Genomic DNA, 72,089 nt, shown 5'->3' on the forward strand with positions numbered 1-72,089 from the left:
GAGGTGGTTGAGTATGATTTCAGTAATCATAGGTATTGTTTAAGTCTGTCATAGTTATGCTTTAGTTTTATTTGATCCGGATTGTACTTATTCGTATGTGTCACTCTACTTTGCATCATATTTGGATATGCCTCCTGGTTCTTCTGATATTCATGTTCATGCATTTATGTTAGTTTGTGTGAGTCCACCAAACAGTAGAGTACCTGCTCCTCTACAAGATTATGCTGAGAATGCTAATAAAACAGTACGTAAATAAGGCAGAAGATTTTTACATGGAAAAATCCCACACAAGGGGATCAAAATACCACGACCTACACCTGTAGGCTTTCAACTTCACTAACTTATAAAAACCTATTACAAGCCACTTTGCAATGACTCCATTACAAAGAATTTACTCAACTAACTTGTGGTACTCTTACCACAAGCCACTTTGTGACTTCCTTGTTACAAAGACTTTTACTAATTTGTGATGCTCTCACCACAAGCCACTTTGTGACTCTATAGTTACAAAGGCTTTTGCTTATGACTAAACCTAGTCACAACATAAACTCAAGGAGTTTATGGATTTACAAGAGGATTCCTAATCAAACGCTTCTAGCTAAGCAGTTTAGGAGATACAATAAGTACAATCACAAAGTTACAACTCAACTAGGACAACAACAAGCTATCTTTAAGAATTGGTCCGTAGTTGCGTTTAACTTTGTTCTTCAAGCTTGTGAGGATTGATTTCTCTATTTTGGCAAGAAGTTTGAATGAGAAACTGAAACATTCAAGTGATATTTTGTATAAAATCATTGTAGGTACACCTTGATCACATCACTTGAAATGATGTGAGGACTTTAGTTGGTTAGAGAATGAGTGGACGTTGGAAACAGTGCAGTACGACAGAAACAGTGCAGTCAATCACTTCGTTTCTAGATGTGTCCAATTGACTTTGTAATGCGATGGGGAAACCACAAGGGTATTAGATCCTTGTTTGGGTTCCTAGCTCCTGAAGCTGTAGTAGTTCACCTTTAGCTGGAATCCGTTAAGCTTGCAGTAGAGTCCGAGTATGTCAGGTTTCCTATCTGGTTCTTAATAGTAAGTTTGTTAGATCATCAAAATATAAGGCAAGAACATTTAAAACCTATCAATTTTTCCCTTTTTGATGATGACAAACTTAACAATTATAGAGTGGATTTAGAGTAGTAAGAACCAGATTAAGTAATAGGGGAACACAGGTTCCCCCTAACTCTATGCCCTTTCGTAACATATGTGTTCCCCCTGAGTTGATGGCCATATTATTTTCCCCCTTTTGGCATCATTAAAAAACACAGACAGAATAACATCACAAAGAAGTCCAGTTAAGCTAACTTATGCCACATATGTGCACACAAACATGATAGAGAATAGAAACACAAAAGTAAAGTACTGACATAATAAAACAAGGATTGATATTAATAAAACTTTAATATGCCTTTTCTTTGAAAAAGCAAAAGGCAACATTGGACTTGTTAAAACGGGAGCAGTAGTATTTCATCCCAACCACATAAAAAAAACAAAAACATCTGCCAAAACATCAAAGAAAAATTAACAAACATTTCCTGAAACTGGTCACTGAAGGGGTACTTTGGGGCACTAGGAGTAAAGGGCTTGGAAACTATAGTAAGCATTTGGAGAATGAGGTCTATTCGGGCATTTACCGACTTTTGCTCATTGAGCAGTTCTTCTTTCAGGTTCTCTACTTGCGCCTTGAGATCAACATTCTCCTTTGTCAAATGAGCTACTTCATCATTTGACATCGGAACCCCTTGGGCATGCTGACCTTCTAGGATAGCATTCCTGGCCTTCAACCGAAATTTCCTCACTTGCACTATTCTGAGCATTAATAAGCTGTGAGACAGTTGATGTACTTCCTACCCCCTATTATTTTCTATGTACTCGCATTCTTCCAAAGTTGTCTATGAGAAAGTCTGCTTCCTAGTCCCCACCTTACCTGTCCCTAGTGGTACTTCAAAGAATTTGAACACTTGAGTAAGAAGGAACCCATAGGGAAGGCCATGATTACCATATTTGAAGGTGGAAACCTTTTGCATGTGTTCAATCATAATTGTAGTCAGACTCACAAGAGTAAAACTGTCCAGTTGCTCCATCAAAAATAGGTCAGACTTAGAAGTCACTAACCTCCTCTCAGCTTGAGGCAATAGAACTTTGTTAACCAATTCGAACAATAACTGATAGACAGGGAGTAGTGCTTTCTTATGGATCTAGTCCCCCTTCTGGTTTGCATTGTCTTTTACCACGACATTTCTAAAGTTAAACTGACACACATCTTTTACACTGGACACACCAGCTGTAGGAACTTTAAGAATCTCTCCAAGCAACTTTACATCAAACACGATGTCTACTCTATTGATGAAAGCACAAATGTGGTCAGTCTCAACAGGAAAAAGGCTAGCAAAGAAGCTTTGTAGCTTATCCTCATTTACCTTAGGTGCATCAATTTGAAATAGATGCGCCCAGCGTTGAAACTAGACCATTTCTAGAATTTGGCGCTTTCCAGCCATCTCAGAGATGGCTGGGTCAAATGTATGACCCGACAGAACTTTTTGATGCCTTAGGCGTTCAGAGCCTAGGCTGACTTCACTTCTCATTCTCTTCATATAACCAAGTTCTTCAAAAATTTCAGACTTGCGTTTGCCGGACTTCTCTCCACTGAATTTTTCTTTTCCCTTGGATTTGACTAAAACATCCTCATCAGACATCGAGAACTCACTCACCATCTCCTTCATCTTGGACATAGAGGTTGACCCCTTCTCTATTGAAGCAGGCTTATTCTTTTTCGAAGACCGTCTAACAAGTGAACCAAGTTCATCTAGGGTTTCCTCTTCCACCTCTACTACAGGGATCACCTCATCACTTACAAGTACACTGTCTTTCACCAACTTTCTTCTTTTCTTCTTACTACTCTTCTTGATCTTTTGAAGGGCAGAATCGTAGGCCACCTTAACTTGAAGCCTGGTAGTAGGTCGTTTGGTTTCAGACTCAGGGGTGGACACAACCCTCCGCTTACTTATGAATGCATCAAGTACCACATTATCCAGGTCTTCTTCATCACTGGATCTCATTTCAGGTACTTGAATTTCCAAGGGCACAACAGTGAATGCAGGAACAAAACTGTCTTGGAAATGAGAGCCCTAACCTGGGTCCTCTGGAGAGGGATCAAGTTCCTCATGTGATGCCCTAGTAGTATCTGCTAGTGCATCCCCTTCAACAGTTACAATGGCCCCTTCGTCCCCCACACCTTGTACTTTGTATTTTTGAGAGGTGATCTCCTAAAGTACACCATCAGCAGATACCACAAACACGATTACAACATTTTTCTCCTCCTCAAATGGTGCTACTTGTTGCGCCCCCTTTTTCCTTTGCGGAATCGGGTTTATGACATTTGGTTTGGACAAATCTTTCCTTTTGGAAAGGGGGTTTTCATTTTTGAAGAGTCGCCACCTAACGATTTAAGGTGCGTTAGGACACATATGGGGTCCATTTATAACTACGTTTGGTAACCAGAGATAGGGTAGTGGCTTGAAATTATCCTAAGGGGAAGGTGTTAGACACCCCTCAGGATCCACTAGTGTGGTTCCCGGCCAAACAATTTTTTTGTAAATTTGTACAAGCAGCAAATAAACAAGTATGGCTCAAATAGTAGGGGATTTAAGTTTAAATACACAAGTGCTTGAAAAATAAAGAGTTTAAAAAGAATTACAATCTAAGCAAATTTGTGAATGTATAGAGGGTATCCTAGGTTTGTTTATAATATGGATCACATCAATGCAATAACCGGTATGACACTCCTCAAAGAGGGTCTACACATGGTATTAACACACCGGTCATCATGTCCATATCTACCCTTTCAAGCCCCGTGAAGGTAATTAAAGAGAAGGTTGGTTTCGACACCTATTGCACGCTGTTACCTGTCCCTTCCTATCAGTCCCGGAGGAATTTAGGACTCCTATCCTATAAAGGGGGGTTTCTAGGCAGACCCTCAAGTTTAAAGGTAAAATACTAAGGCGACATACGATAAACAAGTAGGACTTCAGGCGAGCATGGAAGACAAATGAAAGGCTCAGATATACCTCTACACATAGTACACATAAACAGCATGACTCATACGCAATTAAGGTCTAAATTTAGATCCTAACAAGGTACCTAAGTGATATCAACAGAACCAGATTTATTACATGACTCAGAAAAGAAGTGCGAATCATGCTTGCCTACTGATTTTTAACACGTTGACAGTTAAACACTAATCACAAAGACGGTTCTAGTTTTATTTTAAAGTTGATTGCCTAAGGCTTGCCTAGGCATAAAATAACATGTAGCAGTTATTCAGATTTGTTAATAATCCCAGGTTGTTATACCTAATAGCATGCAGTTCTAAATGTTGCAAACATCCAGAGACTAATTGCCAATTTATTTAGAATAGGAGGACCGTTTATACCTCTGTGTTTAGACTAGGTGTGATTGAATAAGTGCGATCCTATAACACGATGTCTAATAAAGCATGATTCATAATAACTCAAACAGGATTTCTAAATGCTTATCAAGTTATGCACAGTTTCAAAATAGGCAGGAGTGACAGTTTTTTTTGTTGTTTACCTAAAGCAGGATTTCTAGGTGCGGAGCATGGTTGCAAAATGGTGAGTGCATGAATAACAAATTGTGTTAACACATTTACCCTAAGGCAGGATTTCTAAATGACATTTCAGAACATGTTTACGTGGGCAGAATCACATAATGTTATTATCTACCCTATGGACAGGATTTCTAAGTGTGGATGAGATGCTGAAAATAGTACATATTAATCCTAATTAGCATGATATCTAATGCATGGTATGCTTGGAATGTTGTACCTAAACATGTCTGCTATTGGGCATTGAGAAAGTAAAACTATGAACATGATTTCTATCCTGGATTATACTACAACATGCATATTACCCACCCCTTTTCACTATCCAACCCCAGAGTCGTTTACCAATTATTACCGACCAATACTGAAATGAATTATATAAGGAAAGTAAAAAAATTACACTATAGAGAGTTTGAAAGAGGCACAGACTTTCAACACTTGATTAGGACTTTCTCCCTGAGTTATGTAATAAATCACCCCAAGTGCCAAGATTGTTCCATAGTCTTTCTCATATCTGAGTGTGTCAGAGTTCCCTAAGGACCTTAAGGGATCCCGGGCAGTACTCACACCCAGATTTCATAACCAAGACAGAGTTAGTGCAGTGTGGAAAGTCCAACTTTTATGTGTCCAAGTTCAGAGGGAGCTCAAGGGTCCCAAGTCAAGGCTTACACAAAAGGGGCAGAACCTAGTGGTCTAATAGTATATGTGAGAGTGCTTGACATAGATTTAAAATAGTTGAGTTGGAAACAATTTTGACAATTATTAGTTTGAAATAAGCTTTGGAAAGCAATAGAAGAGTTTGCCTTGGTGAAAAACCAGTTTGAAGAAGAAAAGAAATAGGACAATCAGCAACTCAAACCAGATCAACATACATAGTTCAAACACAGATAGGGAAAGGAGGAATTGGGGACAAGTAGTTCATATGTGAAAGCATATAAGCACACAGGTTGACACCATAGAAGTACTACAAAACATAAATAGTCACAACAATAGTCTATCACAAAAGGTTCACGCCAGGAGCTTAACAGTATTAGATTAAGGGGTGCTAAGCGGAGTTACTCATTAGGTTTAGGTGGACGGGTTCAAAATAACATAGTGACTAGGTGTCATGCTTGTGATGTATTAAGGGTTAGAGGGTAGGGCAGAATAGTAGTAGAAAATGTAAGAAAGCAGTAGACATGCTGAATTACAGGGAATGGGGTAATCATATTGCAAAATAGGCATGCTAATTTCAAGGGAGACAGCAGAACCACAAGTAGAAGCATAAAAGAAACAAAAGGAAGTGCAATACAAATAGAGACATATTGTTTTGGGTGCTGTAAGTTAAACTAAAAACATACTAGTAAAAATGAGAGAATAAGTGCAGAGTGAGGAGTGAAAAAGCAGTATAATGAAAGGAAGTAGAGCAGTAGTGTGTAGAGCTGTAGAGCGGTGGAACAATATAATCACTCAGTTTTGGCTTGCAGACGACTGAGTATCAAGTCAACAGCAAGAGAAACAAGAGAGTATGTATGTGTGTGTAAGAGAGAGTTCAGAACAGTGAAATTGTTCGTGTCCTATGCTAAAGAGAGGGTAGAGTATTTATAGTCTGAGAACAGGCAGGAAAATAAGGTAATAAGTACTGACTTAGGAAATTATAGAAATAATACAAATCATAATCAATTAAAGACCCGGACTCCCTTCAATTATGGAGTCATAGTTCAAACGGGCACAAGTCGTATCAAATAGGGAAAAAATTGCTTATAAGACTGATTTTACCAAAGTAGGAGTAGTAAAAGCATGTAGCATGTAATAAGGAATAAGTACAGAATATTTTCAAGTAAGGAAAGTACACATTAAATAACTAACAACATATTTGTGCATATAAATAAAGTAGAATACAATTTTAATTCTGAAAGTTACTTCAAAGAATCATGAATGAGATTGAAAATCACAGGGAATCAACACTAACTAAGGAAAGTATCACAAAGGTAAGGAAGCAATTCGAAAAATCAGTACAACATTACAAGGAAAATACACAAAATCACAGATTCAGGGAAGATATCGCGGGTCTAAGGAGATTACACAAAATCAATATAAATTATGTGAACAATCAATAAAACAAATAGTTGGACTTATTAAACGATAAATAACACGTGTTGAACAAAAATTAGAGAAACCATAAGAACAAATTAGAGCAGGAAGCACAAGAGCATATAGAACATACTTGAAACCTAGAATGTTCATGAGAGACATGCAAACACATCGCAAACAGACTCAAACTTCAAATCGAACCCAGAAGTATTTGGGTTTCTTAACAAAAATGAATCGAGCAAAAGGAAAGACTCATGTGATGTTTGAACATGCTAAAAATCAAAAGTAATTGCTAAAAACCAGAAAGAAATCGTTTTTGCAAAAAGGGTTTTGAAACCCTAGTCTGGAAAATGAGGAAATCATTTGAAATTAGAGAAATCTTTTGAGGAAAACAGGTGAGAACTTTAAAAGACACATAGATCCATCATAGATCTAAAAAGATAAGAGGATTTAAAGATAGGGTTTCCAAAAAAGTAATAGAGATGATATAATAGGTCAAGAACCCATAGATCCGTAATAAAAGAAGAAGAAGTTCTTACTCACAAACGGAAAATTGCCTGAGACAGTCTGATAAACAAAGTTCCAAACCGGAACCAGTTGGGGTTCCCTTGAGAAAATCTCAAGGATCCAAGAAATCGAAGAGCCATGGCATGTGGAAGACCAGATCTGGTCAGAGAAGACATAGAAACATCATAGGAGGGGTTCACGCCGGTGACGGCATTTTAGGGTTAGGGTTAGGTCTCAGAGAGAATTTGGAGAGGAAGGGATTCAAGGGCAGTACAAATGAGAGAATGGGGTAGGGTTTGGGGGGTCGTTGGATTAAAAAAGGAAAGAAATAACATGGACCGTTAATCTGGGAGATCAACGGTAGAGATTAAATAGGGTAGGTGGGTTCCAGGTTTGGGTATGGGTTAATAGGGTGTGGGTAGGGATTTTTAATTGTAAAAATTGGGCTGGGAATTGGGGTTCGATTTGGCTATAATTGAAAGCCAATTTGGCTATAATTTAAATAGCCAATTTCTCCTATTTAATTTATAACAAATAGTAGATAATTTTTGAAAAATAATTGTAAAAGCTAAAATGATTTATAATACATAATTAGCAATTTAAAAATACATGATCTAATTTTATGCATACAAAACATAATTAAATCTTAAAAGGGCTAATATTGCAATTATGTGCAATTTAGCTTTAAAAATACTAAATATAATTATAAAAACTATATTAAAATTACCTTAGTCATATTTTGTCATAAATATAGAAATCCAATAGATGAATTATCAAAATAATAATTTTGGAAATATTTATTGGGGATCTTATGGATAAAAAGGGAGAAAATAAATCAATTTATAACCTTAAAATTATGGAAAAAATAATAAAAACCTTGGACATGCTTATATATGTATATATATGCTATTTTGAAGGTATTTTGTATATTGAAAATATATAGATAAAAATTGGGTATCAACAACTGCCCCTCTTTACCCGGGAGAATGAAAGAGTTTTCGGGTATAGAAATGATGGCCAATTTTGACCGAGCGAAACTGTTTGAAGAGGTTAGGACACACCCTAGCTTCTGAGCTACCTACATATCCCTGGTTTCACAGGAATCAGGCCGTATGTATTCCAGACTCACCTGCGGAGTATACTGATGAAGACATTTCAAGAATGTCGTAATATCTAGGGCTGGGTGAGTGGACAGTTTACAGGAATGGTTAAGTTTGTTATGGCTGAGGGAACTAGAGTGGGATTTCTCCTGGATAGCTGTTGCTCGCCGGCTTACCTGCAAATAGAAGCAATACAAGCATATACTGTGCATAAATTTAAACATGATGCAAATTTCCGTTGGACCATGAATGTTGTCTTTGGACGGTTAGAAATGGCGTCCTCAGACCATGATGTCCTGGGCCATGAAGTGTATGATAAAGGATTCGCAGCCATGAAATGATGTTCTCGGGCTATGAGGATGGTGCCTCCGAACCATGATGCCTTTGAATAATGATATGTAAAAGATTGAAAGAAATCCTTGTGAGCACATGATTTTTGCCTTATATGAATTACTCCCACAAATTCAAAACAAAATAATCTTTCCCATTGTTTGCCATTTTGTGGATTTTTGTGGCGTTTTCTGTTAATTGTTTGCATTTGCCTGTGCACGTTTATTTTATTTAATTAATAAAAAATACAAAAAAAACAATATGTTGCATTTTGCACTTAGGATTTGACTTTGCATTTCTAAGGATTAATTAGCAAATTAGTTGTTTTATAAAATGGAAAAAATCACAAAAAATAATTTAATTTGCACTTTCAATTTTAGCTTTGATTTTGAGTAGTTCTTCTCTTATTTTTTTTTTAATTAATTTTGATAATTATCATTTTAGGTTTAATTAGTTTTTCTTAGTTAATTAAGCTCTAGGAATTAATTTAAATTTTAATTTAATTTTGAAAAAAGAGAGGAAAAGAATTTTGAGATAAATTGTTTTGAAATAGAAAAGAAAAGAGTCAGGAGATCAGACTTGGGCCAAGTCTTCAACCCTTCTACCCATGCCCAATTTCCCCCCCTTTGTACCCGTTCAAACCCTTCAAAACCTGGCCCAAACCTGTCTCTACCCGGTTTCCCCCTCCACTAAACAAAACGACCCCATTTAGTTCAAGTGTGATCCCAGCCATCGAGGTTTGCCTAATCTAATGGCTACAAAGTGGGGATCGAATGATATATAAGTGTCAGAAAGCCCCACCCCCATCTCGTCTCCTTCACTCCTCTCCCTTCAGAGACCCATCTCCCTAAATCCTAGCCCGCCCCCCTTTTTTCCACCGCCTCAAGGTGGCGGCACCACCACCAAACAACCCCAAACTAACACCCTAAAACCCCCATGACCTCCTCTCTCCAAACCCCTAACCCATACCCCTCGAATCCTTCCCAACTCCATCGATTTTTAAATCTAGGGATAGGGTCCGAAGTCCCAAGAGGTCAAAGTGTATTAATCCTTGATTCCATGGCCTACATGGCTACCTGCTTCTGCTTTTCTGAAGATTGAAGGTTGTTTGAACATGAAAGTAATGTTGTTCAATTGTTCTTACGAAGAACAACTGAATAACATCACTCTTCGTTTAAGCCAGTGTTTCAATTAGGTTTCGAGCCGTGATTTGGTAAGTTCTTCCTCCCCTCTTGTATTTTCTTTCACTGTTTCATCTTCCTCCTCATCCCTCCTCTTTTGGTTTGGTCGAAGTTTGTTTGGGTTTTTTGAGTTCAAATTAGATTGGTTAGTTCATTCATTTTGCTTTTGGTTTTGGCTGCTTTTAAATAAATGGTTCCAAGCTGCTTTGTTTAGGGAAAGTCTGGGTCAGTTTCTAAAAATTGGAATCATCGTTTGATTTTAATTGAACTCTGAGGAATCAGAATCCCAAGAAGGAATTGAACCTGGGTTATTAACCCGTATCAAATCAGGCCTTTGGGTCAGCTTGACCTGTGAGTTGCTGAGTGTAATTAAGGGGCATTTGGGGGGTAGTTTAGGTAATTGGTTGAGGGAATCTCTCAAATAACTGCCTAGGAATCTTCCTAGAAGTTGAAAAAGAGCCTTAATTGGCAAGCAAGGCAATAATTTAGGCACCAAGTAGCAAAAATGAAAATTAAGAAAGGATTGAGGGGAATAAGCTAAGACCTTAAGGTTGCCCTATTGCCTTGCCTTTAAAGGATCTCATTCTTGCATTTCAAGGGGGGGGGAGAGAAAATGTTCAGAAAACAAAGACGACTAGGAATTTTTAGTGAAAAGTTACTGTTTCATTGGTTTTTTTTCCTGTGATTTTTCCAGTTTCAATTCCTAAAATGATTTTTGACCTAAGTGGAGCTGAAATGGTTTGTGTTTGATGGTTTAAAAGGCTTGGTTTGAAGTTCTGGTTGCTGCACCACAATTCTTTGTTTAAAGTTGGTTCTGGGAGGTTTATTTATGCTGCTGCTTACCGCTGCTGTTACTGCTGACCTTACATCCCCTTTCCTTTCATTTTAGGTATTTGTCAATTCCATGGACACCACTTAAATGTAGTATGAAGCTTTAATCTGAAATATGAACAAATTGGATGATGGTTGCTATTGAATTCTCACTTCTGTCTCTTTCAATTTCATGCATAATGCGTATTACTTAGTTCAGAAATAGCTTGGTCGAGTATATTTAGTGTTGAATAGAGTATGACTATGTTTGTAATCATCTTATTGTTGGGCATACCTGCTAAGTTCTTTGTTCTAGAATTAGCTTTGGTTTGAAACATGGAACGAGTTATGGCTTAGTTGCTTGGATTTCATAGGTTTGAATTGGTGTATATGTATAAAGGGACTTTCTAGGACATTCATAATAGGTATTTGCATATGCAGTATTCTGTATTACTTTTTTGAATTTCAGTTGTTTGTTTGAAGTTTGCTTTTAGAAGTCTGGGTTAGTAATTTGTTTACTGGTAAAGACTATTGGTGGTATTAGATGCTGAATGACCAAAAATAATTTGATATTGTAACCTCTGTACAAAAGTAATGTGATTAGCCATGTTGTTATGATGTTGAAACTGTTAAATTCCGCTACCTACTATTAGTTATTAGAACTGGAACTCACAATTGCTTTCAAGATCAAATCATTATTGGATGTCGTGTAATTGGCTATTGATAAGTTAAAGACGATTCCAAAGTTTGCTTGCATATGTATTAGTCTCGTTGTTGTCCCTTTGAATTCATTTGCAACTTCAAGCTTGCTCGTACATTGTAAGGATTCGATGTTGAGCCTGGTGATCAGCAGCTGCAGGGCTCCAAACTTGGGCTCAATTATGAGGTCCAATTCTGAAAGTTCTTCGAACAAGATCCGGGCCGTTTCTTTCGTTGGACCATCAGTCTTCTTGTATTGGCTCAAGCCTTTTTGTGTAATGTATTGGTTTTCCCTCACATAAACCATCTTAGTTAGTTTAAATGGAACCTTTAACTACATTTAGTGCTAATTAATTAGACTATTAACTAGTTGGGGCGAGCCATATTCAATAATATAAAAAATTTATGGCCCTCAAACATTTAGCTTGAATTCGCTTTTGAAATTGGAAGTCGAGGTGTGCCGTGCCAAAAAAGAAAATGACGATTGCATGGACCTCATTTAATTAATTTTGATTTAATCTTTAGAATTCTAGGCGTGCCATCTAGTGGAATCTCCATGGCCCTCGCAAAGTTGCAAACACGTAGTTTCTTTAGGCGCGTTATTTTAATAAATTACCTTCTTAAACTCGGGTGCGCATTTATGTGACCCAAATCCAAATCTTAACAATGTTACCTAAAATGTGTTGAGAACCGCATGTGCATTTATGTGACGTGGTTCAAGACATGTTTTAGATGACGTTGATCTTTCTCCTAAAAAAATAGTTAAGTAAAAGCGATTATAAAATTAAAATTGTACCATAGGTTAAAACATGTACTAAAATCATATAATAGGCCAATTATAACAGTTGAGGGACCGTGCTAGAACCACGGAACCTAGGAATGCCTAACACCTTCTCTTGGGTTAACAGAATTCCTTACCCGGATTTCTGTGTTCGCGGACTGTAAAACAGAGTCAATCTTTTCCTTGATGCAGGATTTGAACCGGTGACTTGGGACACCATAAAATTATCCCAAGTGGCGACTCTAATTTTTTTTAATAAAATGATCCCATTTTGATCGTCACTTTAAGTTGAAAAAAAACTCCCTTATACCCTTTACGGGGGGTAGGAAAAAGGAGGTGTGACAATCCTCGGGCCATGACATGGTATTCTCGGGCTATGAAGATGGTGCCTCCGAACGATGACGCCTTTGGATTAGTTGGCGATATTTCAGCCCATGAAGGATGCAGTAGTATGGTGCGAACAAGACTTTGCTTATTCTTGCGAATTGTAGGGCAGAGCTTAGCCCGTAAGAGAAGCGAGATAAATAGTTCTTGGGAGAGCGCTTAGTTTCGAAGAAAATTGGAGGCAAAGCTTAGCCTCGGAAGGCAGAATGATAGCCTTATGCAAAGATGCGAATGCAGATGGAGGTAGAGCTTAACCTTGGAAGGCAGAATGGTAGCCTTATGCAAATCGGAAGGCAGAATAGTAGCCTTATGCAGATTGGAAGGCAGAATGGTAGCCTTATGCAATGCAGATGCAGATGGAGGTAGAGATTAACCTTAGAAGGCAGAATGGTAGCCTTATGCAAATTGGAAGGCAGAATAGTAGCCTTATGAAATGCAAATGCAGATGGAGACAGCGCTTAGTCTCGGAAGGTAGAATGGTAGCGTTATGCAAATGCAGATGGAGACAACGTTTAGTCTCGGAAGGCAGAATGGTAGCCTTATGCAAATTGGAAGGCAGAATGGTAGCCTTATGCGATGCAGATGCAGATGGAGACAACGTTTAGTCTTGGAAGGCAGAATAGTAGCCTTATACAAGAAATAAAATAACAAATGACAGTAGAGTTTTCTTAGCTGATAGCAGATTACGTCGTTGTGATTACTGGGAGCATTGTGACATATAAGACATCACTGGTGTATGCTCATAGCAAATGTTGGCAAGTGCAACGGTTCAGAGAGTCATATTCTTGAACAATATTTGTTCCATGGGCGTACAATATGTTTAACGATTTCGCAATCCTAGTGCCTGCATCCAAAGAAAAATCATGAGTTTTGCAAGGGGGAAGGTTAGTTCGTATCCCCACTGGCTTTGTTTGACTCGTTCGGCTTTGATTTGGTGATACCGTTTGTATCATTGGGGTAGCGTTGCTAAACAAAGTAGTTTCAATAATAATCATGCATGATTTTGTAAAAGTATGACATAAATTAAAAATAGCTTTTAAATGAACCGACGACTGTGACGTAGCTTGGGACATTGCAACCTCTCCCACTACAGAATTTTGAGGATCCTCCTCAAAATTCTGCCCCAGTTTGATGGGTTGACATTTCTGACTGCTGCTCGTGCAGTGATTGGCTGAAATTACTTTGGAATTTTGAGGGTCCTCCTCAACATTCTGCCCCAGTTTCCAATTACGGGGGAAATGAAATTTTTATTGAATTGTGACCGAACTCATAGGGCTGCCTACGTATCCCCTCTTAAACTGGAATTAGGTCAGTCGTAGTTCAATTTACATCATATAAGGAAAGCATAAAGATGACACATAGTAATGCTTGACTACATCTAAATTGATCAGCTTTGGCCACACTTCTCCGTCCATTTCTACAAGTATGAGGGCTCCTCTTGTCAAAACCCGGTGAACCATGTACGGACCCTGCCAGTTGGGAGAGAACTTCCCTTTGGTTTCATCTTGATGCGAAAAATTTTCTTCAACACCAGCTGCCCCGGTGTGAACTGTCTTGACTTGACTCTTTTGTTGAAGGCTATGGACATTTTGTTCTGATAGAGTTGACCATGGCAGACTACATTTATTCTCTTTCTGTCTATAAGTATTAGTTGTTCATAATGACTTTTTACCCACTCTGCATCGTCGAGCTAAGCTTCTTGTATGATCCTTAGGGAAGGAATTTCCACTTCAGCAGGAATGATAGCCTCTGTACTGTAAACCAGCATATAGGGAGTTGCCCCAGTTGATGTGCGGACTGTGGTGCGATACCCTAGTAGAGCAAATGATAACTTCTCATGCCAGTGTCTGTGCTTCTCTATCATTTTCCTTAATATCTTCTTGATATTCTTATTGGCGGCTTCTACAGCTCCGTTCATCTAAGGTTTGTCGGCTGTAGAATTCTTTTGTTTGATCTTGAAGGTTTCACACATGGATTTCATCAAATCACTGTTGAGGTTAGAGCCATTATCAGTAATGATTGACTCTGGAATTCCGAACTGACACACGATACGGTCGCGAACGAAATCCGCCACGACTTTCTTAGTCACTGCCTTGTAAGATGTTTCTTCAACCCATTTGGTGAAATAGTCGATGGCTACCAGGATAAACCTATGTCCGTTGGAAGCAACAGGCTTGATTGGTCCAATAACGTCCATTCCCCAGGCGGTGAATGGCCACAGTGAGCTTGTTGTGTTAAGCTCACTTGGAGGTACCTTTATCATGTCTGCATGTATCTGACAATGGTGGCATTTCCAGACATACTGGATGCAATCCGTTTCCATAGTCATCCAAAAGTAACCAGCCCGGAGTATATTCTTTGCTAAGACAAAACCGTTCATATGTGGGCTGCAGGTCCCAGCATGAATTTCCTCTAGTAGCCTGGATGCTTCCTTTGAGTCGACACATATTAATAATCCTAAATCGGGAGTCTTCCTATACAAGATTCCTCTGCTGTGAAAGAAGTTGTTGGACAATCTCCAAAGTGTGCATTTCTGAGTAGGACTCGTGAGCTCCAGGTACTCTCCCTTTGCTAAATATTCCTTGATATCATGAAACCAAGACTTTCCGTCTGCTTTCTCTTCAACATGGGCACAATAAGCTGGCTGATTATGGATTTTCATCGGAATAGGATCAATGAAATTCTTGTCGGGATGCTGTATCATAGATGATAGGGTAGCCAATGCATCGACGAACTCATTCTGGATTCTGGAACATGCTGGAATTCCGTCTTCATGAACCTGTTTCTCAATTCCTGTACATGATGCAGATACGGTAGTATCTTGGAGTTCTTGGTCATCCATTCTCCTTGTACATGATGTATAAGCAAGTCTGAATATCCAATCACTAGCAGCTCTTGAACGTTCATGTCAATGGCCATTTTGAGTCCTAAGATGCAGGCTTCATACTCGACCATATTTTGGTGCAGGGGAACCTGAGTTTGGCAGACACCGGATAATGCTGACCAGTTTCTTATATTAGGACTGATCCTATGCCAACTCCTTTGAACTTTGCTGCTCCATCAAAAAACATTCTCCAACAGTCATAGGATTCCGCAATGTCTTCTCCGATGAATGATACCTTTTCATCAGGAAAATACGTTTTCAGGGGTTCGTATCCTCCATCCATGGGGTTTTCAGCAAGGTGGTCTGTCAGTGCCTATCCCTTGACCGCTTTCCGAGTTATGTAAACAATGTTGAACTCACTCAACAAGATTTGGCACTTGGCTAACTTGCCGGTGTGCATGGGCTTCTGAAAGATGTACATCAAAGGATCCATTCTTGATATGAGATATGTAGTATAGGCGCGGAAGTAATGTCTCAGCTTCTGAGCTACCCAAGTCAAAGAATAACATGTGAATTCTAATAGAGAATACCGGGCCTTGTACGAGGTGAACTTCTTACTGAGATAATAAATGGCTTGTTCCTTCCTCCCTATTTCATCATGCTGCCCCAGAACGCAGCTGAAAGCTCCATTTAACACTACAAGGTAGAGTAATAAGGGTCTACCTGGCTCGGGCGGGACTAAGACTGGTGGTGTTGAGAGGTACTCCTTGATTTTGTCGAAGGCCTTTTGGCAGTCATCGGTCCATTTGGTGGTGGTGTCCTTCTTTAACATCTTAAGGATCGGCTCACAGATAATTGTAGACTGTGCTATGAATTAGCTGATGTAGTTAAGCCTTCCCAAGAAACTCATCACATCCTTCTTGTTCCTTGGTGGTGGTAGTTCTTGAATGGCTTTGACTTTCAATGGATCTAGTTCTATTCCTCGGCGGCTCACAATAAACCCAAGCAATTTTCTAGTAGGAACCCCAAATGCGCACTTTGCGGGGTTTAGTTTCAGGTTGTATCTTCGCAGTCTTTTGAAGAACTTCCTCAGATCTTCTACGTGGTCAGTGGCCTTCTTGGATTTGATAATAACATCATCCACATATACCTCTATCTCCTTATGTATCATATCATGGAAGATGATAGTCATGACCCTCATGTAGGTGGCCCCTGCATTCTTCAGGCGGAATGGCATCATCTTATAACAGTACACTCCTCACGACGTAATGAAAGCCATTTTCTCAGCATCTTCCTCATCCATCCAGATCTGATAATAACTGGAGAAGCAATCTACGAATGACTGTAGCTCATGCTTGGCACAATTATCAATCAAGATGTGTATATTTGGCAAAAGCAAGTCGTCTTTCGGACTGGCTCGGTTGAGATCCCGGTATTCGATACAGACTCTGACCTTCCCATCCGTCTTTGGCACAATGTTGTCTTACCATGTCGGGTATTCTACTACCCTGAGAACCTTAACATTGATCTACTTGGTGACTTCTTCCTTGATTTTCAAACTCATATCAGACATGAACTTTCTAAGCTTTTGCTTTACCGATGGACACATTGGATCGGTTGGCAGTTGTGAGCAACAATAGACGTACTCAGACCAATCATGTCATCATACGACCAGGAGAATACATCCTTATACTCCTTTAGAAATTTTGTGTATTCTTCCCTCTCTGATGGCGGTAGGTGAATGCTGATTCGCTTTTCCTTGATGTTTTCAGCATCTCCTAGGTTGACAATCTCGGTCTCGTCTAGGTTGGACTTACGTCTATTCTTAAATTTCTCAACTTCTTTGACAATCTCGTTAGGTATGTCATCTTCTTCTGAATCCATGTTCGTTTGTTGCGTTGTCTCATTGCATGTCACAATCATTGGTTCATCAATACAAGTAATAGTAATGCCCGAGACACGTCGGGCTTTGGTTGTCCTGATGGTCCAATTCTTGAGATGTGCCCCTCTGCTCACAGCCTGTATGGAAGGGCCTTCCTCCACCTCCTCCTCAAGAATAATGCAACAATCCATATCACTGTCCTCTAGAAACAAGTTCTTCACTGCTACATGTGCTTCTTCTTCATCTGACCCATAAATAATGTCGGCCTGTTGGAAGGTCTACTCTAGATGCGGTATTGGCCGCTCTGGTGGGAAGTAAGGACTGCACCATGGTGGCGACCAATTATTGAATTCTTCCCAGGTGTATTCATATCCCAAACTGAAGGTAGTGCCATGTTTCTTGAGTGTTATGAGTTTAGAGATTCCTTGGAGGTTCTTGCCGAGTCCTTTGCCAGGTTCGTACCCACTCCAATTCAGTATACTCTAGATTTTGTTATCCCACCATTTGTCCTTGTCGATAGCATTGACCCGTTCAATGTGGTGGTAAGTTTCTCCACCCAGCTTCCTTCTTCCCTTGTTTGCCGGAATGGTCTGACGACTGTATATAGGGTTGCTACCATTGCCTTGAATGATAACTTCCTGGTGATTCCATTCAAACTTTACTTCCTGATGCAGTGTTGATACTATGGCCCCAGTAGCATGAATCCATGGCCGTCCCAACAGCAAGTTGTAAGACGCTGGTACATCTATTACTTGAAAATTGACCTCGAACCAGGTTGGTCCCATCTGCAGGCATAGACTAATCTCACCAATGGTGGACCTTTGAGAACCATCGAAGGCTTTCACATTGATTGCTCCATCCTTTATCTCATACAACCCTCTACCCAACGTCTTGAGTGTTACCAGCGGACAAATGTTAAGACTGGAACCTCCATCGATCAGGATTCTGGTGATGAAATAATCTTCACATTGCACGGTGATGTGCAGTGCTTTGTTGTACCCCAGCCCTTCAGGTGGCAGCTCGTTGATCATGCCCAACTATGCCTTATAAAAAGGACCCTGCGGACGTTGCAAATATAACCTGAGTATTCTGCCCAGAGTCGAATCCACAGAGAGTTAACCAATCAATCACTATCTTTAGACCCACTAAACTCTTGAGAACCAATTTCCCCAAACGTTTGAATCACAATTGATGGTGTCTTTAATAACTAAATTGCAAGTAAATAAACAGCTGTAAACTAATGATGCTAAGGTTGTGAACAATAATGAGAAAACGCTAAGGTAATGACTTCCCTTATTGATGGAATCCCTTCTGTTTATGCTTCATACAGATTGACCAACACCTCTCTATCAATCATAAACGCTCATCTTACCGTAAATCTCTCCCGAGTAATCATAGTAATATACTCAATGCACTCTCCTGAGATACACTAGCTAGCTCTAATTAACACGGTTCACTTTAGATTGCACTCAAGGCTTCGTTATCCGTAATCCCACCTTTAAACCCACAGTTATAGATCCCTCTTATACTTTGGGAGTGGTGTTGTTCAACAATAACCTAAATATGCACTCTCTCCCGAGTTATGCACACTAAATAGGCACAGCTAATTGAGGATCCTATCAATTAACTACAACATGCACAAAGTTGAACAAATAAAGATTGAGACTAGCAATTTGTATTCACATAAACAATTCATCCCCCAATAGGTTCCATCAAAACCTTAGACAAAGGATTTAGCTACTCATAACTATGGGTAAACAAACTAAAACAATATTCATCATAAAACTTGCAAGAAAAATCATAGAAAAGAAGAAAGATGTTTTGGGTGATCTCTCACAATTGTTTTTCCTTGCCAAAATACTCTCCAAATCAATACATACCTCTCTTGGGCGAAGTCTAGTGTTTAAAATAGGGTTTTGGGCTAAAAATCCCGTGTTTTGCACTTTGGTCCCTGAAGTTCTCCGCCTCCGCCGCGGTTCTGCCGCAGTCGCGGTCAAACCACGGCCAAACATGCTCTCTGACTCTCACTTTGTCTGCAGCCCTCTTCTATCGCGGTCGCGGTGGAACCGCGATAGTCCTCTTTCGGTTCTGACTTGAGCTGTTTCGTGTGGTTTACTTGACGGAATTTTACGATTGGCCTCTTTTTCTCCATATTTGATCCCAAAAGTACTCCATAGCCTTCTCTGGTCATATATAACCTGCAAAGCATGAAAAACACTAATAAGAGCATTTTGTTATCACTTTTATCATCCAAACTATACAAGAAGGTGGTTATTTAGGGCCTAATTATAGTTAAATTCACCTATTATCAACACCCCATACTTAAACCTTTGCTCGTCCTCGAGCAAGTTAAACCACACTTCTAGGCCTAATCGTTCGATGCATTACCCAATTTTTATGCCACACCCGCCATTATGAAGGAACAACCTAAGCAGTGCAACAGTCACGCCTCAGATGAAGACTCTAACACCATGACACACTCATGCTCACTCTAGTTACTCTAACAGAGGTGAAAACTCACTTTTCTTTAGGTGCAACTGTTTTTTTTTACAAATCCATTGCACCATTCAAGTATTTCTTTCCTGATTCCCCTTTTTCCTACTTTCTTACCACCCCACACTTTGACTTTTGTATGTTCTTTAGTAATTCAAGTGCTTCTAGGAGGTACAGGTTCAAAGAGTCAAACTATTCAAACACAGGGATATAGGTCATTATAGGGTTATCAAAGAACAGGCTTCAGGCTCAAAGGGGTTAATTATGGCAATATATACAGGTGGATTCACAAATATATAGGCTACACAAAAAAATGCCTCAATCATCTCTAAAACCAAATAGCTTCTATTTCGCTTTGCAAACACACAGGGCAAGTTCTAGGTATCACATGCAAGCACAGAATACAAGTAATAGCTCACACACACTTGGAATGTAACTCATTCCGAATCAGTTTATCAACACACTCATACGAGCGTTCAAGCAAGACAGTATGTGCAAAATTAAGGCATAGATTTACGAGTCTACAAACGAGCCTAGACGTCGCACCCTCGTGTTCGTTTTTGTTATTCTCAGGTGTGTACATCAAGGGTTGCATTCTAGCCTTCACCCCTTTTGGTCCTAAAACTACAAACGAAAAATCTACCTAACCCGGTTCAAGGAAAGCCCTTGGAAAAGAACCGTGGTCAAAAGAAAAACCAAGGGAAAATTACTACACTACCTAAAAAAGAAAAAAAATAAAATAAAATAAAGAAACTACATGGACTACTTCCCTCAAGAGTATTGTCCAAGTGGTCCGTCCGAGTCCTCTACATTTGTTTTTTCAAATTCGACTTTGACCCTCAAGAGACCCGTCGACAAGTGTCCGTTGTTGGGCCAAGTCAGTTACTTCTAATATGAGTACAGGCAATTATACATAGCAACACCATTCAAATACTACGACATACACCATGTCTATATACACTACAATACATTACCCGAGCAAGTCTCCCACCCCACACTTAAAAATTATGGCATGTCCACATGTCATATAAAAAATAACGAGCAGAAGGGTAAGAAAACTTCCCGGAGCCTCAGTCAGAGTCGGAGACGGTGCTGGGGTCCATATGGCAAGCTCTCCCCAAAGCACAGAACCAGGACATAAACCGGCTCTCAGACCTGGCCTGCCGCTGAGACATGGCATCCATACGCGTGTGTAGGCCCTCCACCGAGGTGCGAAGATCCGCGACCTCTTCCTCCATAGTACGCAACATAGGCTGGGTGGACTGTGATCTGGATAAGCCTGCCCCAGCATGGGGGCGCTGAGAGGGTCCGTCACTGTCATAGGATCTCCTAGATGGTGCCATGGGAACCGGGTCATCATCCTCATCATCGATCTGAATGGTGGTGCGTGCACTCCTGCCCACTCTGATGCCCGAAGCTCTGAAAGCTGCTTTAGGGGGCAACTCTCCATCAGTAGGATGGGTGAGGACATTCTTCAGCCGGCACAATGTAGTCACCAGGGAGGGGAAGTAGAATCCCTTTGACCTCAGCGGGGACCGTATGATCATTTCATCACCAATAAGTCTTGCCGCATCAAAATCTTTCTTTGTGACAAAGCACCACATCAAGAGGGCTCTTTGGAAGTTCACGTTAGTCGTGTTGCCTGAGGGCAAGAACCGGCTGCAAATGACAGTGAGCCAATACTTAGCTAAATGGATGAATGAATTGGAGTTCAGGGTGATATGGTTACGTATCCAGATTGGTTTCCGCCCTATGCAGAGTGCATTAGTCATAATATCCCAAGTGACTCCTGGTGCATCCTGGTAATAGTCGACGTCACCAGTAAACCGGGGCAGCCACAACACCTGTTGAATAGTTTTAACTGAGGCATCTACCCATTTGCCCCGCACAGTCACCTTCCGCAACGTATGTGATGGGCAGTTCGCGTAGAACTCTCTTACAAGCATCCTGTTCACCGTTTCAGGTTTATCAAATAAGAACTCCATTTCCCTCCGCCAGATTTCCTCATACATCTCCTCCTTTTCTGCACGGAGGGCTGCCCTGTCAATCGGAATCTCAGGGATGAAGCTCTTTGAGGCCTTGGCATGAAAGTCGTCCTTTACCAATTCTGATTCGAACCTTGAGGCATCATATGTAGGCTGTTGGGACGTGCCTGCCGATCTCTTTTGCTTCTTACGAGCCATATGACTTGCAAAGAATACAAGAGAACCATCAAAGATATCCTACATGTGCCAGCCGGATGGTTACTCAGACTTCACCACCCGATGGCACCAAATAATAACCCCCATTTATTCCATTCATACACTATGCCAAACCCCCAACTAGTGAGGTGTTCTAGGTTACAACCTCCACAATGGCCCCACAACTTTCTAACAAATTCTGACATACAACACCCCACACATACTCCCTCAAGTGATACACGTTAAATATAACACCACCATTCACCAAATACAACACCACCACAACCTAGGATAGGGACAAAATACCTCAAAATAGCACCACAAGCCCCAAATTTTCGGCCAAAGAGGGCCCTCCACCAAACTACACCGCAAAAATTATTTCTAGGCCTCCAAATTATCGAAACAACCCCCACAATCGAAGTATAAAAAAGACCCAACCATGTTAGCACCAAACAAATCCACAAGAAGCAAATACAACAATAAAAACAGAGAAGAAGCAAAAAATTGAAGATAATCTACACTATTCCTACCTAGGGTTTAACTAAAATAGTTTAGACTAAATTACACTAATTAGAAGAAGAAATAGAATAAAAAAGAAGATAACACTTACTTGATGAAGGTAGGAAGGGGTGGGTAGTGGTGAGAGGAGGTGTGGAGAAGAAAACAATGGCGGCTTTTGGGAGTGAGGGAGGGATTTGAGAGAGAAAGAGAAGGGAGGGATTCTGAATAGGGAGGGGGAATAATTGTTTTGGGGTGGGTGCAGGGTTAGGTGAATTAGAAGGGGGGAGGGGTGAATTAAAAATAAAATAAAATTTTGCATACCTGGGCCCGATGGGGTCTGCCGCGGTTGAACCGCGGTAGACGAAGTTCCGAGAGAGGTCCCCACCGTGGTTCTACCGCGGTCGCAGTGGAAATACGGTGAATGAAGTTCAGAGGGGGTCTCTGACCGCGGTCTGGGCAGTTGTCTGATTTTCTTTTTTGATTTTTTTTAATATAATGTGTTACACTTACAACAATTTCGTGGGTTGCCTCCCATGAAGCGCCTTATTTAACGTCGAGGCACGACACAGGATGAGCGCATTTATGGCTTGCTCGACCTCTGTGGTTCAGTCAGGTGCAGCTCAGACACTTCCTTTTTCTCGATCATGCCCACATATGGCTTCAATATTTGATCATTGACTCTAAACGTACGAGAGTCATTCTCTGTGGCAATCTTAACAGCTCCTGAAGGGAAAACTTCCACTACTCGAAATGGTCCAGACCATCATGACTTAAGTTTACCTGGGAACAGACGTAGTCTTGAGTTGTATAGCAATACCATGTCCCCGAGTTTAAAATTTCTCTCAACAATGTTCTGGTCATGCAGCCTCTTCATTCTCTTCTTATACAATTTTGTGCTCTCAAAAGCAAGATATCTGAACTCCTTGAGCTCATGCAATTCAGTGACTCTTGACGTGCCCGCAGCTTCCATGTCTAAGTTCAGCTGTTTCAATGCCGACCACGCTTTATGTTCAAGTTCCACTGGTAGGTGGCAGGCCTTCCCAAACACCAACTTGTATGGTGACATACCAATTGGAGTTTTGAAGGCAGTTCTGTAAGCCCAGAGTGCATCATATAGCTTCCTCGCCCAATCAGTTCTTATGGCGTTCACAGTTTTGGTTAACACACTCTTGATTTCTCTGTTGGACACTTCAACCTGTTCACTAGTTTGCGGGTGGTAAGGAGTAGCCACCTTGTGGCGCACATCATACTTAACAAGCAACTTTTCAAAGGCCCTGTTGCAGAAATGAGTGCCTCCATCACTGATAATTGCTCGTGGTGTCCCAAAGCGGGTGAATATGTTCTTCTTTAGAAATCCCACCACCACTTTTGCATCATTGGTGGGTAACGCTGCAACTTCCACCCATTTGGACACATAGTCTACAACAACAATAATGTACTTATTGCCATAGGAGCTGACGAAGGGACCCATGAAGTCAATCCCCCAGACGTCAAACACTTCCACCTCTTGAATTGGGTTCATGGGCATCTCGTGGCGTCGGGAAATGTTCCCGGTCCGCTGACATTCATTGCAGCCCTTCACCCATAGGTGCGCATCTTTAAACACTATCAGCCAGAAGAATCCATCCTCTAGCACCTTTGCCACAATCCTAACCCCTTCAAAGTGTCCACCATACGCTGATGCGTGACAAGCCTGCAAAACAGAAAATTGCTCTATCTCGGGGACGCATCTCCAGATCATATTATCAAGGCATATTCTAAACAGATAAGGTTCATCCCAGTAATACTAGCGGATTTCACGAAAAAATATTTTTCTTTGGACCGATGAAAGGTCGTGAGGAACTATACCACTGGCCAGGTAATTAGTAAAGTCTGCATACCATAGCGCTTCCTAATAAGTGGTGGCAAGCAGCTGCTCGTCTGGAAAAGTTTCCAGTATTTCCTCAACCTCAACTACATTTTCAGCTCCCTCAAGTCGTGATAGATGATCATCGACTTGACTCTCAGTGCCCTTACGGTCACGAATCTCAAGATCGAACTCTTGCAATAGCAACATCCAATGAATCAGGCGTGGCTTAGATTCTTTCTTTTCTATTAAGTACCTGAGAGTTGCATGGTCAGTATATACAATTACCTTGGACCCTATCAGGTAGGATCGGAACTTGTCAAATGCGAACACTACAGCCAACATCTCCTTTTTAGTCATAGTGTAGTTCAACTGGGCTCCACTCAGCGTTCTACTAGCATAGTAGATTGGGTGCATCAGTTTGTCTTTCCGCTGGCCCAGCACTGCTCCCACTGCATAGTCACTAGCATCACACATTAGTTCGAACGGTTGCTCCCAGTTGGGGGTAACAATGATGGGTGCTATGACCAGTCTCTTTTTCAACTCCTCAAATGCTACCCTACAATCATCAGAAAACAAAAATGGGTGATCTTTTTCTAACAACTTACAGAGACGGTTGGCGATTTTGGAGAAGTCTTTTATGAACCTCCGGTAAAAACCGGCATGTCCAATGAAGCTTCTGATGGCTTTGACTGAAGTTGGTGGAGGAAGCTTTGCTATTACATCAACTTTCGCGCGATCCACCTCTATTCCCTTGTTTGACACCCGGTGCCCCAAGACTATGCCTTCTTGTACCATGAAATGGCAATTCTCCCAGTTCAGAACCAAGTTAGTCTCGATGCACCATTTCAACACACACGTCAGATTTATCAGGCACTCATCAAATGAATTCCCCACTACTGAGAAGTCATCCATGAACACCTCTATTATGTCCTCAACCATGTCAGTGAATATGGCCATCATGCACCGTTAGAATGTGGCAGGTGTGTTGTATAGGCCAAAGGGCATCCGTCTAAAGGCATAAATGCCATACGGGCATGTGAAGGAGGTCTTCTCTCTGTCCTCCGGTGCAATGGAGATTTGATTGTACCCTGAGTACCCATCTAGAAAACAGAAGTGTGACCTCCCTGCCAATCTGTCCAACATCTGGTCAATGAAGGGAAGTGGGAAGTGGTCTTTCCGGGTGGCTAAATTCAACTTTCGATAGTCCATACAAATTCTCCAGCCTATGATGGTTCTTATTGAGATCAATTCATTATTGTCATTTGTCACAACCATCATGCCACCCTTTTTAGGAACATATTGCACTAGGCTCACCCAGCTGCTGTCAGAGATTGGGAAAATAATTCCCGCATCCAACCACTTTATCACCTCCTTCTTCACCACTTCCTTCATGTTGGGGTTCATCCTCCTCTGATGTTCCCTGGAAGGTTTGTGCCCCTCTTCCAGCAGAATCTTGTGCATGCAGTAGGCGGGGCTGATCCCCCTGATGTCTTCCATGGTCCACCCCATGGCAGTTTTGCACTCCTTTAGTACTTGTAAAAGTTTTTGAACCTGCATATCTAACAAACTAGATGAGATAATAACAGGTAATGTGGAGTCAGGTCCCAGAAATTCATACCTGAGGTGGGATGGCATTGAATTTAACTCCAGCTTTGGTGGTTCTTCAATGGATGGCTTTGCTGGAGGAGTTTCTCTCTTTACTAAGTGCAAGGGCTCAAACTCTAGATTTCTCTCCCAGAACCCTCTGCCTTCCAATGCCAACACCCATTCCGCCAAATCCTCACCGTTCACTTCATCTAACTTCATCAAACATGCAGCAAGGGGGTCCTCAATTGTCAACACCTCATCATCAGACTCTACAATTATATCCACGGCATCAATAAGAGAGCAATTGGCGAACTCGCTTGGTCGCCTCATAGACTTCTGCACATTGAATGTTATTTCCTCATCATTGAGTCTCATTTTGAGCTCCCCAGTCTCACAGTCAATCAGAGCTCTCCCCGTGACCAAGAATGGTCTTCCTAAGATTATAGGAATCTCTTCATCCACTTTGCAATCCAAGATCACAAAATCTGTAGGGAACACAAATTTCCCCACCTGAATAAGCACATCATCAAGGATACCGAATGGACGCTTCACAGTCCTGTCGGCCAACTGCAACAACATGGAGGTGGGTCTAGATCTCCTAATTCCCAACCTCTTATAGATAGCAAGGGGCATAAGATTAATGCTGGCCCCTAAATCACAGAGCGCCTTAGCAAAGGCGAAATTCCCAATAGTACATGGAATTGTAAAGCTACCTTGATCAGACAACTTTTCAGCAATAGGTCTCGTCACTACTGCACTACAGGTCTGAGTAAGTGTAACCATAGCCAAGTCTTGAAAATCAAATTTCCGGGACATCAAGTCCTTCATCATTTTTTCGTACCCAGGCATCTCCTTTAAAGCTTCAATCAGTGGAATATTTACCTGGATTTGTTTGAGCATTTCAAAGATTTTTTATACTGCTCCTCCTTTTGATGCTTGGCCAGCCTCTGTGGAAAGGGTGCAGGAGGTCTCTTCTTCCCAATCACTTGGGACTTCTCTTTATCAGCTACTATTTCAACTACTGGCTCTTCAACTGGCTCAGCTACTTTCTCGGTCTCCTGCTGAATGTTCTTTTCTTCCTGAGCAGGCTGGACTGTCACCTCTGTCAGTATCGTAGACTCATCCATCTCAATGGGCACTGGAATGAATGTCTTAGCCTGTATATTTTCTCGAGCTCTCTCTTGTTCTACATCTAGATCCCTGCCATTACGGAGACTCACCGCCATCAGCTGCATTGGGCCCTGATCTTTTGGATTAATCTGGGTGTCTGCAGGTAATGTCCCCTGAGGACGATTGTTCAGAGACATTAAAATTTGGCCCAATTGCACTTCAATATTTTTGATTGCTGCGTTATGTGCATATACTCTTTCATTTATTTTTGCATTGGACCCAATAACCTGCTGCATCATTGCTTCAAGTCTCGTGAACCTATCTTCTTGCCTTCCACCATGCTGTTGCTGAGGTGGGGGATACCCTTGCTACTGATTGTTGTACCCCTGTGGCCTTGGATAAGGTGCCATATTGTTGGGAGGTCTCATACCTCTCATGCTTCCAGCGTTGTACTGTGGCTGAGGTGGTCTGTATGGCTGTTGAGTTTGCTGACCCCAGTTCTAATTGCCCTATCTCTGGCCTCCATAGTTTGACACATAGTTCATGTCTTCAGGGTGCTGATGATGACGATCATGTTCTGCATTCCAAGGATTACCAACTGGCTGACTACTGCAAGATGTGCACAAGCCCTCCATTGGTAGTATCTACAATGTGCACTTGTTGTTTCTGCCCTGATTCCTCCTCCTTTTTGGTGAGTATACTCATCTGTGTCAAGAGGGTAGCCACATTTTCAGCCATGGAATTTGATGGTTCAAAATGCACTGAGTGCACCACTGGAGTGATAGGTGCATTCCTCATCGTCCACCCCGAATTTTGAGCCATTTTGTCAAGCAGACTCTGACCTTCGCTCCAAGTTTTGCTCAAAAATGCCCCACCAGCTGAGGCATCTACAATGTTCTTCATGCTATCTGACAGTCCCATGTAAAACCGTTGTCCCAACATCTGATCTGGAATACCATGGTGTGGACATATAACCAACATTACTTTAAACCGGCTCCATGTGTCATGCAGTGTCTCCATTGGTTTCTGTTTAAAGCTCACGATCTCATCAATTTGTTGAGCCGTTTTGTTGGGCGGGTGGAACTTGATGTGAAATTGCTTGACTAACGCATCCCAAGTTTCTATAGAGTTTATGGGGAGTGAGTTTAGCCAGACCTGAGCAGCTCCTGTCACCAAGAATGGAAATAATAACAGCCTGATTGCTTCCGGAGTTACATTGGGTTGCCTTTGAGTTTTGCAAATCGACAGGAAGTTCTTCAAGTGCTGCTGAGGATCTTCGGCTGGTGTCCCAGAAAATAGTCCCTTGTTTTGCAGCAAGTGCAGCATGTTGTTCGTGATCTGGAACAATTCAGCTTGTATCGCGGGCACAACAATGGCAGTGGCCAGATTGTCAGCTGTGGGTTGTGCCCAGTCATATAGTGCAACCTCAGGCACAGGAGGTGCCATATCTCTGACGTTTCCGTTGACGTTGTCTACGTCACCCATGTCAATTTCGAGTTTGTGTGTTTGATGAGGTTGTTGAAGTCTTTTGTTGGCACAGTTCAATATCTGGAATGTTTTCTTGGGGTCTGAGAGTCCTTTAAGTAATTCTCCAGTCCTCGTAGAGTTTCTAGGCATACACCTGTGCAACCACGTCAACAACCGTCAAAAATTTCAATCAAAACTTGGTGTAGAGAAAATTGACTACACTAAGAATTTTTGTATTTCTATCAATGGTAATTGATAATTCTGTTAACTCCCCGGCAACGGCACCAAAATTTGATCACGCCCAACTATGCCTTATAAAAAGGACCATGCGGACGTTGCAAATATAACCTGAGTATTCTGCCCAGAGTCGAATCCACAGAGAGTTAACCTATCAATCACTATCTTTAGACCCACTAAACTCTTGAGAACCAATTTCCCCAAACGTTTGAATCACAGTTGATGGTGTCTTCAATAACTAAAATTGCAAGTAAATAAACAGCTGTAAACTAAGGATGCTAAGGTTGTAAACAATAATGAGAAAACGCTAAGGTAATGACTTCCCCTATTGATGGAATCCCTTCTGTTTATGCTTCATACAAATTGACCAACACCTCTCTATCAATCATAAACGCTCATCTTACCGTAAATCTCTCCCGAGTAATCACAGTAATATACTCAATGCACTCTCCCGAGATACACTAGCTAGCTCTAATTAACACGGTTCACTTTAGATTGCACTCAAGGCTTCGTTATCCCTAATCCCGCCTTTAAACCCGCAGTTATAGATCCCTCTTATACTTTGGGAGTGGTGTTGTTCAACAATAACCTAAATATGCACTCTCTCCCGAGTTATGCACACTAAATAGGCACAGCTAATTGAGGATCCTGTCAATTAACTACAACATGCACAAAGTTGAACAAATAAAGATTGAGACTAGCAATTTGTATTCACATAAACAAGAAGTTCATCCCCCAATAGGTTCCATCAAAACCTTAGACAAAGGATTTAGCTACTCATAACTATGGGTAAACAAACTAAAACAATATTCATCATAAAAATTTCAAGAAAAATCAAAGAAAAGAAGAAAGATGTTTTGGGTGATCTCTCACAATTGTTTTTCCTTGCCAAAATACTTTCCAAATCAATACATGCCTCTCTTGGGCGAAGTCTAGTGTTTAAAATAGGGTTTTGGGCTAAAAATCCCGTGTTTTGCACTTTAGTCCCTGAAGTTCTCCGCCTCCGCCGCGGTTCTGCCGCATTCGCGGTCAAACCACGACCAAACATGCTCTCTGACTCTCACTTTGTCTGCAGCCCTCTTCTACCGCGGTCGCGGTGGAACCGCATCAGTCCTCTTTCGGTTCTGACTTGAGCTGTTTCGCGTGGTTTACTTGACGGAATTTTACGATCGGCCTCTTTTTCTCCATATTTGATCCCAAAAGTACTCCATAGCCTTCTATGGTCATATATAACCTACAAAGCATGAAAAACACTAATAAGAGCATTTTGTTATCACTTTTATCATCCAAACTATACAAGAATGTGGTTATTTAGGGCCTAATTATAGTTAAATTCACCTATTATCACTCGTCCTCATGAAAGGTGATCATATGGCCTTCCAGCACTTGTCCTACAATATTAGCCACTTCCCGGCTAGTGATGTTACTTGGTACATACGCTTCATTTAGCACATTTAACAAAGCATTCTTGTGCGTCTCAGAATTTTGTAGCAAAGAGAGAATGTATATTTGTATTGGCGTCTTGTTTAACTAGTTGATGGCCGAATATTCCTTAGCCTATATTTTCCTCCAAAGGTTGTCTAGACCTATCACAATGAGGGGCATCCGGTTGGAGGCCTTCTTGCTTGATTCAGCCAGATGTTCAGGGGTATAGACTCTACCAGTTCTTGTTATACCCTGTGCTGCGATAGTTTCTTCAATCCTGACCTTGCCCTTCCTTCTCGCCTCAGTTGTATAGTCCCAGGGTACAAGATTTGTATAGAATGGTGGCATGGTAGACATCGCCATTAGGACTGGGGCAGCTATCTTTACTTCAAATGGAACATGTGCCTTGTGTGGCAAGACTGCGACCTCAAATGGTGCGGGTGCATTTGCCAGAGACTCGAATTCAACCTCAGTTGGTACCGGTGTCTTTGCGGATGGCGCTGCTTCAAACTCAAAAGGTACATACATATTTACCTCAGCGTCCTCAAACGGTTGGATTTGGACTATGATTAGATTGAGAGTAATTGTCAGTTTCTTCGGATCATCACCTTCTGCGATCAACCCGATTGATCCCTTGGGATCCCAGTAATCTTCTACTTCAATCATGTGGATACCTATACCCTTATGGTCTGGCAAAGGGTTATTGCAGACGTTTGGAGTGGGTTCTTTTTCCACAATGATCTTGTTATCAATTAAGGACTGTATCTTGTCTTTCAAGGAGCGACATTCATCGATAGTGTGCCCTTTCATGCCGGAGTGGTATGCACAGGACTTGTTCGGGTTAACCCACCGAGAAGGATTCTCAGGGGTTGCAGCAGGGATATGGGTGACATAACCAATAGTTTTGAGTCTCTCATATAGCTGGTCGATGGGTTCAGCGATGGCTGTATATTGTTTTGGAGGTCTGCGATCAAAATTAGGTCGGGGTCCAGGGAAATTTTGGCGTGCAGGGGGTGATTGATAATGGGATGGTTGAGCATTAAAAGTTTGGTAGACATGAGCAGGTTGGGAGTATCTGGGTGAAGTAGGTTGATATGTAGGAGGTGGAGATGACTGATAAGTTGGCAGAGCTTGGTATGAGGGTGCTTCGTAATTTGGGGTTAGCTGGTATATGAGTGGAGGTGTTGAGTAAGCTTGGTATTTAAGGGTAGACTTGGTCCTTTGTGCAACCATCACGGCACCTACGTCCCTTTTCTTGGACACATCACCGGACTGTAAAGCCTTTTTTGTAGCTTGCAACACTTCGAAATTTTTAACCATATTACTTTTAATAACTTTTTCAATTCTTTCACCTAGTTTGATAATGTCGAAGAACTCGTGGTTCTCAATCATCATCAGCCATTTATAGTACTGCAGGTCCTGAGCCCGGACAAAAAACTTGTTCATTTGCTCCTCTTCCAAGGCGGGTCTGACCTTAGCAGCTTCGGACCTCCAACGCGTAGCATACTCGCGAAACGTCTCCGTGGGCTTCTTCTTCAAATTCTGGATATAGAACACGTCTAGTGCATTCTCTGTATTAAACCTAAATCTGTCCATAAAGTTAGACGTCATGCCCACCCAGCTTGACCACTTCTTGGGATCTCGGATGATGTACCAAGATAATGCACCTCCTTTCCAAATCCTCATGAACAGCTTTATGCGGATCCTTTCATCCTTCCCGTCTTGTCGCAATATGTCCTTAGATAAACCCTTAGATCACCCGTACCATCAAACATTTTGAACTTAGGAGGTTTGTACCCCTCAGGCAGTTCGACATCAGGCTGTATGCAAAGGTCCTCATAGTTCAGCCCCTCAATTCCTTTGCTTCCCTCAACGCCCTGAATCTGGCTGGTCAGTTTCTTAAGTTGTTCAGCCAAGTTCTTGATAAGCAGATCCTTTTCATCAGAATCAGGTGTGCATGAGATAGGTTGGGTGGGGTGTGGCATGGTCTCCACGTAGGTAGGCATGTTATGGTGGCCTGGTGTATGGGTGTGAAAATGGCCGTTTGTGGAGTTCTGAGGTTCTGGGATAAGTAATGGAGTGTTGTTTGGGGTATGGCAGGTGTTGCATTGATTTTTTGGGGGAGCAGCGTGATGATGAGGCTCGGGATGATTCTGCTGTTTTGGGATATTTTGTGGAGGTGTAGTGTTTTGAGCATTGGGGAAGTTCATATCTGGGGTGCTGAGGGAAAATGACAGGTTTGCCAGATTCCGAACTTGATCGAGCTCTTCCTAGAATTTCAATAGTTTCTGTGCAAGTTGTGACACATTCTCGTTAGGAACCCGAATACCCTGGCCATCAGTGGCCTCTACCCGTTCAGCCGTGTTCTCATTCCTGATGTTGTTTAAATCTTCCATTTTGCCTTTGTTCTTTCCTTTAATGGGACTAAGAAGAGGAGTGGGTAGAGGGCCCCTGGATCTTATGAAATAAGATGATGATGCTAGAGTGCATGAACCAACCTTTGGGGAGGGGAATATTAAAAACAAAAAAAATAAAAACAAAAGGTAATCAAGTCAGTGAGGATTATAAAAAGTATTTCAATATTTATACACATAGTGCAGGAATGTAAAGCGTGTCCTAATTTGGGAACCTCTTTGTCCCGAGGTAGGCCTAGCGACAAATAGACTTGGAGAACTTTTAATGCTAATAAATGCTTCATTTCATAATATAAAAATAGACGGATCCCAAAACGATACTAAGATAATAACAAGTCACTACTGGCACTTGGCCTTATTACATTTGGAAAGCGAGTAAACCTAATCTATTTGGCCTCAGAAGGACCTCCCTCAGGTTGAATGCTCTCGTTGATCAAATCCTCCAGTTCGTGTAGGTTCACCAGTAAAAATGCCTTTGCCAGGTGTTCTCCTTTGTTTCCCTCAGCGTTCTGGTAGTCGGTGACTCTCTTTCTTACTTTTCCTTCCAATTCCAGTAGACTGTATTCCAAATATTCCAACTTTTCACTAGCTTTGGCAGCCCTCTCTTTCCACTTATTGATTTGGTCATTTGATGGGAGACTCCTCCACCAGTCTAGCAAGAGTGGGGGCGTGCTAACCATACGGAAATTGGGGACCTCGTGCCTCATTTTCTGCAAAACAAAAAGGGTTAGACCCTACCCCCATCGGACTCGACTATTTATACATTTATTATCAGCACATCGATATTTAGTTCTCCAAATTAATGCACAGAACGTGGTGATGTCCGTTTGGGTTTAGGGAAACCCAGTGGACTTTGGACAAGGCTATCTTAAAAGATCATTATGCGGACAACATAACTGACCCGACTAGGTTTGACCATGATGCATGCACAATTTAAATAAAGTAAGGTTTCTATGGGATTTTAGACTGGTACCCTTGAGCGGACAACTCAAGGGAGAAGGCACGGAACTGTCGTCTGCACCGCTGATCAACTAGTTTTACCGCAAATCACTCATCAAGCATGTTGACATGTATTTGCAAGTTAAGAAAGCGATAAATACAGCAGTTTTATAATTTAAAGCAGTTATAAAGGAAGGAAACAAGAAGGATATGCCAGTTTTGCTTTTGAAGAAATTAAATGCTTAATGGAATTAAACAAATAATTGCACATAGGAGGGGTACAAATTTACCAAAACGGTATGAAATGGTAAAAGCCTAGATATTCCCCAGTAGAGTCGCCATGCTGCCGCGCCCCCTTTTTCCTTCACGAAATTGGGTTTATGACATTTGGTTGGGACAAGTCTTTCCTTTTGGAAAGGGGGTTTGCATTTTTGAAGAGTCGCCACCTAACAATTTAAGGTGTGTTAGGACACCTATGGGGTTCACTTATAACTACGTTTGGTAACCAGGGACAGGGTAAGGACTTAAAATTATCCTAAGGGGAAGGTGTTAGGCACCCCTCAGGATCCACTAGTGTGGTTCCCGGCCAAACAGTTTTTTTGTGAATTTTTATAAGTAACAAATAAACAAGTATGACTCAAATAATAGGGGATTTAAGTTTAAATACACAAATGCTTGAAAAACAAAGAGTTTAAAAAGAATTACAATTTAAGCACATTTGTGGGGGTGTCCAAGTTTTGTTTATAATATGGATCACATCAATGCAATACCCGGTATGATACTCCTCAAAGAGGGGCTACACGTGTATTAACGCACCGGTCATCATGTCCATATCTACCCTTTCCCGCCCCGTGAAGGTAATTAAAGAAAAGGTTGGTCTCGACACCTATTGCATGCTGTTACCCATCCCTTCTTATCAGGCCCGGAAGAATTTAAGACTTTTATCCTATAAAGGGGGGTTCTAGGCAGACCCTCAAGTTTAAAGATAAAATACTAAGGCGACATACAATAAACAAGTAGGACTTCAATAAAGAGGAGCATGGAAGACAAATGAAAGGCTCAGATATACCTCCACACATAGTACACATAAACAACATGACTCATACGCAATTAAGGTCTAAATTCATATCCTAACAAGGTATCTAAGTGATAATAGCAGAACCAGATTTATTACATGACTCAGACAAGAAGTCCGAATCAGGCTTGCCTACTAATTTTTATCACGTTGACAGTTAAACACTAATCATAAAGATGGTTCTGGTTTAATTTTAAAGTTGATTGCCTAAGGCTTGCCTAGGCATAAAATAACATGTAGCAGTTCTTCAATTTTGTTAATAATTCCAGGTTGTTATACCTAATACCATGCAGTTCTAAATGTTGCAAACATCCAGAGACTAATTGCCAATTTATTTAGAACAGGAGGACCGTTTAGACCTCTGTGTTTAGACTAGGTGTGACTGAATAAGTGCGATCCTATAACATGATGTCTAATGCAGCATGATGCATAATAACTCAAACAGGATTTTTAAATGCATATCAAGTTATGCACAGTTTCAAAATAGGCAGGAGTGACGGTTTTTTTTTGTTTACCTAAAGCAGGATTTCTAAGTGTGGAGCATGGTTGAAAAATGGTGATTACATGATTAACAAATTGTGTCAACACATTTACCCTAAGGCAGGATTTCTAAATGAAATTTCAGAACATGTTTACGTGGGCAGAATCACATAATAGCAGCTTATTTTATTGTTATTATCTACCCTATGGACATTATTTCTAAGTGTGGATGAGATGCTGAAAACAGTACATATAAATCCTAAATAGCATGATATCTAATGCATGGCATGCTTGGCATGTTGTACCTAAACATGGTTGCTATTGCGCATAGAGAAAGTAAACCTAGGAATATGATTTCTACCCTGGATTATACTACAACATGCATATTACCCACCCCTTTTCACTATCCAACCCCAGAGTCGTTTACCAATTATTACAGACCAATACTGAAATGAATTTCATAAGAAAAGTAAAAATTACACTATAGAGAGCCTGAAACAGGCCCAGACTTTCAGTACCTTAGGACTTCCCCTGAGTTATGTAATAAATCACCTTAAGTGCCAAGATTGTTCCATGGTCTTTCTCATATCTGGGTGTGTCAGAGTTACCTAAGGACCTCAAGGAATCCCGGGCAGTGCTCACACCCAGATTTCATAGCCAAGACAGAGTAAGTGCAGTATGGAAAAGCCAACTTTTATGTTTTCAAGTTCAGAGGGAGCTCAAGGGTCCCAAGGCAAGGATCACACAAAAGGGGCAGAACCTAGTGGTCTAAGAGTATATGTGAAAGTGCTTGACATAGATTTAAAAGAGTTGAGTTGGAAACAATTTTGACAATGATTAGTTTGAAATAAGATTTGGAAAGCAATAGAAGAGTTTGCCTTGGTGAAAAACCAGTTTGAAGAAGAAAAGAAACAGGACAATCAACAACTCAAAACTAGATCTACATACATAGTTCAAACACAGACAGGGAAAGGAGGAATTGGGGACAAGTAGTTCATATGTGAAAACATATAAGCACACAGGTTGACACCATAGAAGTACTACAAAACTTAAATAGTCACAACAATAGTCTATCACAAAAGGTTCATGCCAGGAGCTTAACAGTATTAGATTAAGGGGTGCTAAGCAGAGTTACTCATTAGGTTTAGGGGGACGGGTTCAGAATCACATAGTGACTAGGTGTCATGCTTGTGATGTATTAAGGGTTAGAGGGTAGGGCAGAATAGTAGTAGAAAATGTAAGAAAGCAGTAGACATGCTGAATTACATGGAAGGGGGTAATCATATGGCAAAATAGGCATGCTAATTGCAAGGGAGACAACAGAACCACAAGTAGAAGCATAAGAGAGACAAAAGGAAGTGCAATACAAATAGAGACATATTGTTTTGGGTGTTGTAGGTTAAACTGAAAACATACCAGTAAAAATAAGAGAATAAGTGCAGAGTGAGGAGTGAAAAAGCTGTATAATGAAAGGAAGTAGAGCAGTAGTGTGTAGAGCAGTAGAGCGGTAAAACAATATAATCACTCAGTTTTGGCTTGTAGCCGACTGAGTATCAAGTCAACAGCAAGAGAAATAAGAGAGTATGTATGTGTGTGTAAGAGAGAGTTCAGAACAGTGTAATTGTTCGTGTCCTATGCTAAAGAGAGGGTAGAGCATTTATAGTCTGAGAACAGGCAGGAAAATGAGGTAATAAGTACTGGCTTAGCACAATTATAGAAATAATACAAATTAGAATCAATTAAAGACCCGAACTCCCTTCAATTAGGGAGTCATAGTTCAAACGGGCACAAGTCGTATCAAATAGGGAAAAGAATTGCTTATAAGACTGATTTTACCAAAGTAGGAGTAGTAAAAGCACGTAACATGTATTAAGGACTAAGTACAAAATATTTTCAAGTAAGGAAAGTACACGTTAAATAACTAACAGCGTATTTGTGCACATAAATAAGGTAGAGTACAATTTTAATTCTGAAAGTTAGTTCAAAGAATCACGAATGAGATTAAAAATCACAGGGAATCAGCACTAACTAAGGAAAGTATCACAAAGGTAAGGAAGAAATTAAAAAAATCAGTACAGAATTACAAGGAAAATATACAAAATCATAGATTTAGGGAAGATATCGCGGGTCTAAGGAGATTACACAAAATCAATATAAATTATGTGAACAATCAATAGAACATACATGAAAAATAGTCTCAAACTTCAAATCAAACCCAGAAGTATTATGTTTTCTTAACAAAAATGAATCGAGCAAAAGGAAAGACTCAAGTGATGTTTGAACATGCTAAAAATCACAAAGTAATTGCTAAAAATCAGAAAGAAATCATTTTTGCAAAAAGGGTTTTGAAACCCTAGTCTGGAAAATGAGGAAATCATTTGAGATTAGAGAAATCGTTTGAGGAAAACATGTGAGAACCTTAAACGACACATAGATCCATCACAGATCTAAAAAGATCGCATGATTTAAAGCTAGGATTTCCAGAAAAGTAGTAAAGATGATAGAATAGGTCAAGAACCCATAGATCCGTAATAAAACAAGAAGAAGTCCTTACTCACAAACGGAAAATGGCCTGAGACAGGCTGATAAACAAAGTTCCAAACCGGAACCTGTTGGGGTTCCCTTGAGAAAATCTCAAGGATCTAAGAAATCGAAGAGCCATGGTGTGTGGAAGACTAGGTCTGGTTGGAGAAGATATAGAAACATCGTAGGAGGGGTTCACGCCGGTGATGGCATTTTAGGGTTAGGGTTAGGTCTTAGAGAGAATTTGAGAGGTACAGATTCAAGGGCAGTGCAAATGAGAGAATGGGGTTGGGTTGTCGTTGGATTAAAAAAGAAAAGAAATAACGTGGACCGTTGATCTGGGAAATCAACGGTCGAGATTAAACGGGGTAGGTGGGTTCCGAGTTTGGGTATGGGTTAATAGGGTGTGAGTCGGGTTTTTTAATTGTAAAAATTGGGCTGGGAATTGGGGTCCGATTTGGCTATAGTTGAAATCCAATTTGGCTATAATTTAAATAGCTAGTTTTTCCCTATTTAATTTATAAAAATAGTAGATAATTTCTAAAAAATAATTTAAAATGAAAATATGATTTATAGTTCATAATTATCAGTTTAAAAATATAGGATCCAATTTTATGCATATAAAACATAATTAAATCTTAAAAGGGCTAATATTGCAATTATGTGCAATTTAGCTTTAAAAATACTAAATGTAATTATAAAAAATATATAAAAATAGCCATATTTTGGTATAAATATAGAAATACAATAGATGAATTATCAAAACAATAATTTTAGAAATAATTATTAGGGATTTTATTGATAAAAAGGGAGAAAATAAATCAATTTAAAACTTTAAAATTATGGAAAAAATAATATAAACCTTGGACATGATTATATATGCATATATATGCTGTTTTGAAGGTATTTTGCATATTAAAAATATATAGGAAAAAATTGGGTATCAACACTACTACCACCATGGAATCGATAAGAATGGTGGCAGAACTCTTTGTGACCTCAGGGTTTTGACCGTGTTCTCTACTTTGTCTTTGACTGGTGGGAGCCTTAGACGATGGGGAGGACGAAGCAACAGTTTTAAGGGTTTCTAAATTAGGATGAGACTGAGAAACTAGGTGAGGTGTGATTGTAGCGGTAGAAGTAATAGTGGGTGAGGAAGGCTCAGTGGGAGTGGAAGGCTCCATAGGTTGATTAGTAGTAGGTACGACTGAGGCAGGGAGATCGAAAGTTGTCTTAGCCATTGAAAAAGTGGTGTGAAGATGGTTTTGGGAAATTCTAATGTAAGACTTATGGTTAGGAAGAGCAGAAAAAAGGGTTTTTAGGAGGAGAGGATAATTATGAAGAGAGAGGAATATGCACCGATTTTGAAATGGCGGTTGGGCATGGAGAATTGCAATGTTTCAGAGGGAGATGGAACGATTTGAAATGAATAGACGTGATAGCAGGATCTGAAAAGTTGAATGACATGGCAGTTGTGTTTTGTACCCTTTTTAAGACGTGTATTAAAGTATGCACAAAACTACTAACCTTTGGTAGAAGAACCAAGTTCTTGACCTTTTATTTGAAAGAATCAATCCTCTTTTATCATTCATTCACTGCATCTACAGTTTCGATACTCATCATGCGTGTTTACCTGCAATGGTATTGAAGTGCGTTAGACATGGTCAGAAAACACTTTTAGCCAGATTTCTTGAAGGTGATTTTCATAGCTAGATAAAGAGGAAACAGGTTCTCAATTGGGCTTTAAAAGCCCCAACTTCACTCTGTTTCTTTCAAACTGTTCCCTACTTAGAGCTTTGGTGAAAATGTCTGCAATTTGATCTTCTATGCTGCAGAACTTCATACATATCAGCCCTTTCTCCACATTATCCTTCAGAAAGTGATGCCACACATCAATATGTTTTGTCTTTTTGTGTTGAACTAGATTCTTGGCCATGTTGAGTGCACTAGTGTTGTCACATAGAAGGGGAACACTCTCAGTGAGTACTCCAAAGTCCTTTAGTTGCTGCTTGATCCATAAAAGTTGAGCACAGCAGGATGCTGCGGCTACATATTCAGCTTTAGCTGTTGAAAGAGCCACTGAATTTTGCTTCCTTGTGCCCCAAGAGATAAGGCATGAACCTAAGAAGTGACCCATTCCAGAAATGCTTTTCCTATCCATAAGATAACCTGCATAATCTGCATCAGCATACCCAATCAGATTAAAACTGTCACCTGTCAGATAATACAACACCAGGTCATGTGTTCCTTTGAGATATCTCAGTATTATTTTGGAAGCCTTCAAGTGAGATTCTTTGGGATTTGATTGAAACCTTGCACACAACCCCATACTAAAAATAATATCAGGTCTGCTGGCAGTGAGAGAGAGGATAGACCCAATAATGCCTCTATACATGGTTTGATTCACAGGAGATCCAGTTTCATCCATGTCTAGTCGAGTGGCAATAGCAATGGGAGTGTCTATCACCTTTGATGCTTCCATGTCAAACCTCTTCAAGAGCTCCCTAATGTATTTTTGCTGACAAATGGATATACCCTTTGGGGACCGTTTTACTTGAAGACCCAAGAAGAAGTTCAGTTCCCTCGTCATGCTCATTTCAAATTCACTTTCCATGAGTTTTGCAAATTCTTCACATAGAGAATCAGCTGTTGCTCCAAAAATGATATCATCAACATAGACCTGAACAATGAGCAAGTTCCTTCCTTGTTTCTTTAAGAAAAAAATGTTGTCAATTTTCCCTCTTTTAAATCCATTTTCCAAGAGGAACTTTGACAACCTTTCATACCAAGCTCGAGGAGCCTGCTTTAGTCCGTACAACGCTTTGTCCAGTTTAAACACATATTCAGGGTTCTCATGACATTCAAACCCTAGGGGTTACTTCACATAGACTTCTTCCTTAAGGAGTCCATTTAAAAATTCACTCTTAACATCCATTTGGAACAAGGTGAATTCCATATGAGATGAAAAAGCGATTAGAATTGTAATAGCTTCCATGCGAGCCACTGGAGTAAACGTTTCATCATAGCCAATCGCTTCCTCCTGATTGTAGCCTTGGACCACTAGCCTGGCCTTGTTCCTTGTGGTAATTCCATGTTCATCGAGCTTGTTTCTGAATACCCACCTGGTTACTATAATGGTTCGATTTGGGGGTCTAGGTACCAGGTGACACACATTGTTTCTCTCAAACTGATGTAGCTCGTCTTGCATGGCTGTAATCCAATCTGCATCTTTCAAGGCTTCCTTGATATTTTTGTGTTTTATCTGGGAGAGAAAGGCTAAGAAGGTAAGTGAATTTCTGGTTGACCTAGTTTATACTCCGGAATCTAGAGGAGTAATAATGTTTTCCATTGGATGAGAACTTTGGTGTCTCCAGTTAGATGCCTGAGGTTCATTCTGAGAGGAAGAGGGTATGTTTGGTTGATTTTCCTCTATCCTTCTCTCAGGTGCTAGTGGAGTTCCCTGAACTGCATCAACCACACTTTCTTCAACTTTAGTTGTTGTAATTGAAATGCTTGGTTCTATTGAAGATGAGGCAGCATTGTCTTCATTTAGCTCCTTTACTTGACTCATCATATCTGCCTTTCCATTTGTCATGTTAATAACTTCACCAGGGACTAGTAAGGGTTCTCCATCTTGATATTCCTCAGCACTCTTCTAACAGGATGGATAAGACTCATCAAAGATAACATGGACACTTTTCTCAACACATTGAGTCCGCTTATTATATATCTTGTAAGCCTTGCTTTGAGAAGAGTAGCCCAGAAATATTCCTTTATCACTCTTGGCATCGAATTTACCAAGTTGATCATTTCCATTGTTGAGAACATAACATTTGCACCCAAATGTTCTTAGGTGAGTCAGCTTGGGTTTCCTTCCATTCAACAATTCATATGGGGTTTTGTTCAGAAGTGATCGGATCAAGCACCTGTTCACCAAGTAGCAGGCGGTGTGGACAGCTTCAGCCCAGAAATTCTTTACAATTCCACTGTCAATCAACATTGTTCTTTCCATTTCTTCCAGAGTTCTGTTCTTCCTTTCTGCTACTCCATATTACTGGGGAGTTCTAGGATATAAGAAGTTGTGAGTGATGCCATTTTCATTGCAGAATTCATCAAATTTGACATTGTCAAATTCTGTCCCATGATATGATCTAATGCATGCGACTCTAGACTCCATCTTCACCTGGATTTTCTTCATAAAAACTACAAACACCTCAACAGTTTCATCTTTGGTTATGAGAAACAGAGTCCATGTGAATCTGGAGTAGTCATCCACTATCACAAAAATGTATCTTTTTCCTTCTCTGCTTTTCACTATCATAGGTCCACATAGATCCATATGCAGAAGCTCTAGTGGCCTTGAGGTGCTCACATCTCTTTTATTCTTAAAAGAGGACTTCACACATTTTCCTCTAGCATAGGCATCACAGACCTTTTTCATCTTGAATTTTTACATAGGTAGACCATGGACCAGGTCCTTCTGAATTAGTTTGTTCAGAAGAGAACAACTTGCATGGCCCAGTCTTCTGTGCCATAGTTCAGCATCATCATCAACAACTTTCAGACAACATATATCACCACTCTATAAGGACTCAAAAGCAGCAACATATAAGTTCTTGTATCTTTTGGCCACAAGTACTATTTCACTGGTCACAAGATTAGTGGCTGTACATATTTTGAACAAGAATTTCACCTTGTTTCCTTTATCACAGATTTGATAGACACTCAAGAGACTGTACTTAAGGCCATTGACATAATACACATTTTCAATAAAATGAGTGAGTGACTTCCCGACTTTTCCAACTCCAAGAATGTACCCCTTTTTTCCATTGCCAAAGGATGCACTCCCTCCTTGCAGGGCTTTTAGTGAAAGAAGGTCCATGGTGTTCCCAATCATGTGCTTTGAACACCCACTATCCATGAACCATTGTTGACCGCTTCCTTTCAATGTTCCCTGCACAAGAGATTAAGAGTTAGTTTTAGGAACTCAAGCAAGTTTGGGTCCCTTGTAGTAGGCAAGAGGATGAATAAGAGTTCTCTTAGTCCATGCAGGTAATGTGCATTTTTTGTGAGTGGAACATGGTCCCTCTTTTGTAGTCACCTTTTAAGCAAACACATTATTTTTCTGAACCTATTGATTCTTGGCCTAGATATCTTCCTTAAAGTTCCCAGTATTCCCACATTGGGTGCAAGGCCAGTTATCAGAGACAATGACGTACTTGCTGTAAGGGTTGTGAGGAGTTTTCTCCCTTTGGAACCCTATTCCCTGCCTGTTTTCAAAATCATTAGATGCAAGGCAATGGTAACTTCTGAGGACCAGGTTCACTTTAGGGACTTTTCAAGATCATTCTTTACTCTTTTCAGATTAGTTTGGATTTGCTCATTTTTCTCAATTTCAGCACACATCCTAGATTGTATAGCTTTCACCTCATTTTCAAGCCTAATATGTTCCTCACTGGCTATCTCCTTTCCCTTTCCAGAATTTTCAGGTTTTGACTTAGTCCATGGTTTCACTATTGTTTCCCTTAGGTTTGTAATTTCTACCAACATATCATCCTTTTTTATTCTGAGGATTTCAATGGTTTTCTTATGGTCAGTAACTACAACCACTAAGTCGTCTCTAGTTCGTTCAGATTCTCCTAATTCTAAGGTCAAAGAATCCCTATCCTCCACAAGAATATGAAAAGCAGTGATTAATACATCAGCTAAAGACATTAGTTTTTTTGGAGAATATGATTTCAGATTTCTCTAAACATCCCTAAAATTTACCTCTTTGTTGCCATTGTCTTCATCATCATCTGATTGAGCCATCAAAGTAAAAGTTGAGTCATATCCAATCTCCTCGCCTTCAACTTCCATCATGGAACTATCACCAGTATCAAGTTCATCTTTAGACTCACTAGAGGAACCCCCCCATGCTGCAAGAGCCTGTCTCATCATATTGTCAGCGGATCTTTTTCTCTTGAAATCCTTGAAAGGAATTGAGTTCGTCTTAGTTATTTTCTCATGGTAGTTCTTGGAGAATTCTTGCTTCAAGAGAGGACAGTCTTTCATAAAGTGTCGAGGCTTTCCACACTTGTAACAAAGATCACAGTTTTTTGGTCTGTTAGAGCCGTCCCTTTTTAGCTTTTCTCCATTTCTTCTGACCATCTTTTGAAATCTTTTGGTTAAGTAAGCCATGTCGCTGTCTTCCTCACTTGAATCATTGTTATCAGCTTTAAGTACCAGGTTTTTTTCCTTCTTTAGTTCTCTTCTTTCACTGTCTATCTTTCTCCTCAACTCATAGGTCTTCAAGTTTCCGATAAACTCTTCTATGGTCAACTCCTGTAAGTCCTTTGATTCAGTAATAGCATTCACTTTTCTTTCCTAAGATCTAGGCAGAAAGTTGAGGATTTTCCTCACTAGCTTGTTTTTGGGAATAGTTTTACCAAGTGAGTGTAACTCATTTATGATGGAAGTGAATCTTGTGTGCATATCTTGAATGGATTCATTGTCCCTTATTTTGAAGAGTTCATACTCAGTAGTGAGCATATCAATCTTAGACTGTTTTACTTGTATAGTTCCCTCATGAGCTGTTTGAAAAGCTTCCCATATCTCCTTGACAGTGTCGCAGGTGGAGATTCTATTGTACTCTTCAGGTCCTATTTCACATACTAGAATTTTCTTGGCACGAAAATTCTTCTCCACAACTTTCTTGTCTGCTTCAATGTACTCTTTGCTGGTTTTTGCCATTGAAAATGGAAGTTCCTCTAGTACCTTTGTTGGAACATAAGGACCATCGCATATGATATCCCATAACTCACAATCCTCAGCCATAATAAAATCGTGCATTCTTGTTTTTCACCACCCATAGTATTGTCCATTGAACTTGGGTGGTCAGTATGTAGATTGACCTTCTTCAAAATTTGGTGGAGCAGCCATGAGGATCCTTCCTAGGTGTTAGCCTGATAGGAGGAACCAGCTCTGATACCAATTGTTAGTTTGTGTGAGTCCACCAAATAGTGGAGTACCTGGTCCTCTACAAGATTCTGCTGAGAATGCTAATACAACAGTACATAAATAAGCCAGAGGATTTTTACATGGAAAAATCCCACACAAGGGGATAAAAAAACCACGACCTACACCTGTAGGCTTTCAACTTCACCAACTTGTAAAAACCTATTACAAGCCACTTTGCAATGACTCCATTACAAAGAATTTACTCAACTAACTTGTGATACTTTTACCACAAGCCACTTTGTGACTTACTAGTTACAAAGACTTTTACTAACTTGTGATGCTCTCACTACAAGCCACTTTGTCACTCTACAGTTACAAAGGCTTTTGCTCATGACTAAACCTAGTCACAACATAAACTCAATAAGTTTACGGATTTACAAGAGGATTCCTAATCAAATGCTTCTAGCTAAGCAGTTTAGGAGATACAATAAGTACAATCACAAAGTTACAACTCAACTAGGACAACAACAAGCTATCTTTAGGAACTGGTCCGTAGTTGCGTTCAACTTTGTTCTTCAAGCTTGTGAGGATTGATTTCTCTATTTTGGCAAGAAGCTTGAATGAGAAACTGAAACATTCAAGTGATGTTTTATATAAACTCATTGTAGGTACACCTTGATTGAATCACTTGAAATGATGAGAGCACTTTAGTTGGTCAGAGAATGAGTGGGTGCTAGAAACAGTGTAGTACGACAAAAATAGTGCAGTCAGTCACTTCATTTCCAACTGCGTCCAATTGACTTTGTATGCGATGAGGAAACTACAAGGATATTAGATCCTTGTTTGGGTTCCTAGCTCCTGAAGCTGTAGCAGTTCACCTTTAGTTGGAATTCGTTAAGCTTGCAGTAGAGTTCGAGTAGGTCAGGTTCCCTATCTGGTTCTTAACAGTAAGTTTGTTAGATCATCAAAATATAAGGTAAGAACATTTAAAACCTATCAATCTACACCTATTGGTGATTCTATTATGGTGATCGTGTATATAATTCTTGTGTGGTCACTATTGGGGGTTATGAGACTAGTTTTAATCTTTTACTACTTAATATGGTACACTTTAAGGTGATTTTAGGTATGAATTGGTTATCTCCATACCATGCCATTCTTGATTATCAGGCTAGTGTTGCGACGTTGGCTATGCCGGGGTTGCCAATGTTGGAATAGAGGGCTTTTTTGGTCATGCTCCTAGTAGGATGATTTCATTTCCGAAGGCTCAATGGATGGTTGATAAGGGATGTTTGGTGTATCTGACCTTTGTTATAGATGTTAGTGTTGTCACTCTTATGGTTGATTCAATCCCCGTAGTGGGAGAGTATCCAGATGTGTTTCTTACATACCTATTGGGCATACCACCAGATAGGGTTATTGATTTGGTGTCATGCACTCAACCCATAATTCCACAGTATCACATGGCTCCAGCTTACTTAAAGGAGTTGAAAGAAAAGTTGTAGGAGTTGTTGGATAAGGAATTTATCAGGACAAGTATTTCTCCTCGGGGTGCACCGATGTTGTTTGTGAAGAAGAAGGATGATTCCATGAGGATGAGCATTGATTATAGGTAATTAAAAAAGGTCACCATCAATAAAAAATAACCATTGCCTCACATTGATGATTTGTTTGATCAGCTTTCAGGTGCCAAGGTGTTCTTGAAGATTGATCAAGTTATCAACTATTGAAGATTAGGGCTTCAGACATCCCTAATACGACTTTTAGAACTCACTATGGACATTATGAGTTTTTGGTGATCGTTTGGTTTGACTAATGCCCCAACATCTTTCATACATTTGATGAACAATATATTCCAACCTTATTTGGATTCTTTTGTTATTATGTTCGTTGATGATATCTTGGTATATTTGTAGTAGGGAAAGCATAAGAAGCATTTGAGGATTGTACTTCAGATTCTAAGGGAGAAGAAGTTGTATGCTAAATTCTCAAAGTGTGAGTTTTGGTTGGATTTAGTGGAATTCTTGGGCCACATTGTGTCTACTGATAGGATCAAAGTGGATCTTAAGAAGATTGAGGTAGTTCAGGGTTGGCCCAGACCTTCTACAACTTTAGAGATCGAGATTTTCTTGGGTTTGGCTGGTTACTATCGCTGCTTTATGGAAAGGTTATCATAGTGCAGCTCTATTGTCCAAGTTGACTCAGAAGGGCACTCTATTTAGATGGTCTAATGAGTATGAGAAGAGCTTTCTGAAGCTCAAGACTGCTTTGACCATAACTCTAATTTTGGTATTACCCTCGGATTAAGGATGTATACTATCTATTGTGATGTTTTACGTATTGGGTTTGTGTTGATGCATGACTATAGAGTGATCGCATATGCATTATGCTAGTTGAAGCCCCATGAGAAGAACTATTCAATACATGATTTGTAGTTGGAAGCTATAGTATATGCATTCAAGATTTGGAGGCACTACTTGTATAGTGTTTCTTCTGAGGTTTACACTGATCATCAGAGTCTTCATTTTTTGTTTAAACAAAAAGATTTGAATTTGAGGAAGCACATGTGGTTGTATTTATGGAAGGATTATAATATTACTATCTTGTATCATCCGAGTAAGGAAAATGTAATTGTGGATTCCTTGAATAGGAAGGCAGAGAGCATGGGGAGTTTGGCATTTATTCCAGTTATGGAGAGGCCTTTGCTTATGGACGTTCAGGACTTGGCCAATAGATTTGTGAGATTGGATATCTTTTAGCATACAAAAGTTCTTGCTCGTGTTGTTGCACAGTCATCCTTGTTCGAGTGTATCAAGGCTCGCCAGTATAATAATCCACACTTGTTGGTACTTAAGGACATAGTGAAATGAGGTGGTGCTAAGAAGGTGGTTATTGGGGATGGGTGTTACGCGACTTCAGGGTCGAATTAGTGTTCCTAATGTTTATAACTTGCGAGAGTTAATTCTTGAGGAAACTCACTGTTTGCCGTATTCTATTAACCCATATGCTACATAGATGTATCGTGATTTGAAGAAATATTATTGGCGGTGAAGGATGAAGAAGGACATAGTTGGTCATGTTTCACGGTGTTTAAATTGTCAACATGTCAAGTATGAGCATCAGAAGATTGATATACTAGAGTGAAAGTGGGAGCGCATTATTATGGATTTTGTGGTAGGTTTGCTACGGGATTTGAGGAAGTTTGATGCCATTTGGATCATTATTGATTGGTTGACCAAGTCAGCGCATTTCATTCTAGTTATGAGTTCTTACACTTCAGAGAAGTTGGCTCAGATCTACATAAGAGAGATCGTTTTCTTGCATGGTGTACCTGTCTATATCATTACCATGATGCTCAGTTTACAATGCACTTTTGGAGGGATATTCAGAGTGATTTGGCCAAACGGGTAGAGCTCAACACTGTCTTACCCACAAAAGGATGGGTAGTCTGAGCAGAATATCCTTATCTTGGAGGATACGTTAAGAGCATACATTATTAATTTTGGAGGTATGTGGAATCATCTTCTACCGTTGGTGGAGTTTTCTTACAGCAACAACTATAGTCTAGTATCCAGATGGCTCTATATGAGGCCTGATATGGGAGGCAGTGTCGTTCTCCGGTTAGTTGGTTTGAGCCTGGTGAGGCTAGGTTGTTGGATACAAATTTGGTTCATGATGATTTGGAGAAGGTGAAGTTTATTCAGGAGGGGCTTCACACAACTTAGTCCATGCAGAAGAATTATGTAGACAAGAAGTTTCGTGATATGGCATTAGTAGAATATGAGAAGGTTCTCCTTAGAGTGTCGCCTATAAAAGGCCTAATGAGGTTTGGAAAGAAGGAAAAGTTGAGCCCGAGGTTTATTGGTCAATTTGAGGTGTTGGAGAGAGTAGGCGAGGTTGCTTATAGACTTGCTTTGCCTCCTAGTCTTTTGGGAGTTCATCCGGTGTTTCTTGTTTCTATGCTTCAGATGTATCATGAAGACAAGTTGCATGTTTTGTATTTTAGCACAATGCAGTTAGATGGGAATCTGGCTAGTGAAGAAGAGTCGGTTACTATTTCGGATAGGCAGGTTTGCAAACTTAAGTATAAGGAGATCGCATTAGTGAACATGCTTTAGAGAGGCCAACCAGCCGAGAAGACTACTTTGGAGACCAAGTCGGATACACAGAGCAAATATCCGCATTTTTTCAGCAGTTCAGGTATATTTCTAAACCCGTTCGAGGACGAACATTTGTTTAAGATGTGAAAATATGATAACCCAATCGATTGTTTTGAGTATTTGAACCCCGTTCCCTATTTGTTGCTTCTCGTATGTGTATTTGATGTTTTATGACTTATGAGATGGATTGTTTGGTTTTCATGGGGCTCGGGAGCAATTTCGAACAATTAGGTTCATTTGGGAACCCTTAAGTTAGAAGAGTTGACCAACTTTTGACTTTTGTGTAAATAACCTTAGATTGGTAATTTGATGGTTCCAATAGGTATGTATGGTGATTTTGTACTTAGGGGTATGTTCGGATTTGGGTTTGGAGGTTCCTAGAAGATTTGACTCTATTTGCCGAAAGTTGGTAATTTGAAAAATTGGAGAGTTCTTAAGTTTAACTGATAGTTGACTTTTGCGATATAGACACCAAATTTATTTCGGAACTTGAAATATGTTAGTTTGTTTTATGAAACTTGTGTGCAAAGTTTGGTTGTAATTCGAAGTGCTTAGGTATGAATCAGATGCTTGATTGGAAGTTTAGAAGTTCTTGAACTTAAGAGCAGTTCAACCTGTAGTTTTCTCTTTGAATCATAGATATGATGATGTTGTATGTGTTTGGAAGATTTGGATAGGTTCAGGTAGTGTTTACAGACTTGTTGGTCTGACTAGACGGGGTCTCGGGTGGATTGGGTTAGTTCTAGATCACTCGAAGCATGTTGAAGTTGGTAGATTTTTGTTGATATTTGGTGTGCTTCGCGATCGCAGAGCAGGTCTGTCAAGACCAAAATCTCAACCATGGGGCCGTGATGGCCCCTAACATCCACTTGTTAGGAAAAGCAACATTATCTAAACAATTAATCAATTTAACAACTTAAAAGCAAATATTGAGAAAATAAGACTAAAATAGCTTGAAATATATAATAAAATCCTTAAACATCGCTATCTAGTCAAATCCCACTGGTGTCATAAGTACATGAGCTGCTAGAATACTACAAACAGAGTCTGAAATGAAGTACAACAATCTGATACGAAATAAAAACTAATAGATAGGAAGAGGGCTCTAAAGGACATGCACTTTTAGAGGGTGAATTGGTCTATTTAAGGTAAGTATCTTGCCTTATCTTGCATAAGTAAATTACCTTTAGGATTATACCTTATTAGTCTAAATGTAATGTATATAATGTAACGTATATGCAAGGTGACGAGTATATATGCAGGTGCTATGTATGAAAAATGACCAGGTTAGACTCTAGGTTTCTACAATGCCTTAAATTGATTATGTGCTCGCTATGATACATGTGTAATAATTTGTATGACTAGGTGAGTGTCACACCCCAAACCTGAAGTGGCGTGGCTGGCACCCAGTGCCATACTCGGCCCGAGTGTACCATTTTGTAATTGTGAACTCTAGAGGGGTAAACCTCAACTTAGGCCGATAAGGCCACATTCTGAATCGTCTGAAAATAACGCCCCTCTCATCTGTGGGGTAAACATACCCAAAAGATGATATATATAGCTGTGCAGGCCGATGAAACCGCCATGAACACCTAATGATATACTAAATATATAGGACTCGTCTACATGCCTCTAGAGATAACTGAACTGTACTATGATTGGGACAGGGCCTCGACCTACCCATCAAACCTGTATATATAAAATGGACTTCAAGGTCTAGACCTAGTAACTCCAAAGAAGTGGAGCTTACCAACCAAGCTGATGTTTGAGTCTGTCTGCTGGGAGGGTCTGTCCAACTGTCAATAAGGACCTACAGGCATGAAATGCAGCGTCCCCAGCAAATGGGACGTTAGTACAAATAATGCACCGAGTATGTAAGGTAACATAATAACTGAAAGCTGAAACTAAACTGATAATATAATAACTAAAACTAACTGAGAGTCAAATATAATCCAAAGATATGCTTACCTACTGTTACTGACTCAACTCTCTCAATATAGTAAGTAAAATAGTTGTCCAGCCATATAAGGCTCGGTATGTGTAAATGATCTACCGTAGTAGGCTCCCTCATAGGCGCTCAACCATAATAGGCTATGTATCTCAGCCATTCTAGACTCTCTAATAGGCGCTCGACCATAATAGGCTCGGTATATAACTTACCATCTGATATGAGGTTGCCCAATAGGGGCCTGCCAATCGATTATAGCTCGATTATAGACTCTCTGCTCTCTTGGCTGAAAGAAGACAAAACTAAACTGAATATGAATTCCCGATAACTTATGAGACTAGGAAAACATACATAAATTCAAGAATATGAACTTCTCTTTATGTCTCGTTATCAAACACATGTAGTTACTAGATCATGCCAAAATGAAGGAAAGGTTAAGCCTTAACATACCTTAACCTCGTTGAGTCCTTAATAGCTTCCATGTAACTCTTCAAACAACTAAACTCAGTCTACTATAACATAAGGAGATTCAAAATCAGTGCTGAGTGAAGGCTAAGTCTGTAACTTAAGAAAGTAGATCATTTTATGTGAATTTGGGTAGCATCTACCTTGTAACAAGGGCCTCCTCCAATACCATATACCAACAACAAAACCAGAGCAATACAATAAGAAAAACATCAACAATAGGGTACAAAATATTTTATTAACAAGTCATTAACATATCACGATGAACGACAAGCTCGGATTGAATCCCTTCATCACCCTTTAACCCCATTATCATTCATTCTTGAAATTAGTATATATTTAGTATAATAACCAATACCTATTAAAGGAGTTCCAACCTTGTACTAAATTTTAAAGTTACCCAAAATAACCCAACACAAAATAATATCACTGTCGACAACTTCCAAGTGCTTTATAGCCATTTCCTTTTCTAGTTACCAATTTCCTCAACAAGATTGACATGTAAACCCACCCAATCATACTAAAAACATCATAACCAAATTATTTTCCATAATTTCCAGCCACTTAAAGTTCATAGAGCATCTTTCTAATCAATCCATCAAGAACAACAACATCTCAAGCTAATCCAAGTATTATCTTGTAGTTTATCATCCTAACAACTTAACCAACATACAAGAAAGCTTAAGCACAATTAGTAGGCTGTTATAATAACCTTAGACAGTAGTAGCAACTTTAAATTTCAGCAAAACACAGCCCACAATTATCCTCAATGACACCACAACACTATAGGTGTTGTATTCTCTTCTTGAATCAACTTTTGGTGTTCAAGTTGGTATGTAAACACTTGTAGTTTTCTTTGAAAATCTAATATATATGAAGGAGGGACTAATTACCATAATCAAAAAGAACAAATCAAAACCTGAGATTACTTCCCTTTGAATAACCCTTCAAAACAACCACAAGATGAAGAACTATGATCTAGCAAGTACTACAGGGTTTCTAGCATTGGATACATGTTTTTACCTTAGGTTTTCACCCTAGAATCATGGAGGAACCCTTGGAGAGCATTTAGGAGGGTTTAGGAACTGTTTTGGACGAGAAATATGAGTGAAAAGGATTTAGAATGAACTTAAATACAAGCTGGCATTTTACACCGACTTTGTGGGTCCTATAGGAGCTGCTTGGCGTAGTCTCACGAAGACGAGAATATATCTCGATTGGTTAAATGCGTTAAAAATTAGACTCGTAGATATTCAATTTGGTATGTGGATAATCTACTAATTCCAAGTATATCAGGAGAAAAGATTAGCTACATTTGACTTAAGTTTCAATACATTTATGAATGGAACTTGTGATAACCTTTTCCAACTTTTGTTCCACAACTCGCTTGACTTCAAAACATAACATACGACTAAAATAACTCATAACATAGTTTCTTATAATTTTAAGCACCCTAGTCTCACCCTAAAAGTACATGTTATAACATTCCAACTTGTCGACTTTCGACGAAACTTATTTTCTTCAATTCGTTTAGCTTCTAAGCCTTCAACCCCTCTTGGTACTTGGTATTCATGATCATAAATATTTGTAACCTATATGTTAACATGATTAACTAACTTTATAAACTTTTCAAATATGATTTCATTTATGAGCTTACATCAATTGACCTATGACGTACTCTTTTGTATGAAAATATAGGGTGTAACATTATTCCCCCCTTTGGAACATTCGTCCTTGAATGTTGACTGATGTGCTTATCAGTCTCATAACCTATATCTCTTACAAATACTTTACTACTGTCCTTTCCATCTAGGCAACTGTTCTGTGAATAAATCAAAAGGCCAGGGCATTCCCCCCTTTAGGCCTTTTTCTCACACCACGACTTGTGGTCAAAATTCTTCCAATCTTGTAACTATTACTACCTTATGTCATGCAACATGTACGACTCTATCCTTATATGTGCGCCTATGTGACTCTTTTCTCCTTTTTCCTTCATATTTTAGCCAATATCTAGGCCTTACTTTGTGAACATATAGAGAACTATGACAAGCTATCCCTCTGGGAATCTATAGGTGCACTGAAGTTCTTCACTCGGTAATTTGTCGAACTTACAACTATTGTTATATCTTGTTTTATAACCTCGGTTAGCTATGCTTATGGCTTTACTATATCTATATAGCTTATACTATACCACAACACTTACTTTGATTTATTATGACCAAGGTCTAATACCCAACTCCAGGTTACTCTCTCGCTGCTTATCCTATATGTATAAATTGAAGTCCCTTAATGCTTCCTCATTACTATTCATCTTAAGAATGACATCGTAATCCCATCTCACACTTTGGAACATTCATCCATATATTGTTGATTCACCTTAATGTTGATCTATAATCTACGACCGATCACTTGAAACCTCTTATATAATATATTATCACTAGGGCTCACGTCTTATTGGGGAACATCTGGAGTTTTTTGCCTAATCCACTTAGGGACAATACTATACTTCAATAACCTTACATAGCATCCCAACATGATTCACCTTATGGGGTATTATAATCCTATACAATTCATGAAATCCCTTTTCTTTGAATGTTAACCCAATCAAAAGCCCAAATGTCATCCTCTTATCTATCACAACTACACCTTTATTGTACCACTAGGGCATCATTCCATCTCTTCTGAATTCTCCTAGTCTTAAACTCCTCTGAGTTCACTCATTTTATATTGAGCTTTTTATAACTTATGGAAACCATCAGCTCTCTTGTTGTGATGTGTTTAATCCCGAGGACTTACCTATTCTCTCACCTTCTCACTTACCTTTTCTTATCCTTACTCCTATCTACCTAAAACCTTGTCGCTCTACCATACTTTAGCTTGCGGCCTACATATATATATATATATATTTATACTGCTCGCAACCTTCCTTTAACTTGGTAGCACCATAGATTTTCTTATGTTATTCTGGAACCTCAAGCAAGTCATCATATTGTCTCTAACTCTTATTTAATCTCATAACTAGGCCTCTATGTACCTGGAAACCATAGGCTGGAAGATATGCCACTAACGACACCACTATCATTTCTTGATATAGAATTATGCCGCTTCCATCCCTCTATTTGATATCTAGATTATTCGTAACCCTCTGTACTTAGTCATCTCGTACGTTCTTCACCTATACCTTACTTACCTTTAAATCTTGCATTGTATCTTCTATCTCTTTCATGACCTTCCTTCCACATAGGTGGAATTCACATCCACACCTTAAAGCTCTACTATAATACTTGCACCTCATGTGTATACACAATCTGGCGGAAGATTCATACTGACTTCTTATGAGGTTGGTACTCTTCTAATTAGATTTATCATAGAGCCATTCTAGAATATGGCCATTGTATTATCTCTTTTGTAACTTTAATATTTAGAGTGAACCTACAATGTTGTGAATCACGATTTCTATACTCATCGGGGTCTGATAATTAGAATCCTAATTCACTTAGATGATGTAACTCTTTAGTTTCCTCTCCTGTATCAGCCTTTAAGTAGGCTTACGCTATCTTCTGATCTACGACTCGGGGTATTAGTATTACTTTTGCCCCTCGTGGACACTATGGAACATCCATGATATAACCTTCTAGCAATTCAATCTTTTGTTTGTGACGTAGGCTCAATTCTTTCTTTTAAATTATACTGGAGTCTCCTATAGTTGTATCATTGTCAACATATATGTTGCATGGATACAAATCCGAAATCTTAAGTGTGTTCATAACGTAACTAACTCTGGGTCATAGATCGAATAATTCCTTTCGTGCCTTTTTAGCTTTCACTAAAAGTAAGCAATTACTTTTCTTGGTCGTTCTGCCACTTGTTTCATGAATACTTGGCTTATCTTAGTGCCCACATATATTGGAATTTTGTACAACTCATATGATCTTGAATATTACTTTGGATTTTACTTCCCGTTTCTTAGTCACAATAGGTACCACTTTCTTATAGAGTGCATACGATGTTGTAGTGAGACTATTGTTACAAGACCATTATTTATTTAGGTCAGTATTCTTAGTTTGAAGCTTTCTTCCTTATTTTCTCAGCTACTCTTTCATTGTAGCATTTAGGGAAGACTCTCTGACTCTTGTAAAACTGTGACCTTATCACATCATATACCTCACGGAATTTTTGATGTTCTTACTCACCTATAAATATCCTTAGTTACATACCTCTGTGCCCTTGTTCTCGTAGGGTTACTTCTGAACTCATTTTTTTTGTCTACCCCATGGAACTCTCTTTTATTTCCGTATACGACAACTATAAGTACCTTAATTCCTATCTGAATATTTCTCAAGGATTACGATGTCGTATCTGCGAGACTGAATTTCCTATACTGCGGTTTACTAGGTTTATCTTGCATGATTTGCTGATTTATTTGTATCCTCTTGTCTATCCATAACTAGGCTTTTCCTGAATCAACTACTAACTACTCATTGGTCCATTCTCATATCTATATTCTGCGTAATCTCTCTTGAGTTGTTTCCTCTGTCTTAACTTACCTCTCGCACTGGCTCCTAATGTAGCAAGTGTTCATTCACACTTATTTATCAATAACATCCTGGGAGGGAACCCTTACTGCATCTCCCCGCCATCGTGCTTGTATAATGTTCTGGATTCATAACATATATGTAGGATATAAATAAATGCAATCTCACCCCGGTCATCTTTTTATCGCATTCTTCCTTTACTAGTCCATAGTTACTTCTTCATCTTTGGAATCTTTTCACATCTTCACTGACTCTTACTCGCTTTGCAGTAACACTTATATACTAGGGATAACTGAATTTTTTACGTGAGAGGGTGACAATTAGTGTAACTGGCACACTTAGTCCCTTAAGCATAACTCTACTCACATTGCTTGTTTTAGGGAAACGTCTTCCTGAATGACCTTTAAAGGTTATTCTTCCCTTGTCCATTCTATCATCTACAGAACACGATTTTTGAAATACTTACGATGCCGACTATTATCGAATCCTTTGGTCCCTAAATCATGTTCGATTTTTTTCTTGTTTATTAGCCTATGTTGATTTCTATTACTCATGGGGGTCTAATTTATGCTTTTGGTAATTACGTTATAGTCGCCAACTCATTTCCTCGAAATGAGGATATGACTTTATGGCTTATACTCTTTTATAGTCTCAAGGCCTGTCACCTCTTGTCTTTTCCTTTACTTGACCATTGACTATGTCATCCTATCATATTATGATTTACAGTTACCCCCCTTTTATCACGTCTTACTTGTAATGCTTCATTTACTCTCTTCTTATTCTCCTGTTAATATCTTTGTTTATGACCTTATTCTAAAAACTTCGACAAAATATTCTTTCACTTTTATCTTCCCTTGCTCTATCTCACTAGCTCTTCGGGTCGCCGATAATTCTCTTTTTACTAAGGGTGGGAGTCATACTAAAGTAAATATTTATCCCTTCTAGGATGCCACTCTTCTAATATTTTTAAACATTCTAGTATTCATATATGCCTGTACTATTCTAGAGTGCACCATCTGGTATGCACAAACTAATAGGGCCTCAAATAGAGGGTCACGTGTCACGACCCAAAATCCCTCCGAAGGAGTCGTGATGGCACCTAGTCTCTAAACTAGGTAAGTCTAACATTTACAAAATTAACATTGATATTCACTAACTTCAAATTACATAACACAATTCCCAAAACTGGTAGTACAAGTCATAAGCTCTACAAAGTTTTGCTACAACGTCTAAACACAATCGTATGGAAATAAGTACAACAGTGTGAATATAAAATAAGAAGGTGACTCTGAGGCCTGCGAATGCAGTAACAGGTTTACCTTGAGTCTCCACCGCATTGACCCGCATAGCTACTATCAATTAAATACCTATATCTGTACACAATAATGTACATAAGTGTAGTATGAGCACACCACAACGGTGCCCAGTAAGTATCAAGACTAACCTCGGTAGAGTAGTGACGAGGAACAGTCAAGGCACCTACTGGTCAAATAAACTGAGCAAGATATAATGATAAACTCTCAGAATATGATAATAAGGTAATATCAGCAGGAGGGAGAAACTCAACCACAAACTTTAGAACAATAAAGGGAAACAAATATAGAAACGAAGATAACCAAGTAAATTAACACCAACATAGTTGGGGCACGGACAAGTAAAATGTATTCAAATAAGAAAGGCGATGTCAACTCAATAAATCATTTCATTTTTGATGCACAATTCCATCCATCTCAAACTCAATGTCTCATATCATAACCTCAACTATCAAACCTTTAGCACACCTGGCACCTCGTGCCCACATATTTCTATCTTACTTTGCGTAATGACGTTCTCATGCTACTCAGTACATAGGGTCCATAACCAATGGAATTAAGATGTTCAAGGAGTCTCATTTACATAACATAATGTAGATTACAATTTATAAACCAACTAGGAATTCAACAAGAAAAGACGAAGTTATTATTAGAAATCATTTGAATAAAGAAGGTACCATTTTCAATTAAAATACAACATCGGATAATTATCACCTTTAACAAGGGATTTAATAAATTAACTTAGTAGAAATTCCTATTTTTTTAAAGTAAAATACAACCTCAACAGTTCAAGGAAATTTAATTGAGAAATTAATTGGGTTAAAAACGTAACAATTGTTGAAATTTGAAGTATTGAAATATATATAAAAATAAGGCGAGGTATTGTAGACACTATGGATTCCAACACAAAGGATCACAGCCGTAAAGGAATCTAAACCATTAAAACACTTGAATTGATAACAACAATTACAAAGGAGACACAATAATCACGGAAGGAGTACAGCTCAGCACAGAGATAACAACTGGGGATCTCCTAGGATACCGTCTTGTAGTCCCCAAATATAAATATCCAGTGGATCTCCCGGGTGCATCCCGTAGTCCAACTCATAATGCGCGGAGATCTACCGAAATCTCGATCTGTAGTCCCAAATGTAAATACCCAGTACTGGGGGAATCTACCGGGTGCATTCCCATAGTTCCATATAACTGTGCAGGGGGATCTACTGGAATCCCACATCCGTAGTCCCAAATAAACATACAAGGGGGATCTACCAGAATCTCACATCCATAGTCCCAAATAAAGACACAACGCAACCAACAGTTACATCACAACAGAAGGATCGAACATCACCACAATACATATAACAACAACAAATGACAATAATACAAGGTAAGACAAATAAATCAACCCAGGGGCTGTAAATCACGAGAAAATGGTAGAACTAGCTCAAAGGAATAACCACAGAAAAGAATACTGGCATAAAAGGAATAGTTCAACAACGGGAAAACTAGCATGTAGCAACGATCCCACAATATACAAGTCAATAATAAGAAAATCAACACGAGTCAAGTAGTTATGAAAATATAACATGACAATAGGAGAGGCAAAACTCTTCAGTTAAGTCAAATAGGAGTCAAATAGGTAATAAGAGTGAATCATGAAACAATTAATTTCAATTAAGCATGTAGAGACGAAACTAATAAGTAGGAACTCAGTCATATAGAGAATAACTCCATCCCTAGTGAATATAAGAACCTAATAGCCCTAAAATTCCAATTCTCCACAATTAAGTCCGAGTGCGCACTCGTCACCTCGCGTACACAAACTACAATAAACACAAAAGACTCAAATCTTAAGGGGAAGTCCCCCCACAAGGTTAGGCAAGATACTTACCTTGAACCAAGCTCAAATCAAATCCGAAATCACGCTCTTGCCACGAGTATCTAACTCCGGGTGGCCCAAATCTAGTCAAATCAATTACATAACGTAAATATAACTACAAACAACTAATTTAGCTAATGAAATCGAAGCTAAGAGAAAATAGAAAAATGTCCAAAAATCCCCGTCGGGTCCGCATCTCAGAACTCGACAAAAATCACAAAATATGAACCCCCTATAAAACCACGAGTCCAACCATACCAATTTTGCTAAATTCCGACATCAACTTGACCCTCAAATTTTCAATTAAAGTCTTGGAAGATTTATACCATTTTCTACCCAAAAATGAGTAATCTAGTCGGAATATTCGATGATAATCCCATATAATTGACTAACAATAACCACAAGTGACTTATCTCAAGTTTCCCGTAAATATTTGCTCAAAAATCATCCAAAAACGAAATGGAAAACTAGGGTACAGAACCTTGCCTCTTTGATGAAGATTTGTGATAATTCCTTGTTAATCTTCAAAGATTTGAGTAAGAATTGAAGAATGATTTGATGAAGATCACTTTCTCACTCTAGGGCTCCCTCTCTCACTCTAAAGCATTAGATTTTTGCTCAAAAAAGATCTAAAATAAACCCTAAAGCCTATTTATAGAAATGGGGTCGGGTGTCGCGCCCTCTTTTTCTCGCGAAAATCGGGTTTGTGACATTTGAGAGGACAACTCATTCCTTTTCGGGAATTGGGTTTGAATTGAAGAGTCACCACCTAATGATTAAAGTGCATTAGGACACTAGGAGGGGTTTGTTTTGAGTAACCAGAGATTGGGTAAGGGCTTGAAATTATCCCAAGGGGAAGGTGTTAGGCACCCCTCAGGATCCACTAGTGTGGTTCCCAGCCAAACTATTGTTGTGACTTAAGTGCAAATAACACATAGTCAAATAAAGGCTTCAAATAAGAGGGGATTTTCACGTAATGGTTACAATAAACAAAAGTAAGAAAAAGGAACTAAAAGAGTTGATTTTCTTAAAAGAAATAGTTTAAAAAAAGATTTAAAAGAAACAAAGAAAACAAAGGAAAGAGGGGGGGGGGGTCCTATGTTAATTAATAATATAGATCACCCCACACAACATCCGGTAATCACTCCTCAGGGAGGGGCTACACGTGATGTTATTGCGTGGTCATCATATCCATTTCTACCCTTCCCACCCCGTTAAGGTATTAAAGCGCAGAATGGTCTCGTTTACTTATTGCATGCTATTACCCGCCCCAATCCTATCAGCCCCGGAGGCACTTGGGACTACTAATCCTAGAGGGAGGAGGTATTGGGCTTATTTGTGGTTTCAAAAGGTAAAATACTAAGGCGACAAACAAAACACATATAACAAGTTTGAGGAAGCATATAAACAGATAAAAGGGCTCAAACAGACCTCCTTAAATGAAAGAAAAGCATATAGTTTAACATGTCTTACACGTACTGATTAGGGTCTGATTAAACTTAACAGTTGGGGCAGACTGATTTATTGCATATTTCAGATAAGAAACCCGAATCAGGCCTGCCTGCTGGTTGTAGTTAATAAAATCTGATTCTGTTTATAAACTGCCTTATGGCTTGCCTAAGTGTTAGACGAAAACCTATAGGCATGATATCAACTGATTTCAGAAAAGATGAAGTATACTGATTTTAGAAAAAGGTTGTCAGTTATTCAGGAAAGACGAGTTTTGATAAAAGATCATAAATTCCGCAGACGTTAGACAATGATTTTAGATTTGTAGACGAGTGGGACGCTTCAGACTTGGTTATTAATTCCTATAGGCATGCTTTCTAGGTGTAGTTGATTTTAAACACTTTTACAGATATAACAAGAGTGCAAAAATCCTATAGGCATGACATTTAAATGTTGTACTTCGTTTAAACCTATGAACATGATATCTAAATGCAATTAGTTGTTTAAGCCCTATAAACAGGTTTGCCTAGTGACAGATGCATATGCAGGATTCAGATTTCAAGTTAACTATGAGCATGGTATCTATATGAGAGATGCAGAAATTTAACTATAGGCAGGATATCCATATGAATGTAGAATTTCAGAAACCTATAGGCAGGATATCTATATGGGTGCAGAATTCCTTATAGGCATAGTATCTACATATGAAAGTGCAGAATCCTATAGGCAGGATATCTATGTGATATGCAGAAATCGGAAATTCCTTATGAGCAGGATATCTACTCCTTTTACATGCATGGTTACCCTTCCCTTTTCACTAACCATCCCCAAAAGTTATTACAAGTTATTACAGTCCAAATAAAATAAAGAAAAATACATCAGAAATTGAAAATTACAACCAAGGAGAGCCTGATTCAAGACTTCATGTCTAAAGTATGAAGTAAACCAACTCCAAAGATCATGTTTCAAAGCCTTTCTCCCACTTGGGTGTGTCAGAGTTCCCTAAGAGTTTCATAAGAACTCTGGGTAGTGCTGACACCCAAATGTATCACCATATTAAGCCAAAGTACAGTGTGGAAGGGCCAGCCCTCAGGTGTCCAAGTTCAGAGGGAACTCAAGGTCCCAAGGCAAGGCTCACAAGAGGGGGACAGAATATAGGAACTAAGAGAGAGGGTAAGTGCAGAATTCTGAAAGGGGGAAAGGGAAAAGGAAACAACACACATGGGGATATAGGGAATGATGAGTTGCAAGAAGTAAAAAGCAGGCTAGTGGGCATAACCCAACAATGGGAGATGCTGGCACACCCATAAGCCTACTGTAACACATTGTTTAGAGGTTAGGATCCCCTAAGGGATCAAGTTCAATCCATAGACAATAACTTGTATATTTCCATGTCTTAAACTGTAACTCAAAGCACATAAAGGGAAATAGGGAATATGGATTCATAGCAGAAACAAGCAAAAGGGAATCAACATGCTAGTTTAAGTATTTAACTCTGCAGAAGTATTAAAGTAGACATAGATGCAGAAAGCTGTAAGTAAACACATTGTGGGGATGCTCAAATTTGAAATTAGGACATACCGGTTTTAAAGAAACAAGTAGAGAAAATGCAGTAGTCTGGTAAAAACCTCAGTGCAGACAAGAAGAGAGAGTTCTATTATGTGAGTAAGAGTTCAGAAGAGTGTGAATTGTGTCTTCTGCCGTCTGTTTGTGAAAAGGGTCATGCCCTTTATAGTGTAAAAACCAAGTAGAAATAAGGTAACAAATAATTGAAGAGCAGATTGTCAATCATATTACACAAGACTCCTTTTAGTTAAGGGATTCAGATTCAAACGGGTATAAACCAATTAAGGAAAGAAATTAATCAAACACTTTGTGCAAAGTAAGCAATTAGGGGTGAATACATAAAAGTTATTTAAGGACAGGGTTTTTGAAATATACGGTTTGTGCGAATAAGGTAACAAGATCAATTAACAACCAGTAAATCAAAAGGGTCTGAGATTTTGTGTGAATGGACCAAGTCAAAAGATGGGCAAGGTTTTTAACTTAAGGGAAATCAACAAACAATAGAAAGGGAATCAATTAGACCCATATTCAGAGGGAAGTAGGAACTAATCACAAATTCAGAAGCTATTTTAAAGGGAAGTCTATCATATATAAGGAGCATACGAACATGTTAAGCATGAAGGAAGACTGTAGTGTCATTGTAAAGTCAGTAGAAAATCCAGTATAGAAAAGTTTAGCAAAAGGTCAGAGTCGTATGAAAGCAAGGAATGGGTCTGAAAGAGTTAGGGGTTTTGAAATAAACCCTAAGTTCAATCAAATCACATAATCAAGCTTGGCGGAACCCCCAAATTCTAGGGTTTCCACACTGATTCAAGTACAGAGATGAGAAGACAAGTAGTTGAAACAGGCTCAGAGGTTTCAGAGTTGAAACCTCTTGCATGCTTATTTCATCAACAGAAACTAATGAGAAAAACATGATAGCAAAGTAACATTCGGAACACAGTAGAAGCACTCAGAAGAAAAACACTGATAGGAACAGTAAAAGAAACATGCTTAAGAGATTTTTCAGAAGAAACTTAAACATGGCTTAATAGAAGGAAAATAAGTAAACTTAAGAACTTAGCAGGAAAATACAGTAGGAGAAACATGCCGGAACATAGTAAAAGAAAAAAAATATAAGAACACAGTAGAAAAGCATATGAGAGCATAGTATGAAAAACATGGTAGAAGAACATACAATTATGGAGTATATAAAACTCAGTAAAAGAACATACAAGAACGGAGTGTAAAAACTCAGTAGAACAATATGCAAGAATGGAGTGTAAAAACTCAGTAGAAGAACATACAAGGTAGAAGAAAACATAAGAACACAGTAGAGGAAAATAAACACAAAAGACAAAGGAGAGAAAGTCAGAGAAACACTTAAACATTTTCAGAAAACCCTAGATCGGAAACGAAGCAATTTTGACAGTAATTTTTGAAATAAAAGTTAGGGAAATCGTTTGAAAACTCAAGGAGAGCACAAATACACAACGGATCTAAGGAAATCGGAGAAAACCTCAAAGGTTTAAGGTTTCAAAAGAACCCTAAAAGCAAGATAGGCTTTGAAATTTCACCGATCTGAGTCGTAGAGGTCGGAATCAGGCTTAAACCACCATGGTACGTAGGAGTAAAGCCGGAGGTGGCCGTGGAATCTTGAATTGACAGAGGTCTGGGTGCAAACATTCGAGGTCAAGCCTCGAATGTTCAGGTATCAGGCCCGTGGGAGCAAGAGAAGGTGAGTATAAGACTCCCATAGCTTGAGAAGCCATGGATTCAGGTGGGTTTCAAGTTGGAGGTGGTGGTAAGAGGCGGTTAGGGTTTGGGAATGTTCGAGAGAGTTTGAGAGTTCAGAGGCAGATGGTAGGTGAGAAATGAGAAGGTTAGGGTGGTCGTTTGGGTTAAAAAAAGGTAAGAGTGAATAGGGGCCGTTGACCTCTGTAGGTGAGAAATGAGAAGCTTAGGGTGGTCGTTTGGGTTAAAAAAAGGTAAGAGTGAATTGGGGCCGTTGATCTCAAAGATCAACTACCAGGGTGAGAGGGGTCTGGGTCTGGGTCTGGGTCGGGTAGGATTTAATCGGGTCAGGGGCGGGTTTAAATTAAAATTGGGTTGGGGAATTAAGATTGCAATTGGGTTCAATTGGGGGGTTGATTTGGGCTACAATTGAAATGAAACAGGGCTAGTATTTAAATAGCCACTTTTCCTTTATTTATTTTATAAAAAATAGTAAAATAATTTCTGGAAATAAATTAAAGGTACTAAAATGATTAATAATATATAATTATCAAATTAAAAATACTGGAGTCAATTTTATAATTATGAAAACAATTAAATCTTAAAATAGGCTAAAATTGCAATTATATGCAATTTAACTTTAAAAAGCTAAATAAATTTGTAAAAAATTTGCAAAAATTACCTTAGCTATATTTTGATATAAATATGAGAATTCTATAAAGGAGTTACCAAAAATGAAAATTTGGGAAATAATTATTGGGGTTTTCTAATAAAATAAGGCGATAAATTGATTTAAAAATCTTTTAAAAATTAAAAAAATAATATAACACATGGACATGCTTATATATGCATACGTATGCTATTTGTAATGTATTTTGCATATAAAAATATACAAGGAAAAATTGGGTATCAACATCGGGTTATGAAAATAGGAAAATTAACCCTCCGAAATCAGGTATGCGATCGCATAATCCATTGCATAATGGGTATGCGGGCCGCAGATGCGTCGCAAAACATGGTGCCCAGAACTGGGCTATTCTGCTTCATTCTGCGACCATTTTGCAATCACAGATTGATTGTGCGGTTCGCATAGTTATTTTGCGATCGCACATTTGACCGCAGAATCACATTTTTCTAGCTTTTGGTAATTTGGTCATAACTTTGTGTAGAATGTCCAAAAGATGAATGGTTTGAAGAGATGGAAACTAGACTCAGAGATTTTTAATTTTATATGTTGTGCATCACATAAAACCTTATATACATGTATATATGCTCGTCCAAAGTAGGGTCTTGTGCGCATTCTCTTAAAATTTGAGTCTATTCTGAAAATTTCCAACTTAGCTTAGTCTTAGAACATTCCTTAGACCCCATATATCTTATAAAATGACTTTTACACGTATTATCATATCCAATTGTTATCCAACATGTTAATGGACCCCTTCAGCACATAAAATAATATAATTAGAACACGCCAACTTTCTTATTTCACCAAAATGCGCCGAATTGTCCTACAGACTTCTAAATCCAAATTCGGACACACGTTTAAGTCCAAAATTTCCATACAAAGCTATTGGCATCATTAAAAATCCATTTCGTGGTCGTTTTCTCAAAAGTAAATTCCCCGGTCAACTCTTTCCATTTGAGCTTCAAAATGAGAATTTTTCCCCTTTAAATTTAACTCTGAATCTTACAAAAACCAAACTCGACCATACATGCGGATCATAATGCATATTACGAAGCTTCTCAAGTTCTTAAGCTGTTGAACGAGACACTAATTCTTAAAATGATAGGTCGGGTCATTATACCACGTCGACAAGAATTCTGTCTCAACTAATGCCCTTGCCTGCTGCTGTATTAGCCCTCTGGCTAGCTGTAATTTTTCTAATTATAAGAATCTCTATAATTAGCAAACAAAAGTCTTGGATCGAACTCTTATGACTCAACTCTATAGCACGACGTGGATTTGAAAGAAGGGTAACATACTCATAAATGCCTTGTAGCTTCCTGTTTATACAATGTGGTGCACACCCCATCTATAAACAAGGCTTTACTAGAAACGACTTGTAGACTCCCTAGGACAGAACTACTCTGATACTAAGTTTGTCACGTCCCAAACCTGAAGAAGCGTGGCCAACACCCGATGCCAAGCTCGGCCCGAGCGTGCCATTTTGTAACTATGAACTCTGGAGGGGTACCCCTCAACTTAGGCCGATGAGGCCACATTCTGAATCATCTCAAAATAATGTCTCTCTCATTTGTGGGGGTAAACATACCCAAAAGCTGATATATATAACTGTGTAGGCTGACAAAGTCGCCATGAACACCTATTGATACAAAATATACAGGACTCGTCTACAAGCCTCTTGAGATAACTGAACTGTACTATGATTGGGACATGGCCTTGACCTACCCATTAAACCTGCATATATAAAATGGACTCCAAGGTCTAGACTTGGTAGCTCCGAAGAAGTGGAGATTACCGACCAAGATAATGTTTGACTCTGTTTGCTGGGTGGGTCTGTCCAACTATCAATTAGGACCTGCAGTCATGAAATTCAGCATCGCTGGTAAAAGGGACATTAGTACGAAATAATGTACCAAGTATGTAAGGCAACAGAATAATTGAAAGTTGAAATTGAACTGATAATATAATAACTGAAAGTAACTGAGAGTCAAAGATAATTTGAAAATATGCTTACCCGCTGATACTGACTCAACCCTCTCCATATAGTAAGTAAAATAGATGTCCGGCCTTATAAGGCTCAATATGTGCAGCTGCTCTGCCGTATTAGGCTTGCTCATAGGCGCTCGACCATACTAGGCTTTATATCTTAGCCATTCTCGGCTCGCTCATATGCACTCGACCATAATAGACTCGGTATATAACTTACCATCTGATTAGAGGTTTCCTAATAGAGGCATGCCCATCGATTATAGCTCGATGGTGGTGAAAATACTGTAATATTATTTTATATATATTGTTTACTGTGAAAATGGTAATAAAAATTAAATTTGATTTAGTGGTTCTAAAAATACGTGATCTATTTTTATGCTAGTTGTTAGGCAATTGATGCTGTGCGAAATACTTAGAAACGAGATAAGAGCTTGAGATCAAGGTGATAACCAAACCGAATAATTAATAATCGGGGCCTCGAGATTGCCTATTCGGGGGCCTCGGGGTCTAGTCTAAAGCTCGGTTGGGAACTATCAAGGGTAATCGAGGGATGACTAACAGTAGTAATAAATCAATGACGGCTCTTTATGTCCAATAATAAGTAATAAATGAAGAACAATAAATAGAACACAATAAATATAGGTAATAAGTGGACGCAATAATATCAAGAGAATATGTTAGAGAGAAGAGAGAATGTTCTTATGTATTTAGTATGGAGCAACAGATCCTTACAAAATGACAATGATCCCTTTTATATATGAGGGGTAATCCCAACATAGTACATATGCATTAATTATAAAGATATGGGGTTGGTACAACCATTTAATGCTTTGATTCACCTTTTTGACTAGCCCACAAGACTTAGCCAGCTATATGTACGCGCCTTAGGAACTTCACCTTAATCCGTCAAGACCACTGATTTGCATTGCCTCGAGGCCGGTTGTTGCTTACACTACCTCGAAGTCGATCACTAAGATCCCTCGGGGTTGACCACTGAAAACCCTCGGGATGCCTTGATGATTGTAAAATCAAACCGCCGATTTCTACCGCATATAGATAGTCCCCGTGTTTCCTAGAACAAAGTGATAGGAAACGATTTTGAACTCCTACTCCTTAAGAATCATCATCATGACGTCAGCCCATCAAAGCATTAAATGCCATAACTCAAAAGCCGCACAAGGGTCGCCATCAAACACGACAATCGAGAAGCCCACAAACCACTATTAGTTCGTCCTTTCCACTGCCCATATGGCTTCTATAAATGCATCAGTCGTTTGATAATTCATACTTTTACAACATCTTTATGTTTTAAAAAACAAACCCCTTTCAGATTCTTCCTTCTTTTTTGCTTGATTCTCTGCCTACTTTTTTAGAAAGGCCCTTTCCCCATCATGTCTAGAACTTCCAAGATAGTTCCTTAGAAAGACAAGGCTACCTCTTCATCTCGAACATCCAAAGGAAAGCCGAAAGTGATACCCACCGTTAAACAATGTACCCCCACCGAATTCAACACGGCGAAGGATTTTTCTGTCGACAGACCCTCGTCTACACTGGGCCAGTGTGAACACGTGTCCCGGTATATTAGCGTTGTGACTGACATAGGGAAAGTGAAGAAAGACTGCTGATGGAGGGAGACGGTACTGGTTGAGACCCCCCTCTCTAATGTGAGCATAACGGACCACAAGGCTGGCTTCCTTTATGTATATACGTACCCATTCACTTTGGGTCCGGTCGATTCTTCGAACCCTTCTTCTCCGGTGATAGATATGGTCATTCTCGACTTCAGCAACAAGTATCGAGTGTCGCTCAACCAAATCTACCCCTCTTTATGGAGGATAGTCACATGCTCTGCCACTTCTCCAATGAGGTTGAGGGTAAGACATTTACCCTCGACCATTTGATTAGATTGTATAGCCCTCGATTTTATCGAGGTTTGATTAAGCTTCACCATCGGTTCAAAAAGCCATTTTCTCGAGCATCGATGAGGACAAAGATCGAAGATGGATGAGCAGGTTTGTCCGAGTAAGGACCTCGGACATCATCCCTACTGAAAGGATGCCCTTCCCGGAGGAGTGGAATACGCAACATAAGTAACTCTCTTTCAAACATGCTTTGTGGTCTTCTTACTTTTCTCCCAAAAAATGATCTCCTCTTGAGTTGTGCAACTACCGCTTGGTATCTTGAAGCGGTTCAGGATCTGCCAGGATGGATTAGGTGGTTGGATACCTCATTCCCATATCTCGTGCAGTCTTGGCCCGACCTAGCTAAAACGCGGTGAGTGGCCAAGAATCATGGTAAAGTCCTTCTTGCCACCTATATCTTATTTTTATGCTTCTCCCCAATATCCTTTGTGTTGATAAATTTTGGCCACTATGTTTGCGCAGGCCTAGGCGATGGAGTGCAGATGAGACCACTTCCCGACGGTGAGGTAGAGACTTCGGAGTTTGTTAAGGGCAAGAAGAGGAAGAATAAGGCGGCTGCTAATTCTCCTACAGCAAAGAAACCTAAATCACGCAGGCCTCGAGCTGCCACCAGGACCTTGACTTCAACTTCTAGAGAAAGTCCCAATACTGAGAATGAAGACGATGATGAGGGTAAGCACCGTTTGGTACAAATAATGAGGTCGAGCACGGATGTCCTGCAGGTGTCCCGACCCGAGGTCGCTGAATCGGTAACGGTCGATTCAGATAGATCCCGTGTGATGGAGACCCTCGAGGAGGGTGCGAATGCGGTCCCTGAGTCCCTGACCGGATGTGGTGCATTTCCCGCCAGGGATACCATTGCTGCTGGTCCCAAAGGGTCTAGGCCCGGAGCTTTTCGGGGAGGATTTACCCCTTGGTGATATTGATACCCTGGGTGGCCTTAATTTGGGCCCTCAGTTCTCATCCGGGGAGTTAAGGGCCGCTCAGGACCCGAATGCTGCCAACATAGGGGGTCCTCTCAAGGGGGAGGTGCGCTTGGCAACTTCCTTGATGATGTTGACGATGCTAGCGAGGACATTGATCTCGATTCTCCCAGCACTATCGAGGCAGCGGAGAAGTTCCAACGACAGGTGATAGCTGTTCATGTATACTCTTTTAGTCTCAAGCATTTTTCCTTATTTTTCTAACTCTTCTGCTTTGCCGTAGTCTAAGGAGATGTATGATCATGCCCTCTTTAGGCTCCAATAGGAGCTTTCATACCATGGAAAGGAGCTCGAGATGCTCACCTTGGGACTGCAGGAGTCGGAGGCCTCCTCTGCCCGAAAGGAGAAGGAGTTAAGCGAGCTCGGGTGGCTTTGGAAGGAGTGCTCCAAGAAAAGGCTGATCTTGCTGAGCAGGTAATTTGTTATTCGCAAATTCGTTCATTGTTCTCATATTCCTTCACAGATCGGGCAGAAAAATGTGGAGATCTTCGAGTCGAGGAAGCAAAACGAGGTAGTGACCTTGGAATCGGCATCAACCCAGGGTCTTCTCCAAAATGCTTGAAAAAATATTGCTGCTCTATCTGCTGCCAAGTCCGAGCTTGAAGAAAAAATCGCTACTTATCTGAAGGATGCCGCCACTACGAATCAAATAGCTCGAAATATATTGGTGGAGGCTGAGCAAAAACTGATTCGGACTGTCGCTCATGCTAGTACAAAGGCAAAGAGGCAAACCTTAAAGGAATCCAGTGCTAAAGGTGTCGATCTCTCAGCTTAGATCGACGAGACCCTAGAGTCGGAGGAAGAATTGGCGCTCTTAGTCGCTTTGGACGAAGGTCCCGGAGATGCTTCAGAGGGCAGTGGCGATAAAGAGTAGGCCTGCGTTACCTTTGCTTCTCTTTTTTCTTTTTGTGTATGTATTCACGGGGAAACAAGTCTTATAAAGATGCCCCTTGTAAATATATTTTTCTAGCAATGCAAGAGAATTTTTTCTGCTTCAAATCTTTCAATTCTTTATATTCCATCATGCGTGCAGAGTTACCCTTCGAATTTTGATATTGGCTCTTTAGAGCCCATACTTGGAGTAATCGGGGCCCTCAAGATCGGGTACCATCTCGAAATTAGGCCGATAGCTCCTTTGGGGCCGATGCTTATGATAGTAGGGAACCTCAGGGTGGTCCTGCCAGTACATTTCCCAAAAAATGGTGCTATCATGGATAGACTTAATTGGTCTTCTGGATAGGCAAACAGTCATCGCTTTCCTCTATATATGCATTCGCTCATTTCTCAATTGGAGATTCTGCTATTCTGGTAATCTTCCCTCTCATAGAACTTTTTGTTCTTTGCGCTAGTTCTCCCGTAATTTCAACTCAAAGCCTTCACTTAAATCTTTACCCTCCTCTTCCTGTTTCACCGTGGCCATGGCTGCTACATCGACATTCGCCCATCAAGGAGAGGGGAGTTCTGCCTCTATTCCGTGTCCGGTCGGTGGTACACCGCCGGTATACGATGAGCGGGCCTATCTCGAGGAGAGACTTTACGTTGGAGAGACCTCCCAACTTTCAAGGGATTCGGGAGCATGCATCGAGGTTCATCTTCTCAATAAGGGAGGAACACCTCGAGATGATTAATAAGGGATGCAGATGGGGAGAAGGAGTGGTACTGCAGGTACCTTCCCCGGAGGAGAGCATCATGACCCATGTCGAGGGGGTTTTGAGCATGTATACATATCCTTTTATGTTGGGTCCCTCTGATAGGGTCTTGCTTGAATTCTGTAGGAGGTATCAGGTTTCCCTGGCATAGGCTCACCCATCCCTTTGGAAGATAGTGATGATGATAAGGTACTTTGCGGATAAGGTCAGGCTCGAATTCACCCTTAGCCATCTCGTTAGGTTGTTTCGGCCTCTACATTACCGGGGCTTGATTACTTTGCGACGTCGATCCACCCGGTCCCCTACTATTAATGATGAAGAGGACAAGGATCGAGGGTGGATAAGTCGGTTTGTTCAAGCACGGACAATTGATATTATCCCTAGAGAATTCTTGCCATTTCCCGAGAAATGGAATTTCACACGTAAGTGGTATATTTGCATTTTTATCGCTTTGTCCATAGTGGAGACGGGTTGTGTAAAGGCATCTTTCCGTTTCATTCTTTTTAGTGATTCCTTGGTTGCCGGACGAGGTCCCTAATCTGGTTGAATGGTCTCGTAAGCTGGCAGCTTGTTCGACCTATGAATGGTCCCATAAGCTGGCAGCAAGTGGCGAGACCTATCCAATGGGAGATGGGAGGCAAAGCATTATGGTAGGTGTTTAGTGACTTGTTTCCTCTGAAAGGTACTTTCTTTTTCCGAGATGAGGCTGTGTCCCCTGGGGGAGGAGGAGACATTTCCAGCCTCGGGGATGAGGATTGATCATAAATACAAGGAATCTTTGATGTGTGAGGATGCTCGTAGTAGGGCGAGTCCTCCTTTGCGGTTCAAAAGAAATGAGTCGGCCGAGCTTCCGGCTTCGGAGGCTTCTATTTTCAAAAAAACATTTCCTGTTCCCGTCGAAGGTACTTCGAAGGACGAGGGTCATCTTGCACCTTCCTCTTCTCATACCGAAGGCACTTCGAGGGAAACTAGTCCATCGGACGTATGCTCGACCTTTGGTGAGGCTCAACAGCTTAGCTTTATGGTAAGCTTTGGTAGCCGGTATAGGCTTCTTTTGGTTTCGTGCCCTCCCTTTATTATTGAGTTTTCTTTTGCAGGACTTTGACAAGCTTAAGTCCGAGCTACTTCGCCATGAGGCCAGGCTGCAGAAAACTTTGGATAGGGAGAAATACCCTAGGCTCCTTTGTACGAGAAAGGATGGTGAGTTGGTATACCTGCGGTGCGAGGCGAATCGAAGTCAGAACTGAGAAAGACGCCTCGAATAACAAGTAACCTACATTTTATGTTAATGTACGCTCCCTCTTTAGCTTTTGGAGATTAATATTTCAATATTTCAGTTGGAGAGCAAAACGGAGGAGCTGGAACGACTTT

The 72,089-nt window shown here is 39.8% G+C and overlaps 1 protein-coding gene across 1 annotated transcript; it reads right to left on the minus strand.

Moving 5' to 3' along the window:
* Positions 1–43,268: 43,268 nt before the first annotated feature.
* Positions 43,269–44,336, minus strand: LOC138886014 (uncharacterized). The gene is made up of 2 exons (XM_070167035.1): positions 43,923–44,336; positions 43,269–43,844 (listed from the first exon to the last, which is right to left on the minus strand). The coding sequence occupies exons 1-2, from the start codon at positions 44,334–44,336 to the stop codon at positions 43,269–43,271; spliced, it is 990 nt and encodes a 329-aa protein (XP_070023136.1).
* Positions 44,337–72,089: the final 27,753 nt, after the last annotated feature.

This window comes from Nicotiana sylvestris, chromosome 2 (genome assembly GCF_000393655.2).
Source record: "Nicotiana sylvestris chromosome 2, ASM39365v2, whole genome shotgun sequence".
Lineage (NCBI taxonomy): Eukaryota > Viridiplantae > Streptophyta > Magnoliopsida > Solanales > Solanaceae > Nicotiana > Nicotiana sylvestris.

What these genes read in the sequence shown, in the direction of transcription:
- LOC138886014 (XM_070167035.1), bottom strand. Translation starts at nt 44,336, where the DNA reads ATGGCTGAGGATTGTGAGTTATGGGATATCATATGCGATGGTCCTTAT. An exon ending in CTATTCCCAAAAACAAGCTA is followed by an intron (nt 43,845 to 43,922) that starts GTGAGGAAAATC and finishes AAGGACTTACAG; the next exon opens with GAGTTGACCATAGAAGAGTT.